The sequence below is a fragment of the Micropterus dolomieu genome, linkage group LG03 (assembly GCF_021292245.1).
Source record: "Micropterus dolomieu isolate WLL.071019.BEF.003 ecotype Adirondacks linkage group LG03, ASM2129224v1, whole genome shotgun sequence".
Lineage (NCBI taxonomy): Eukaryota > Metazoa > Chordata > Actinopteri > Centrarchiformes > Centrarchidae > Micropterus > Micropterus dolomieu.
In genome coordinates this window covers 11,937,277-12,004,317 of record NC_060152.1, presented here as the reverse complement: position 1 = coordinate 12,004,317, position 67,041 = coordinate 11,937,277, and the positions used below count along the sequence as shown (strand labels likewise).

Genomic DNA, 67,041 nt, shown 5'->3' with positions numbered 1-67,041 from the left:
CTGTCTAAAATGTGCACCTGGTGGTCCTCAAACGAGTGTCCTCTGTCCTTCAGATGTAAGTAGACTGCAGAGTCTTGACCTGAGGAGTTGGCCCTTCTGTGTTGAGCCATGCGTTTGTGTAGTGGTTGTTTAGTCTCTCCAATATACAGGTCTGTGCATTCCTCACTGCATTGGACCGCATACACTAGATTGCTTTTCTTGTGTTTGGGTGTGCGGTCTTTGGGGTGTACCAGCATCTGTCTTAGTGTGTTCTTGGGTTTAAAAAACACAGGGATGTTATGTTTGTTGAAAATCCTCCTGAGTTTCTCTGATACTCCAGACACGTATGGAATCACAATGTTGTTGCGTTTGACCTTCTTTTCCTTCTTTTCAAACGCAACAACATTGTGATTCCATACGTGTCTGGAGTATCAGAGAAACAACCACTACACAAACACATGGCTCAACACAGAAGGGCCAACTCCTCAGGTCAAGACTCTGCAGTCTACTTACATCTGAAGGACAGAGGACACTCGTTTGAGGACCACCAGGTGCACATTTTAGACAGAGAAGATGGATGGTTTGAAAGAGGTGTCAAGGAAGCCATCTACACCAGGGTGGAGAAGCCGTCATTGAACAGGGGAGGGGGTCTACGCCACCACTTATCCCCCACTTACAATTCTGTCCTTTCATCACTTCCCAGGAAACTCAACAAACGTAACCTATTGACCTCAGGTGAAGATACCAACGATGGTCGTTCAGTCTTGGCCACAGGTAGTCTTAACGACTGTCGTCACAGCAACAAGGAACACTAACGAACCAGCGGTATCGATGACCTGGGATAAGGACCCCACGGAGGTTAAATAGTTGAGTTTCCCTGCCAGTCAGTCAGAACTGAAGAAGTCCTTTGGATGAGGGACGAAACATCTTCCAGTATCTTCAACCAAGTCCAGTTGCCCTTGATTTTAACCTTCGTTGGATAACTATGACCTGGATAACTGAGAATCTTCATAGACATACTTGTGACTTCAATGTCAAATAAATGTCCTGTAAATGATTAGTAGGCTATATGGTATATGGGGTAGTAAAAGTGTGGCCTTAATTCACATAGCTATAGCATCATTGTAACACTGTTTCCCCCTCTCTGCCAGGTGTGCACACGGGTTCAGACGTGCACCACGCTACAGTGAGATCTGTTCAGAATACTTTCTGTTACAACCTCCAGCTCCACTAGAAGGCAGTGTTGTATAAACCCTGATCAGTTTTGCTGCCTGTCCAAACGGAAAAGGAGGCACAGAAGTTGTTTCTCGTTGTGATCGTACATGTTGTGTTGTTCAGTAGCTCCTTAATAAGCCTGTCGCCGATACTATTTCTTCATTTTTGAGAACCTATAAGCATTGACATTATCACGCAGCCAAGTGAGTGCGCATTTTTCCTGTGTGTATCCATCAGTTTGGGGGTTTGTCAATAACGAAAGTAAACTGAAGAGGGCCCGTGAAGCCATGGCTGACAGTATGGATGAAGACATGTCGGAAGAGCCTGTACCTCTCCAGCAGGACCTGACCTGTCCCGTTTGTCAGGGCATCTACCGGGACCCCGTGCTGCTGCCTTGTAGCCACAGCTTCTGTCGGGAGTGTCTGCAGAGAAGTCTTCAGTTCAACAAGAAGTGTCCCTTGTGCAGGGAGAAGTTTGAGGAAGGGCAGGACGTCTCCAACCGTGCGCTCAGCAACGCCTGTGAGACTTTCCTCAAACAGACCAACTGGCGGCCGAATCAGAAACCTGTCAGTGAGGACGCCTGTAACCTGCACCTGAAGCCCCTGGAGCTCTACTGTGAGAAGGATGAGGAGCCTGTGTGTGTGGACTGTGTCTCTCTACACAACACACACAGGCTGTGGCCGTTGAAAGAGGGAGCGCCAATATGCAAGGTAAACTGCTCTGATCAGTTATCAACAGGGCGTGGCGCCAGATATTTCCTTCCTGAAGAAAACACATTTTCCTCGATGGCACAGTTTTTCTGCAGGAAATAAAAGATCAACTTGACTCCACCTTTTGTTGACTGAAATACTCAACAGTGAGGCTAGAAACGTACTTACTGTAATGTTAAGTCCACGTTTTCCCCATAAAGTTATACTGAAACTGAATGTACATTCATGTTTAAATACAACGATTACTATTCACATGTTTGGCACATTCCAAGCTGTGGTACATCAACATTCAGTGCTTAAAGCCAGATTTGAATTACAAGATATCCAAAAATCCCTACCACCTCTCCACTTGCCTATCATAAAACCTCTACTTAACTCTCCAAAATTCACAAAATGACACTCCTTACTATTCTAATACTGCCATTCAAAGCTGCCAAAAACCTTGTCCTGCACAGTGTATTCTGCTTTTTCATCCTGCAGAGGGAGCTGGGGTTCAAAGTCCAGATTTTTGAAAAGAAAGTGGAGTCCCACAAGAAAATGACTCATAAACTCAACAACGCGGTGCAATACATCAAGGTAAAGTTACTGTCACATCTGACCGTATTCAGTGAGCAACAGGACCTTCCATACAGTATAAAAAGACAGTACAGGACATCCAACACACTATAGACTTCACCAATTTTATTTTGTCCATATGTAACCTATATGTAAACTCTCATCTCATGTTTAACGCAGTTTCAAGCTGGGCAGGCGGAGAATCAGATCAAGCTGGAGTTTGAGAGGCTCCGCAAGGCGCTTGTTACAGAAGAAGCTCTGCGTCTAAGAGCCCTGGCTGCTGAGGAGGAGGAGAAGATTGCTGCCATACAGGAGCTAATTACCAACACAAACAAGGACATCACTGATCTAAAGGAGCTCATTGATTCTCTGAAGAAAGAGATGGGCAATGAGGATCTACCCCTCCTGCGGGTAAGAGAAGGCAGCTCCTCCCCACAGTTATAAGACTGACTTATCAGATTATCATGTTTTTTCTCAGATGTTTAAGTGTTTTCAAGACTTTAAAAAAATTGCATTAAACTAATCTCAAGTAATCTGTTTTATGTTTTAGAATTTCCAGAATTTAAAAAGGAAGTAAGTAACTGCAGAATTGTTGCAAAAACACATATTTTGTGCTGCCTAATCTCTAATTGTGAAAGTGTAAATAAACAATGCAAAGTAGACTGGGAAGTACATTTCACCACATATTTCCCATTATATTTGCTTGATTGTTGGATATTTCAAATACATTTTTTGCACGGTTGAATAGTTACACATTTTCTTCTCCATTCCACTCTGCAGAAGATCTGCTTTATCAAGGTTTCTGCTGTATTTTGACAATTTACAAATGTTTCTTGTTAACTTCACATATTGCTGTCTTTGCTCAAGAGCCCAGTGGACTCGTGAAGACCCTTGCCTAACTGATGAGTCTCTTTTGAATATGGGCAAGCATGTTGGTGCTTTGAGCTTCAACGTCTGGAAGAACATGCAGGCCCATGTTAAATATAGTGAGTAAATTCCTCTGTAGGATTTGGGAATGGCCTGTGACGTTAAGGACTAGGAGCGTATACTGTACCTGTGTTGGACCAATTATTGTGTGTTTGTTAAATTTTTTAAACAGCGACTGGACACAGTATTTCTGATGACCTCAGTGGTGTCTTAAAATTCATTAAAAATGTATTTGTGTACTTGAAACATTGGTCTGGGGCAACACTGACTTGTATATTGACACAAAATACCTGCATTCTTCAGTCTATTAACATTGTATGTGACTTGAAATTCGTTGTCAGTATATTCAACGAATGTTAGCAATATAACATAGTTGTGTCTTGTCTCTTCGTGTATGCAGCTTCTGTGGTGTTAAACCCGAACACAGCATCTCCATGGTTGTCCTTGAGCCCTGACCTAACCAGTGTGAAGGAAAGCTCAGAGCGGCTGACCACCCCTGACAACCCGGAGCGCTTTGATCCTTGTGTGTTTGTCCTGGGTGCTGAAGGTTACACCTCTGGGAAACACAGATGGGATGTCATTGTTGGTGACAATCCCAAGTGGATTGTGGGAGTGTGCAAAGAGTCAGTAGCCCGTAAAAAGAAGTTCACTGTCTCTACGAGTCGTGGTGTGTGGTCCATTGGACTGAGCAAAGGGGTGTACACCGCCTTAACACCTGAGCGTACAGAGCTGCAGGTGCAGCAGCGTCCCGAAAAGATCCGCATCAAGCTGAATATGGATAAAGGAGAAGTATCATTTTGGGATGGGGGGACAGCAAAGCACCTTGTCACTTTAACACACAATTTTGATGAGAAGATGTTTCCTATTTTTGGCCCTGGGCTCCATAGTTCGCCAATGAATCTGGCTCCAGGAAAAATTGCTATACACACCTCATGATGGGCCAGTATACAGCAGAGGGATGGCTGTTGACTTAAGAGCTGAAAATAATTAATGTTTTCAAATAAAAAAAATGTTTTCAAAGCAAGATAAATCGAACAACACTTTAACAGTCAGACAAAAGTCAAACTAAAAAATTTTAATCTGCCAATGAGTAGAGTTTAAACATAATAAAAATGGGGCAGACAATCAAGAGGATAGAAAAAAGTTATGTGGTATGGGATGTTAAATGAGATATATATATATATATATATATATATACATACACACACACACTAAATGGGATTTCTAAAATATAAAAGCTTCACAAAAATATTTTTTAAGAAAACATTTAAATGATGAGGCCGACTTTAAGATTTGGTATAAGGGATTAATGTCAGAAATGAACGTCATAACAGAATGTCATAAGTATAACTGGGTAATGCTTAAAACCAACTTTTTAACATGCAGGCTGCCAGTGAACAAATACTAGATTAAGCGTTTTGTGGTCTTTGCATTTATTGAAAGCCTTGCAGCTGCATGATGCACAAGTTAGAGCTGAGAAATGGCTTTTCTGAATACTGATAGCTTAATAGAAATTGCAAGAACTAAAATGTGATAAAAGCATGACTGGCTTTCTCAGAGTCAGCAGAGGATGTTGAGGACCTTTTTTTTTTTTTTAAAGATGTGCCTTAGCTGGAGGAAACAGGATTGACCAGTTTTTTGACACTTTACTACAGAGTGACAGTCCAGAATAAAAAATGACACCAAAATAACTGGCAGCATGGCTAACGCTGGTGACCAATATTGATGAAGTTGGAGAGGTGAATTAATTAAACAGTCGCTCTTGATTTATCATTGCACTGGAGGAAACTCTTGCATTCAGCTCTTAAAACCAGAGGTCAATAAAGACCAAAAAGTCCAGAGTGAACATAATAATTGAAGTTTCTTGCTTCACTAGATTTTGGGGCTATTATGGAAGCAATGTGAAATCTTTGGATACTTTAGGGAGTCATTTTATCAAGAATCAAAAGAATGGACTACATTTATGCTTTGGGGAAATGTGCTTTTTTTTTTTTTAAATCACGTAATTACTACTTTAATATGATTTTGTTGATTCTGCTCAAATATTGTTGTATGGGATAACTGTATTAGGTTGCTGTTCATCACTCACTACACAGAGTGTGGCCAGGAATTAGTCAAGCTCAGCAGGACACAACTTCGGCAAATCTTTGAAGTAGGATATGCTACTATTACTGCTGTGAGTCGGTATGCAGAAATCTGAGTATGCTGTCTCCATATTAACACTTGCTCAATAAAATGTTAAAATAGGATTTGTTTTGTTTCATTAATTAGAACCACATAAAACAATAAGTAATTACAAGTCAAGGAAAGTCTGAACTTGTGGCACATATGTGAATAAAGACTACATGGTAATCATAATTAATTGGGAGGAATATGCCTTGACAGATGATTAGATTGCATGTAGTTAATTGTTGTAACAAAAGATTTAAAAGTTACTAAAAGTATTTTGAGTGAATCATACTTTGATATATGTTGACCATCTATTCAAATTGCAATTCTAAGAATGAGCTAAATTGGCCAAGCATCTGTCCACATACAGGGAATTTGACTCTGGTTCTTGGATGCTCTAAATGTACACACAGTTTCAGAAACAATTTACAGGACAACAAAACTAAAGATATGTAAACACAAACAGAACTATTATGCTCAAACAATAGCCAACAACATGTTTACAACATTTCTGTATACAGATAGTGTTTCTGTAAATTGTAAATATTATAAATAGTGCTGAGAAATAAGCATTGAATGGAAATACATGAAGTGGTGTTTATGTATATGATATAGTATATGGACATACTTTACTTTTCATTTTATAATGGAAAGAGTATTGCCCTGTAAATTGGATATTTGCATAGATAGAATTGCAGGAAATTCAGAGGATAGTTGTACAGTGCATAACGAAGGTATAAAAACGGCCTTTTGCAATATATTATTGTCTCTGAGTGGTTTAACACAAAGTTCCTTATAGGCTATATAAAACGTCTCTGTTTAACATCATCTCCAGATGTTTGACCGTTTTTTTCCCATCTCCACTGGATGGCAGTGGTGGGACATGCTATTTGCAGCGCTGTCTTTTGTGTTGGCAACCATCGGTCGCTGCTAGCCAGCCAGGAACACCAAAACAACGGGCATCAGTCTCACCATGGACTGCAGGGATCGGGTCGATGCGGACAAAATGTTTCGTTGTTAGCGGGCAGCATTTCTTACTAGTGTAATGGCCCGGTTTTAGATACATATATCTCACAGTGATGAATTATTCCCAAGAATGACTTATCCTGGTAGATTTTTCATCCAATGACGATTGCGCATCTGGATTTGGCTTAACGTTAGCCGTAGCTAACAAGCTAGCAGACCACTGTCTTGTAGACCCAGTCAGTTGTCCTCTGCGGTGGTTCAGAAGCTACAAGCTAATTTAGCTGTCAGTTTTGTGCACTCACAAACGACAAGTTAGCTGATGTGGTAGCTAGCGTTAAAGGGTCACCGAAAATGTGAATTACCATGGGACCAAAGAGACGGGAACTGGTGAGTACCATTATGCAAATATACAAACCAACGTTAGCCAGCTAACGGCCCATGGCTGTAAACGTTATTCGGCTAGGTAGCTTAGCAAGCTTTTCCGTTAGCTTTGTTGTGATAGTCTGTTGAGAGCACCTTGTTGCTGATACTACTTACTTTATCCTTTTAGCTAGTTGGATGTGAGAATGATGTAAGCAATTAATAAACGCTATGTTGGTGTAAAGTATAGCAGTGTTTGCATATAACACTACATGTGTAAAAGACCGTAGTGTGACGTTAACGTTACTGTTATGTTTGTGAGATTGGTGCTCTGTGAACGTTAGTGAGCTAACGTTACTGTAACGTTAATTTACATACGGCTAACAGATGTTAGCTCAGTAATCAGTATTTTTCCAGAGGTGTCCTCTGAGAAGTGAATTTTGTAATTTAGCCACTTTTATGTGAGTTTGCTTCTGCAGTGTGAATGACATTGCACTTTGCAGAAGGTTTATCCATACTTAAATTAAAATCTTGCCCTGAGATCAGTCTGAAAGAGAATTATGTAAACAGGCAGGGGACTGCTAAGGCCACACGAAATAGTGTTAGTAGACTCTGGATTTACATAGAAATAATCCTCTATATCCTGCTGACATAGTTTATTTTTGTTGTGTGGTAGATTAAGTGCTTGACCCAACTGAAATTTAGGATGTTGGTCCGCATTTGCTGCATGATGCTGCTGCATATTTGTGGTGGTAAAGTGTTGTATTAGGACCAACACCAAATTATTCTCTTTAACCTTTTTTCTTCCCATCATTCAGGTGGTGCCAGTGATGGCCTCCCCCCTCCCTGTCTCCTTCATCCTGGTGGTTCTGCTGTTGGCTGAGTTGCCTGTGTGCCAGGCAGGGGACTGCAAGGGCCACAGGCACGTGTTGAGGGGACCACCAGGCTATGTCACAGATGGTCCAGGAAACTATTCTGTCAATGGGAACTGCGAGTGGCTTATCAAAGGTATAATGTGCTAAGATCTTGTGTACAGGAAATTGGAGATGAAACAAGTAATTTGCAGACTGTCAGTTACTCTCACTGATATTTCCCACCTTTTGTACATCTTCCAGCTCCCAACAGCAGTCACCGCATTGTCTTAAATTTCACCTTTATGGACACTGAGTGTACATATGACTACCTGTTTGTCTATGATGGAGACTCCTACCAGAGCCCTCTCCTAGCCAGTCTGAGTGGCAACACACTGCCTCAACCTATTGAAGCCAAGTCTGGCAAGGTAACCAATTCACACCTAAAAAAAGAAATCCTAAAGCATTCTATGGCAACGTTAACGTTAACTTTGTGTCTGTTATTTAATTTCCTTGCTCCAGATGCTGCTTCATCTCTTCAGTGATGCTAATTACAACCTCCTTGGCTTCAATGCAACCTACACCTTCTCTTTGTGCCCTGGAGCCTGTGGCGGTCACGGACGCTGTGATTCCTCTACATTGAAGTGCCACTGCCATCAGGGTTGGGGAGGAGCAGCTTGTACGACCCCTCTGTGCTCCCAGGCGTGTTCTGTGAATGGCCAGTGTGACAAGGTAAGAGTAGGAAATACAAACACACGCACACACACACACACACAGATTCCTGCCTTTAACAGAGAAATTCTCCATGTTTTGTCTCAGAAAGGAGAGCGCTGTGTGTGTAACCCAGGCTTCCTGGGTCACAGCTGCCAGCTTGGTTTCCATAACGACAGTGGTGCAGGGCAGTGGTGGCGTGTGAGTGAGGAAAACCCCTACACGCCTCCCAGGACGGGTTCTGCTGGCGTGTACCTGTCCTCCACTGGAGCCTTGTACTTGTTTGGCGGTGAGAGTGACACTTAATTTCCACAGATGTTGTTTTAAGATTTGTGAACACCCCCTCTCAACACATTTGCAGCAACTTAATGGTCCTTCATTCTCCAGCAGATTTGTTAAACTCTAACTTGTACTTGCACACTATTTAGAACTACAAAGAACTTATATTTTAAGGGTTCGATTTGAAACAACTACAATATTAATTATACATTTTTTTTACTTTTACTCTACTATATCTGATAGTGTTTTTGATGATTAATGACATCAGTGGGTTTGATGTCACCAAAATCGATCGGACACCCCTCACCAAGACACCATTCTTCCATTTAGGGGGTCAGATTAGGGGTGTGAGGAAACACTGAGACATTGCACAAGATTGGTGGCCATGACTATATGACAAGAATATTGTTTAATATGGCTACTATTTAGAAAAAATTTTTGTTGATGAAATATTTGATTGGGGGGTCTGGGTGTCCTCCCCCAGAAGATTTTGAGCATTAAACACTTAATTTCCTGCATTCTGGAGACATTTTCTGCTCCAATTTATGGTGGTCTTTATTAAGGGAAGCACAAAATTGGCAGGTGACAATTCACAATATAAAAATATAATAGAATGCAGTAATCAGTAGCTTATTATTTTTTAGCTTAAGTTACTTTTTTTGGATAACGCAGAGTTTTCTTCTATATTTACATTGCATTGCAGGCTTATTGTGCAAATAAACCTTTTTCATAGCATTTTTATTTGTTTTTTTCAGAACATTTTTAACAAATGCTTTCAAAAAGTGGTGGCTACATGTCCCCAGTGTCCCCAGTGTAAATGACCCTCCCTCCCTGCTCCCTCACTACAGGTTGAGCTACTCCATGCTTTCCTCTCCACCTCCACTCTCTTCCTGCTCTCTCGCATTTAGCCCTGTCACTTTGTCACTCTGCTCTGCTAACACAGCCTCCTTCTCTGCCTGGCATTGGCCATGGCTCGCCTTTACTCCTTCAAGTATTTGGCTGCAGACGTCTGAAGAATGTTTTTTTTTTTTTTTTTTTTTTGGCCCGCAATGCAAAAAACAAAGGGCAGATGGTGGGGGGCCAGTAAGAGATGTGATTGGGCCAGCCCAATGTCTGTATAGAAAATTACCCAATGGGCCGCTGTCCATGCTTTATGGGCCAATCGTTGTCCCATTTTTTAAAAACAGTTAGGCCTATATAAATAAATAATTTATGTTCCATCAGCCCCAAAGGTGCGTCAGCCCACCGGGCATTTGCCCGGTATGCCAGATTACCACTCCAGCCCTGGTTGATGTGATTTTTACTTCCTTTCCCCTAGGGTTTGACCTGAACAGAGCTCTTGGTGACTTGATCAAATATAACTTCTCATCTAACCAATGGGAAAGCAGGTCTTATGGTCACTCTCCTGTAAGTGGTTTGTGGATGTACACACACACACACACACACACACACACACACACACAGTTTTTGCTTCTTCCTGGTCTTGCATCTCATATACTGTGTCTTTTGTCTCTGTTTATGTACGCAAGTTGGTCAATATCAGCCTTGTGCTGTAACCTGATTCTTCAAATGCCATGTAAACAAGTAATTAGGTTATTGCTGTTGATAGAAATATATGTTCTGTTAAAACTTGATTTCCCCCAAACCTGTTTTTTGTGTACATGTTGCTCACATTTATTAATTTACCTTTCATTTTCATTCACTTCTTTTCTGCACTGGTTGGCTCTTATGTTGTCAGGTGGCTCGTCATTCCCACACAGCAGTAGAATGGATGGGTAATATGGTTATCTTTGGAGGAGAACTAGCCAGTGGCTCCCTGGCCAGTGATGTCTGGATGTATCGGCCACTCCACGATGACTGGCAACAGCTTGGCTTTTCAAATTCACAAAGTGCTCCTAAATTGGCCAATCACGCTGCAGCTGTAGTAGACAATTATCTCTATGTATTTGGAGGTGGGTTTCACATTATACTGTCACCTTCCACTCTGTGTTTGGATTGTACGTTATCCATTGAGAAATATCATACTTAATCAGCATCTTTCCTTTTTCTCTCTGTTTATTTCCCAGGTCGCACTGAGGAGGATATGTTTTCATCTTCTCTGTATCGGTTTGGCCTGCATGGCTCTGGACGATGGGAGGCTGTTCAGCCTACCGGTGGGAAGCCCCCGGCCACCGCGGGCCACTCCATGGTGTTCCACAGCCCATCCAGGACACTGCTGGTCTACGGAGGCCACAGGCCTACCACTGCCAGGTACACACCCTCTCATGCATGAGCATAGTGGATACAGTAATACACACATAGCCAGTAGGCAAAACCAAGGGAAAATATGGACCTGGCATTCGTGTGTCAATGTTTTGTACACAACTCTCACTTGTCACGATAACTACTTTTGTTGGATGATATATTGTCCCAGAAATAATTGCGATAAACAGTATTATTGTAATTTTAAACCCTTTTGCCACTTATTTAACAATAATACAATAGTATAATGCAAGTACACCCTTTAAGAGAGCTACAGTATTTTATTTTTTAAATTTCACATTGAAAGTGTCCAAAAAATTTTTTTAAATATCCTAAATAAATAAAACATAAATAAAATAAAACCACACCACACAACCAAAACAACCTGCACATCTGTGCAGCTTTAAATCCCTCTGGAAGCATTTCAGAAGTAGAGAGTTTTGCCTGTCCCGTGTTGTTGACTTGTTAATTTGTCCTTTTTGAGCCTCCACTACCAGGCAAATCTCTCTGCGTCCTCTGCACGGCATACCCAACAGGGAGCATTTTAGAAGCCGAGCACTTTGCCTGCCTGATTTTGCTGACTTGTTGAGATCCTGCAGCCGTGCTCTTTGTCGACTTTCTGGCTGGATAGTTATAGAGTCAGTTTTGGAGTGTATCTCTATTTGTGTGTATCTCTATTTGTTTGGGGACTGCAGGTATGATATTTCAGATTCTTTACACAGTGAATTCTAAACTATTTGCCCCATTAGATTAGATAAAATGGGATTGCTGTAGGAAAACTTGTACTCCAGTAAAAGATAAAGATAATAAAAGCAGATGTAGAAATTATTTAAAATAATAAAACAAGTGGTTACCCAAATAACATTTTGAGAATAATTCCAACAAGTAAATAAAGTATACAGCATCTTCTATAGCAGAGGTCACTAATAGGCGGACCGCGGTCCGGATCCGGACCCAGACGCTGTCCTCTCCGGACCGCTGACCTACAGAATCTATTATTGAGACTTACTACCTTGTGACGGAGCATTTCTATTTTCTATTTCCCACGGGCAGAACCAGAATATCTCATATATCTCCAATCCTAGCTGGCAGGACAAGTTAGATCTCCCGTTTCTCACTGATTCTCATTCAAGAGAAAGTAGGAAAGTGGTAGCTCTGTAAGAGGGAATGAAAGAGAAGAGGAGGCATTACAGCTGCTCATTTGCTAAGATGTGTGAAGTGTTTATTATAAAATTGGTTAAGACTACACTTTATCACTTCAAGCTACACTTTTTATTTAATTTTTTCTAAAAATTACACACTTTATTTTAGTTTACTTAAATTTAGAATTTATTATTAGAGTAGTTATTATTTATTATCCCTCCAGTTTGATGTGAAAACTTAATATTGTTGAAATTTTGTCAGTTGTTGACTAAAAACTAATATGTTTATACAACTGTACTTTCTGGCCCTGAATGAAAACGCAGGTTAGTCGTTTGCTTTGGGAAATTTTCTCTAACTGGACCTCTTTGAATTCTAATTGAATACCCCTGTTCTATAGATATGTCAACTGCACTTGCTGTATATTTTCACAAGGTTCAGTGTGAGGGTGAACAGCACCGACGTATTCCACGTGGACAGGCGGTTTTGGACATCGTTCCGTTCCCGTTTCCCAGCAACAGGCCCCAGAGAGAGAGCTTTCCACTCAGCCACTGTCATTGGAAACTACATGGTGGTCTACGGTGAGCATCCAGAAAATTAGCAGACGTAATCTATTTTAATCGGTTCTGTCCGGCATGTATTTATCTATTTTCTTCCTGCCTTTCCCTCCCAGGGGGGAACGTCCATATTCACTACCAGGAGGAGAAGTGCTATGACGAGGAGATCTTCTTTTACCATCTGGGCTGTCACCAATGGGTGTCTGCGGGAGAGAGATGGTCACTCAGTGAGTTCCTTTATACTGTGTCGTCTGTCACACACTCTTGATTGTTCTGCACATTCAGTGCCTACAAAAGTTTCATCTTTATCATAGATGGGGATGCTGTGAGGGGGCGATACTCACATGTTGCTGCTGTGATGGAGGGACGAGTGCTGCTGGTTGCCGGGGGTTACAGCGGTGTTGCCCGTGGAGACCTGGTGGCTTACAAAGTTCCACTGTTCGTCAGTAGTGATGAAGGTGACAGGGTGAGTGTCAGAAGACAAGGGAACAGAAAGTCATGTCTCTTTGGGAAGACTGTAAAAAGACTGATGGGAGAAAGGATGAGAAAGTTATGTTGAACAAGACTAATTATGGATAACTAAATTGTTAAAACCAGTGTGTTTGTGTGTGTGCATTGCTTTACCAGGACGCTGTTTGTGCTGAGGCGCTAGATGAAAGTATGTGCCTTAAGAACCCGGAGTGCAGCTGGTGTGAAGGCCGCTGTCGAGAGTACCAGCCCACTAATCCGGTAACACTTCCCCCTGCACAGCCTTGTGGTTGTTATATCCATTTCCACGTTGGGAGACACCCAAAATATTTGTTTCCCTTTGATGTGCCTGTATGTATATATATCTGTCAGGATTAACGTTGCAGTTTATAGTCCCTGTTTTGTGTTCACAGTGTGGCAGTACTGGTTGCCTGGGCCTGGCTCGCTTCCTGTCTGATTGCCAATCCTGTCTGGTGTTCAGTGGCACTCCAGCTTCTCTGGCCCGTGCCCCTGGGGAATTTGGCTGGTGTGTTCAGAATGAGTCCTGCCTACCAGTGTCAGGTGAGACCCAGGGAGGGAGGAAGGAGGGCAGAAGAGAAGGGCTAAGCCTCAGACTGGGGAAAAAAAAAAAAATAGATGTTGGGAGTTGACATGGGAGGGACTAGACTCATGTTGGGCGTGTTTCAGAGTTAGAGCACAGTGACTTGACTACACCCAGTTGAGAATGGACAGGCTACTCAGACCATGATTTGACTTGTCTGTCCAATCGCATACTTCCTTTGGTGCAGTGAGGTCATGTCATTTTTTCTCTTTTTTTGAACACACGTCACACAAAAGTCACAGAACAGACTTGTTTCAGTACAGTAGTACACTTTAGGAAACTGCTGTATTATGAGATATTAAGAGGTCAGATGTGTTCTTTGTGTGCTGACCTCTCCCTCTCGGTCTCACAGAGCGAAGTGCGTGCCGTGTGGACCAGATCTCAGGGGCGTACGGCTGGTGGGGGGAGCGTACCCTTTTCCTAACCTCCCTCCACTCCTGTCGCACCGAGAACTATGTCCCGGGACTGCACCTGCTCACCTTCCAGCACCCCCGCAACGACTCCCAGCCTGACAAGGTACGGAGTCCAAATCTCAAGTGCTAACTGTGCTAGTTGTGGTTGTAACTACTTCCCTCTCTGCTTATACTTATCCCTCCTTCCTGCCTCGAACATTACTTTGACGCTTTGACTCCACTGCAGTTCTCCAACTTTATGATTGTTTCTCTTTTTGTTCACTTCTACCTTGTTTTCTTGGCTTTTTAACCTCTTGACTCCGAAGCTCACTTCTCTCTTTTGATCTTTTTTGCTGTCTGTCTTGCATTTCGCTCATAGAGAAGATTCCTTTTTTCAAGTAGTTTGTCAAGCTTGTGGAGCAGTTTGTAGAGAATAGTGCTTCTGTTGATGTGTTTCCACTTCCACATCCATCCTCCACTACCCTCCATCCTCCTCACCCCTTCGCCAGGTTTCCATCCTCCGCAGCACCACCATCATCCTTAGCCCCACCACAGAAATGGACGTAGCCCTGCAGTTCAGGGGCTTCATCCACCCGTTGTGGGGGGGGCCTCCGCCTGCGCCCGCTCCCACTGAGACCGTCTCCATGTGGGCTCGCATCCAGAGGCTCCACTTTGAGGCTCGAATGGCATCAGGGCCCAACTCCAGCCAACTGGTGAGGGAACGTGCATGTCAACACAAGCTGATGATTTTTAAATAAATTGCACATTTGAAATTGAAAAGTTTCCACAGATTCATTTATTTTTTTATTTTTTTATTTTTTATTTTTTTGTAATTTCCACTGGACATATTTTAGTTTGATTTTATTACCACTGGAATAACATTGTCACAATTGGAACGCAGTTATCCACAATCAGCACAGGACAAATACCTCCCTGTATATCTGCTGTAGTATGGATTGGATCTACCTTAATTGACAGCCAGACTGTATGTCTCTTGACAGTTTCGATGCTTAAGTGTTCCCCAAAAATTAAACACGCACAATAGTGAATTGAAATGTGGAGAAATAGTGTAATAGATTGTACATTTATTTTAATTCAAATTTTAATTCACAGCCTTGTAATAAATATTACATTATTCTTATTAATAGAATTTCCAATAATATAATTTCTTTTCCTGTAATTCTCTATGCATCGAGCAGGAGGTGGTGGGTCGCTGGGCAGCCCAGCAGGAGAAGGAGTTGAAGCTGCTGGCTCGCACAGATGGGAGTAAACTGTTCTCCAACCTGACCAGGGGCAACCATTACCTTGTTCAGGCTGAGGGCTACCTTAACAACTCAGGCTCAGGACAGACCAGTGAGATGGCCCTGATATGGAACAGAACATTGCCTGGAGGAAGTGTGAGTACTGACACCTGTTCTACCTGTGCTTATCCACTAAAGCAAAGAGCTTTAACCTGCATTAAAAAAAATGTAAATTGTACATTTACATAAATGTACATTTCTGCTCAATGAGATTCCTTCTCTAGAAACAAACTCATATCCTACCTCATATCCACATAATTTGCTCTCCTTCTAGGAGATCTCCTTCCTGTTCTTGGAGCCTTACCGCTCAGGTTTCTGCTCAGGGTACATGTCCTGTCTGGCCTGTCTGTCCGATCAGTCTTGTGGCTGGTGCCCGTCTTTGTCCCGCTGCCTGCTGCGTGATAGTCCAGATCTCGAGCCCTGCCCTGAGGGAGAGAAGGAGGAAGGCAAGATAGAAGGTCAGCGCCATCTGCTGTTGGCACCCCAGCACTGTACCCTGTGTGAGGAGTACAGAGACTGCTCCGCTTGTACTCAGGTAAATCACGGATAACACTTAAAAAAGTTTTAACATAGAATGTCACTTTGCTAAATAACTTAAGTTGCAGCAGTTGTATTTCTGAGCCATACTAACTTTGGCCTGCAGGACCCTTATTGCGAATGGCAGATAAACTCCAGCAAGAAAGGCGACTACCAGTGCAGTCGACGGGGAAGACTAGATGGCTCCATACGTGACCCAAGAGGGTGTCCTAAAGTCTGCAACCAGTGAGTTGAAAAGCTATATTTTTAACACAGGTAATTACAAGTAAGAACCTACAGCTCAACCTTTTTGTCCTACCCTCTCTGGTCATCTTTTTGTCTTGCAAAGGAGAAAGACGTGTGGTGAGTGCCTCTCTAACTCCAGCCAGTGTGCATGGTGTGAGTCAGCCCAGGCCTGCTTCTATTTTGCCGCCTACCTCACAAAGTACCCCTATGGAGAGTGCAGGGACTGGTACGACAGGTAAAATGAGGCTTTTTTGTGTTTTATTTTTAGTTGATACACATAATACACAGAATAAGTATTTGCACATACAAGTTACCTGCTTTCCTGTTAGTTTTGATGATTCAAACTTGAACACATAAACTCACATTACTTGAACAGAAAGAAGATAAAGAATGTAAAAATAAATAAAGTTTTGTGTGTGCATTTATGAATTTTTTTTTGTTAGTCAGTAAGTTGAAATGAACCTTATATCAATAATCTAATATTCCTTATTCTCATTCTCCTCAGTGTTCATTCGGTTCCACAGTGTAAGCAGTGTTCAGCTTTGAATGTGTGCACAGATTGTCTGCGGACATTCCAGTGTGGCTGGTGTGGTGACTACAACAATCCCACAATTGGAAAGTAAGTATGGCAAACACTTAACAACGCTGTGATAAGCACACTGTACAGAGAAAAAAACATATAGAGCCAACACTCCTGATTTGAATGACTAATTTATAAATCCCTTTTTATTATCAAGTTGCTGATATGTTAATAGTCATTGTTTTTATTGTGATTTTCTTGTATTTATTTCATGTTTTCCACCTTTTCAGATGTTTGAGGGGAGACTGGGCAGGAATAGATGACCCTTCGGTGTATAACTGCAGTGTGGCTGTGGCTGAAGCACGGGCTGCAAAGTAAGATATCTCTTATTACATTTTTATGACCTGATGCAGTAAGCCGTCTTTAAGCATATGGCTTTTATTATAGGGGTATGTTTATAATTTAAATATTGTGGGAGGATGGTGGTCCAGTCTTTGGAAGGGGAAGGGGTCCATAACTTGTTTGTTACTAATCAATTACTCCAAGTTAAATATGAAAAAATGCAATAAGTATTTAGTTTAAAGATAAGATAATTCTTTATTAATCCCACAGTGGGGATATTTGCAGTGTTACAGCAGCAAGAGGAATAGTGAAATAACAAGAAGCATCAATAATAAATCATAAGCAGTTAATTTTCCTGATTATTTTGATAAACATTTGCAAGATTCTTCAATACATAAAATCCACTGGTCACAGTCTATATTGAGAGACAATATAAAAATGTTATTAATTATATTAATTTGAAAAATAAATAATTCATGTGTATTAAAAACAGTGGGATTTTACTTTCTGCAACCTTCACATACCTTAGAATGCACTCCAGCTTTATGTTGCAAACCATAACAAAAGAGATGGATAGATAAATGGATAATAGTATACCTGTTCATCTTCACGTCTCCTTGCCCTGCTTTTCCAGCCCTGAGCCCCAGACCTCAGCCCCACCTCGACCCCTGGAAATGGAGATGGAGCTGGAGCACTTGGATGACGAAGAGCAAGATGCGATCTGGTCGTACCCCACCTGCCCTGATGTAGAGGAATGCAGGCTGGGTCTCCACAACTGTCACCCCTTCGCCACCTGCATCAACACTCCCACCTCCTATGAGTGCCACTGTGAGAGGGGATACACAGGGGATGGCACACTGCACTGCAACCAGACGTAAGAGTCTTCACCTACAAATGTGTTCCTCTGTAGATTCATCCATCACTCTCTTAACCTAAAAATATTTTTCTCCTTTCCCATATAACCATCAGAATTGCTTTTGACCCCCACTTTTTCCCCCCCTCCCACAGTTGCTACAATGAGTGTCGTGAGGGCCAGTGTAGTGGCAGCCCCCGCTTTGAGTGTGAATGTTCCCTTGGTTGGACGTCCGACCCTGCCACTCTGGTTCTCAGTGGCGTTGAATGTGATGTGGACTGTGGCTGCAACTTCCATTCCACCTGTATTACTGCACCAGGAATATGTGACGAATGCCAAGGTGAGACCTTAATAGATGGCTCATTTCAATAGCGTATTCTCAGTCATGTTTTGTATTTAACTCCTATTAAACCAGGCAAATTTATCATACTCAAAATTCATAAAACTAAACTCAAATCTACTCTGCTGACATTCTTGTCCTTGTCTTTCAGATTGGACCACAGGGCCCCACTGTGAGCACTGCCGTCCAGGTAGCTTTGGTTCAGCCCTGGCTGGTGGTGGCGGCTGCGTGCCATGTGAGTGTAACGGCCATGGCGACCCTCTGCAAGGATACTGTCACAACCAGACAGGCCGGTGCTACTGCACCCACAACACTCAGGGACCACATTGTGAGTCCTGCCTGCCTGGTTACTATGGAGACCCCAGGTAAGGAGAGCTTCACCTTGAGTGCAATGCACAATTTTATTTATTCTGTGTCTGAATCAAAGAATGAGGATTATAATAAGATATGGATAAAGACGGAAAATATTTTGGGTGATTTTTATGTTTTCAGATCCTTTCATCGCAACTTGTTTATCCTGACAACTTTCTCTTTCCAATAGGAACAATGGCACATGCTACCGCCAATGCCAGGGCCGTTCTGTGCTGCTCTCCTCCACCTCCTCCTCTGCCATGCCCCTCTCCTCTTCTCTGGGATGGCGAAGTGGCACAGAGGGGAAAGGAGGACTTTCTCATTGCTTGTGGGTCCTGTCTGTGACTGAGAACCTGGCACCTTGTCTGCCCAGACAGCTGTGTCCCCCTGTAGCCCTCACTCTAAACCCAGACTCCCATACACATTGTAAAGTGAGTACAAATCTGACCTCACTATACACACGAGCAAATGAACATGTTACTTGTGCTGTAGCATCATATTTCTCTGTGCATAACTGCTTCCGTGCATTCCCTATGTTTTGTTTTGCAGAGCTCTTTTGTCTACGTGTTTGATGGCCTTCCTCGTTTCCTGGGCAATGGAGTTGTACATTCAGATCACAACCTGATTGGAGCATTTTGTGGCACCACAAGGACTCAGCCCATCACTGTGGAGGCCACCTCAGGTTTCCACCAACTATTCATTCAGATATAAACATTTTGCCTCCATTACAGGCGCACTGCAAAAGTTTAAATTATACTTGAGAGCTACCACACATCCCTCTAAACAGTACAAGTACCCAACAGATTATTTAACCTCAGGGAATTTGGGGACTTAATAGTGGGCATTTAAAGACAGAGTCAAAAGTCACAAGGTCACTTTCAATGTATTGTATTTTCTCTTTTACCACCAGGAGTGATCTCTGTCTACTTTGAGGCCAACGTCTCCTCAAACAAACCTCAAGGCTTCAACGCATCTTTCTGGGTGCGGCAGTGTCACCAGAGCTCTGATGAGGGTGAAGAGGGGTCACCCGTGTGTCCAGGCGGAGCACAGTGCCAAGGGGGACTCTGTCAGTGCCCTGAGGGATATGGTGGACCCCACTGCGACCGGCCCATGTGCCCTCAGGATTGTGGAATCGCTGAAGGAAGAGGAGCTTGTAATATAGTATGAGTTGTGACAATTTATATTAAGTTTACATTTGGTTTTATTTTCCAAGTTACCTTTGGGCACATGGAACACATGAATCGATGTTATGTCAAAAATCTACTTTTTAGTATTAGGGTACCATAGCACAACAGATTTTATTCTTATTTACTCTCTGTTAGTTGTGATGTGTTCATAAAAAGAGGAGAGAACAAATCCTAGATTTCTAACCAACATATCCTGTTCGTCTCAGACTCTGGGAGTGTGTGTGTGCTCAGACAGCTGGGCAGGCTCAGACTGCTCTGTTCCTCGGGACTCCAACAGCCTGGTCTGGGAAACACTGCTGGACACACAACTGACATTGGTAGGGGCAATAACATAATATAATATTTCAATATGCAGAATTCATGAATTCAACACCGCACAAGCACACATTCATATTCACTGTTGTTCTATAGAACCAGGCCCACAGGTTCCTCCACAGGATGGGCCACACTCTGGTGTCTGGACCACAGGGCAACCTCTGGATGTATGGAGGGCTCTCTCTGTCAGAGGGTATTCTGGGAAATGTCTACAGGTAGGGGCAACTTGAGACTTTTCAGAGTAGTATTAATGTCCACTTTTTGAGGCGTATGTTAATAGCCCATGTATTGTCTATATGTGCATAATAACATATTTTGGCACTGTTCCGTTTAGATATTCTGTGTCAGAGCGCCGTTGGACCCAAATGTTGACCAGCTCTGTGGAAGAAGGCTCGACTCCTAGCCCTCGTTATCACCACGCCTCTGCACTGCTGACCAGTTATGATTCTGGCTTTGGAGGCCATGGAGCCAGTCACAGCTTCATGTTGGTGGTGGGCGGTGTCACTCAAAACGGTGTTGCCATGGATACCTGGAGTCTCAATCTCAGCAGTTTAGTCTGGAGGGAACACAAGGTTAGGATTAGATTTATCATTGAAATACAAAATATCTGGATATATAATATCTATCTAAAGTTTATTTACAACAAATTAAAATTTCTTCCTCCTCTGACAGAACCCAGTGCTTCCCCCAGTGGCAGGCCACACTATAACAGCACGCCGAGATTCCTCTGTGCTGTTGATTGGAGGTTACTCTTCCGAGAACGGCTTCAACCACCATCTGCTGGAGTTCAGCCCTCATTCTGGAAATTGGACCATTGCCCCTCACACTGGCACACCACCTACAGGTTTCTGAGGCCTTTTGTATTTTAACTGTGGTAACATTTCCTTGGTTAATAAACTATTGGCTTATGCACCACTTCAACAAGCACAATTAATTTATTTGCCATACCACACATTTAGAAAGTGTGTTTAAAAAAATAGACAACACAAAGGCTGATGCAGCAAACATTTTTTCCTCTTCTGTTCTGCCTGTTCTTCAATCAGGTTTATATGGCCACTCAGCAGTCTACCATGAGCAGACTGATGCCATCTATGTCTTTGGAGGCTACCGCTTCCATGTAGAGACTGTGGAGCCCTCAGGCGAGCTCTACAGTCTGTACTACCCCAACCTCACCTGGTCTCTGCTGGTCCCCTCACAGGGTAATAAGGTAAGAGGCCGAACTCATCTAGTCTCTATCCCCATCTTACAGGCCAGTACATTAGACAAGCCATGCATTTCTCCTATCCTATTATCCTATCAGTCCATTACATTCAGATAACATCTATTCTTGCTGTATCATCTCTTTGCTACGCAGCCCCTGTCCCGTTTCTTCCACGCTGCAGCCTTGATCAAAGACACCATGGTCATTGTCGGGGGAAGGACGGAAGTAGAAGACTACAGTAACTCAGTGTCTCTGTACCAAGTCAACTGTAACACCTGGATACAACCAGGTGACTGTCTTAATGTCTTTCTGCTGATTTAGTTGTGTTCGAATCATAACTTACCAAACCATAACCTAACCGCTTTCCATTTCTTTCCTTCAGTCTCGGCTGTAGGAGATCCAGTAAATTGTTCAGTGTCTCTTGCCATGACAAGCTGGGCTGGCCGTGTCTTCCTGTCAGGAGGCTTCAATGGTGTCACGCTGGGCAGACTGCTAACCCTTTCTTTGCCCTCTGACCCCTGTGCCCTGCTGCCTACACCAGAGGCCTGCAACACCACTACAGGCAGCTGCGTCTGGTGTAGGGGAATCTGTGCTTCTTCTGATACTGCTGAGAGGTAACAATCGTCTGAAGGTAACTCTAAATAAATGAGCTCAAAGTTACGTGCATCTACTAAATAAAATGCATCCCTCCCTCTCCATCAGAATGGGCTGCTTCACTGGCCAGTCTCCTTGTTCACCAACCCCTCGCCAGCCAGACCAATGCCGTAGATTGAAGACCTGCAGTGAATGCCTCGCACGACACCCTAAAACATTCTCCAGTCCATCACAGGTAACATACGACCCCCCTAGTGTAAGTCACTTGCTCAAAGAGAGAATGCTCCTGTCTGTCAACTAAAATCTGTTCTTTACTTAATTTCCCAGCCTGCTCTACAGTGTAAGTGGTGCACAAACTGTCCAGAGGGCGCGTGTATCAGCAGCTCTGTTAGCTGTACATCTGAACATGACTGTCGGATCAACCAGAGAGAAATCTTCCTGTCCAGCAACTGCACTGAGACCAGCTGTGAGGCATCCGACTGCCCCAAGTGTACTGCTTCTGGAAAATGCATGTGGACTCGCCAATTCAAACGCACAGGTCCGGGCAATAGTGTTGAAGAGCTGATGATCTCTTGAGCTCTTTTTATTAATAACTGAAAATAGATAAGATGTCCACGTACAAACTTTAATTCAATGATGACAATAACCACACCTTGTACATAAGGAATGTATAGAACTACATATGTATGGGTTGTTATTTTGGAGATTGTTGTGCAGCTCAAATGAAACAGCCCTTTAGATTTCCCCTGAGTTACCATTATCTAGATTTAGGCCATTTTTGTTCCACTAAATGTTTTCCACTTAATAAAAAAAGGTTGACTGAGTTGTGATTTCTGCAGGAGAGACGAGGCGCATCCTGAGTGTGAACCCTACCTATGACTGGACGTGTTTCAGCTACGCCCTGCTCAACGTCTCGCCCATGCAGGTGGAGTCTTCTCCCCCTCTGCCGTGCCCTCCGCCCTGCCACAGTCTCCATAACTGCAGCCTCTGTCTGGGCTCCAGAGGCTCTGATGGGGGCTGGCAGCACTGTGTGTGGAGCATGGCTCTGCAGCAGGTAAGATGACCCTGAATTTACAGATTTTAAGTATTTTGTGTCAATTATTTATGAAAAGCATGTCCAGATATAGTTAACCTCTCTCCCTTCCTCCTAGTGCATGAGCCCGTCTTTTGTGCCCCTGCGATGTGAGGCGGGTCAGTGTGGTCGCCTGCTCTCTGGTGGAGACTCTTGCTCTCCACAGTGCTCCCAGCTCACCCAGTGCTCCCAGTGCATTGCCAGGCCTCAGTGTGGTTGGTGTTCTACTCGGGGAGGCAATGGGGCTGGACGCTGCCTGCAAGGAGGACTTGATGGTGAGAAACATATTCAGTTGATGCACTCAATAAATTGAGCATTGGTGGGTGGAACATTTTTCACTTGAACATTTTAGGTGAATCTAAATGTATGCTTTCTCATCCCTGATTCACTCACCTTCCTCCATTCCTGTCTCACTAGGTGTTAGTGAGGGCGTTTGCCCCCTGAGAAACAGCAGCTGGTCCTTCCTCCACTGTCCAGAGGAGGATGAGTGTGCTAACGGTCATCACCACTGCAACAGCACCCAGGACTGCCACGACCTTACCCAGGGATACCACTGTACCTGCAAACACGGTTACATACTCAGCAGGTAAGATTTGAAGTCTACCTTTATGCCTCAGGGACTGAATACAAAAGGATAGTATTGCTTTTCATAGTAACTGGACAGCTTTACCCAAATCTCCTGTTCTTGTTTTTCACCTTTTATAGTGTTTCTGGTCAGTGTGAACCAGTGTGTGCACAAGGCTGTCTGAACGGCACCTGCATGTCCCCAGGGGTTTGCCAGTGTCACTTTGGATTTGTGGGGGATAATTGTTCCTCTCAGTGCAGCTGCAACAAACACAGCAACTGTGCTGGTGTTACCAAGCCAGATGTTTGTCTTGAGTGCCACAATAACACTATAGTAAGTGCTTGTAGTAAACCACATGCAAATACTGTAAACAAAGTTTTTTTTTTCCCCCATGCAAACTAGTCACGATTTCTACTTCCCCCATGTCCAGGGTAAGCACTGTGAGAAGTGTAAGCCTCTGTTTGTGGGCTCTGCCAAGGGGGGTGGCACTTGTCGTCCATGTCGGGAGTTCTGCAGGGGAAACAGTGCTGTGTGTTTATCCCGAGATGAACATAAGAAAGCCCTTGAAAACCCACACCTCTTCCCTCTGGACCTCAACAGCGTAAGTGTCTGCCGTCTTTGTGGCCTTTTCCTGATTACATGTAAAAACAAACACACTAGTAATGTGCTTTATCTTGAACACCATCTTTGTTTTTGCTCTCTACTCATCTGTCTTTGTCCCTTTATCAGATTCAGAACTGGGTGTCTGAGGGTCCCACGGAAGAGAATGCTGTGTGTGTGAATTGCCAGAACAACAGCAAGGGGGACAAGTGCGAGAGCTGCCTCAATGGCTACTTCCTGCTGCATGGGAAGTGTGACAAGTGAGTCAATGTTTGCTGTTTAGCAGTCAATTGACTCCTCTAAGCTGTGACCAACATTACAAAGCCTTTATATGTTGCATATAACAACATAAGGCTTTTAAATGTTTTAAAAAGGCTGATTATACTGGATGTTTTACCACAGCCACCATTATTGCTACACACAATGATGATTCTTCTTTTACCTTACCATGTCTAATTTAATGTTTTGATCAGTAAAAATACTTATTGAATCTCTATAATTAGTAAAACTCCGACTGAAAGTGTTTGGATTTTCTCCTTTATAGTCTTCTGATTTTCTTCTCTTTTAGTGTTTAGAATTTCTCATCTTTATTGTTTGGATTTCCTCCTCTTCATTGCAGGTGTCAGTGTAATGGCCATGCAGACACGTGTGAAGCCGATGGCACAGGTTGCCCCTGCCAAAACAACACAGAGACCTCCTCCTGTCTCACCAGCCCTCAGAAAGACTGCTATACGCAACAGGTATGCTCATGCTAGAGATGATTTCAAATATGTAAAAAGGGTTTCACTTTGTAAAATGTTACCATCATATCTTTCTACACTTGGCCTGTGTCACAATACATCCTTGGATTTTCATTTTCTACATTGATGAAAGCATTTTTTTGGGATTAAGAAAAAAGTTTGACTATGCTCTGTTCCTTTTTGCTCAAATTGTTTTTGTTTTGTACCTGTATTTAGTGTGCCAAGTGCAAAGACTCCTTCAATGGCACGCCGGTGAATGGGCGTCAGTGCTACCGTCAGTTCAACGTGGACGCAGAATGCTGCTTTGACCCCACGTCCCAGACCAACTGCTTCCATGATCCCGCCATTCGCAACCTGCCCAAGGGGCGCACTGTGTTTTTCGCTGCACAGCCAAAGTTCACCAATGTTGACATCCGGGTCACCATTGATGTTACGTTTGGTGAGGTGGAGGTGTATGTGTCGAACTCTCATGACACCTTCATTGTGGATGTGGACCAGTACACAGGGATTCACACCATCAAGATTGAGGAGGAATCGGTGACTCGTGGGACAACGACTGGTGTTGATAAGGATTCACCTCCGTCCCCTATAAAGGTGTTTGCCAACTCCTCGTCCAGTCTTGGGAGTTCCATGCACTCCAGTAACCCAATGCAGCTTCAAGCAAAACCCCCAGTGGCAGAGAGAGAAATCAGGGAGGAGCGGGCTGAAGGACTCATCAGCTACATCACTGTGTGGAAACCACAGACGGTGCTGATTGTCCGTGGTGTTCGAGATCGTGTAGTCATCACTTTCCCCCATGAGGTGCACTCCCTGAAATCCAGTCGCTTCTACATCGCTCTGAGAGGTGTGGGAACTGAAAGGAGACATGGAGAGTCCCAGGGCCTGCTGTTTCTGCGACAGGACCAAGCCCACATCGATCTTTTTGTCTTCTTCTCTGTTTTCTTCTCCTGCTTTTTCCTCTTCCTGTCTGTTTGCGTCCTCCTGTGGAAGGTGAAGCAGTTTCTGGACTTCCGTCGGGAGCAGCGTCGTCACATCCAGGAGATGACCAAGATGGCGTCGAGGCCCTTTGCTAAACTCACCATATACCTTGAGCCGGAGGAGCCTCAGCTCATCTACCTGCCTTCAGCTGGTGGAGGGGTGGGGGGCAGCACTGTATCGCTTGCTCATGCGCGCACAAGCAAGTTAGGTGGAGTGGTGGTGGGCCAGAGGGGCAGGGCAGGAGCTGTCTCCTACAAACATGACCCGGGCTCCGGACCCACAGCTCACCACCACCATCACATCACCCTGGGTGGAGGGGGCAACGGCGGCCAGCACCTGCCGCTGCACTACTTGAACACCCATCACTATGCCAGCACCACAGCTGGCACCCCGGCCTCACACCATCACCACCCATCCACGTACAGCGGCTACCAGCACTTTTGCCGCTCTGACCCCTTCCTCTCTCAGCTCATGGGCTTCTCCTATTCCACCTTTAAGGTGGGGCCCATCACCCTAGAGCCTACAGATGACGGCATGGCTGGGGTGGCAACTGTCCTCTTCCAGCTGCCTGGGGGCGTCTTGGCTCAAAATCGTGCATGCCTGGGCTCTGCTTTGGTTACGTTGCGTCAGAACCTACAAGAATACTGTGGCCATGGCAGCGGAGGGGGACACCCGGGGGCAGGAGCAGGGCGCAAGGGGCTTCTAGGGCATCAGCACCTGACCACTATGGCTATGTAGGAAAGCAAAGATATAAATTAAATAGTACAGGGATAAAAGAGCAGTGTTTGATATATAATAAATAAATTTTTGAAAGAAGCAGCCGCAAGACAAAGTCCAAAAGACAGAATTATGACAGTCCGTTAACTTGAGCATTTTGAACAGAATTGTATATACACTGTATAATGAATTATTAAGTGTCTTTTATTGTGTTATGTATGGCTATACTGTATTTCAGTGTTTCAGATGACCAAGCCAGCTGTCCCTAGAATGCACCAAAACTGCTATACGTATCAACAAAACAATGTTGCATCTTGTCTGTGATCACTAAAGAGGTATTAGTACATACAATAGTCAGTCCTGTACAACGACTGAAGCTGGACTGTAAAATCCTTCTGATTGACCAACAGAGGTGTTAAAAAATAAATCCACTCTCTTTGCAACCAACATGTGCTTTACACCCCAAAAAGTGACAATCAAAATTGCAATTAAGAACAAAAGACTTTTAAACTGGTTCAGCATAATGTGCAAGATTTTGATTGTCAGCTCAGCACAGGAAAAAAATAAAGTCAAAGTTGCTTGTTAGATGGTTTTTATATCATAGTCAATATGCGTGATATGTAATTGTAACTCAATATATGGCAGGCTTCTAAGCTATATATTTATGTTAAACAGACTCCTGAGTATGGTTTTACTCTGTTACATTGCTATTTGTTTTTCTGCTCATCTGCCTTCACTTCTTGCCTTGTCTGTGAGTCAGCTGGCTTACACTTAATAATTGTGTTGATGGAAATGTGTGGTGCAGGTCCTGGAGAACATAACAATAACATATTCAAAAAATTTTTTTGTAATAAATAGAAAAAGGATGAAGTTTTCCATATTAGTTCCTGACACTAAGATGATGTAAAACACATCAGAAATTGTCCGTAGAAATGAAGAAATCTTGTGTCCTTTTGAAAAATGTCATTACATTTTGTTGACATGAAATGTATGTTGGTGTTTGGCTAGTTTTGCTGGACTGTTTTTTGTCAGGCATCTTGCCTGCTAAGATGATTGTTTTAGCCAATCATAGCTGCAATTTGATAAAAAAAAAAAATTTGGATGTGGAAGAAAATGTTACTCGGTTGAAAATCCAATGATAATGGAAAGAGTTGCATTTGATTGTTCTCCTGGTGAGAGATTTTGAGAAGAGTGTACAGGATTTTTATTTTCAATGAGACTGAGTTACGTGTTCACTGGTTGGTGTTGATGTTGGTATATTTTGTTTTCTCTTTGTTTTCCTTTTTGCACTGCATGGAGGCAATGAGCCCCATTATTCATGTGAAACACTAAGACGGGATGTCCAGCCACAGAATGGTGCTACTGGCCTCTTATTAAATGATCAAATTCATGAGCGGTTTTGTCAAACTCACAGCATAGTTAAGCAAACTAAAACTCAAACGAATACTGTCACTGTTTATAGCAGCCCTCCACAAATAAGCATTATTAACAGGTTTTTTGTTATTGTATCATTGTGTGTGTTTTTTTTTTTAACATACTTTATTTTTGTACATAACTTTTGTTGTTTGTTTTTTTGTTTTCAAAGAAGGGAATAGTGTTGTACAAAGATTGCGTCAAGATTCTCTGTCCTGAGTCGGCTGAAATAAAGTCTGTGGAACATGATTGTGAGTGTCTGTGAAGATTCTCAGTCATCCAGGTCATAGTTGATACCACTGGTTCGTTAGTGCTCCTGGCTCCTGGTTAGTCCTCGTTACAACAGCCAGGAGCACTAACGAACCAGCGGTATCGATGATCTTGGCAAACGACCCCACAGAAGTTAAATTGCTGAGTTTCCCTACTAGTCAGTCAGAACTGAAGAAGTCTCTTGGCTGAGGGACGAAACGTTTTATAGTATCTTCAACCGAGACCAGTTGCCCTTGATTTTTAACCTTTGGATGATTATGAGTGTGTTTTGTACAGAAGAGAAATCCATGCACTTAGTACTGTTTATATAACTAGTTGAGTAAAAAGGATATGAGGACATGAGACCTACAAAATTCAGTACTGGGATGTAAATACAAATGGTGCTTGTGACATAAAAATAATAATTTAAAGTTAGATAATTAGGTCAGAAATGTGAATTTTAGTTTTATTGAGACGTACCCAGATCTGCTGTAGGTTACTCAGAAAAAACCTAGAACTTAATTTCTCAACACGTGGCGCGGACAAAAGAACTACAACACTGTAGGCCTGTCATACAGTCGATGCTGCACCTCTCTAATTTAACACTAATAAAGAGTCTCAGTTTGCATCAGTTACTGTCACTTGCTACTCAATAGATCCTAAAATAAAAGATGTATGTCTTTGAAGATCAGTTTTAAAGAGAGGAAAAGTTAACTTAACTTTAAATTAACTTAACCAGCATAAATCAGTATCAGACATCACAGCTTGTACAGAGGTTAGGGGAATTACCTATTTGAATGATTTTCAAAATAGTTGAACATGACAAAAATAATTAAAATGAAATAAGATATATATAAATAACCGATACATAAGTAAAAACTGATTTGATTGCTTGGATGTGTGATTTCCATGTGCTTCAGACACACTTGACCTATTTCAAACTGACTGTGTGTTGAGGAATTTGCCTTACATTTAAAATAAATTATGTTTTGTGGAAAGATCTCAGCCACTTCCAAATGATTTCCAGTCAAATAGAAAAATAAATATTGTTTTCAATTCAGCCAAAAACCTTTAACTATGTAAAACACACAGTCACTTAGTAATAGACCTTGTAGTGCAATATTTCCAAAATCTAATGTGCAATATTCTCTAATCTCGGTCCAGTACTGCAGTTTTTAAGGATTTTTAATACATTCCAGTGCCACAGTATTGGTACTTATTATTATTATTATTAGTAGTAGTAGTACTATTTCATCACTACCAGTTCATTAACACAATTTATCATCACTCTTCTGTCATATAGTGTAAAAGAATACATTTTGCACACTGTGATTTATATTTTTAAATGTAAAAGATACTGTGTGCTTCCTTATATTCTATTTACCAACTTTCTATTAGTTTTTCTATTTCTTTATACTTTGATGTGCAATGTGAGCGACTGTGACACAAGAATTTCCCCCAATAAAGTATTTCTGATTCTGAAAATAAAAGTAAATTATTAGTACAGTGATTCTCTTTGGTGGCTCAGATAAAACTATACATATGACATCTGCAAGGGCTCCAAGAAATTGTGATGGGTATAAAATGATAGAGGCCTAATGAGTTAAAATTTGGTGAACGATTGATTTACAGTGGCAGTCTTGAGGTACCTGCTTTGTGCTGCTGTCTCTTTAATTGGATTGTAGGCTGTAACCTAACCATCACTGAGCTGAGCTGAGCTGATTGGTCAGAACTAAAGGAAGTGAGGTGCTCTTCCTGTGTTATTATCTCTATACACTAATCTTCTAATATAGCCAGTTAGTAAACGTCAACTTAAATGTTTAAAGGCTTTGCCTGAATCGAGTAATATACAACGGTACGACTTTTCTTTAGAGCAGAGCAAAGCTGAATGACACTGACAGCTGCGTAGCTACAAGAAAACTGCAGGAACCTTATGCATGAGCCACAGTGCTAGCACCGCTGCTAGGCTAATGCTGCCGTAGGTGTAGCTAAGCTATGATGCTATTAACGTTAGATGATAGATTGATGAGCATAATGGAGAAGATGGCCTGTTGTTGTTGTTGTTGTTGTTGTTGTTGTTTTTATATTGCTTACATTGCCTTGTGTGTAGCTATCTTTGCCTTCCAATGTATTCACCTTAATAACGTGTTCCTCTGCTCCACAGCACACTGAAGAGAAGAGCTCCTAATGGTGACTAACGTTGCATGAAGATGAAATCTGCCAAGAAGAAGTCTTTGCGAAACAAAGCAAAGAGAGGAGAGAAACAACACGATGTGGTCGTAGTTAAAACTGAATCTGAGTTAGAGGAAGACTCTCGGGACGTGTATACTAATGGAGATGGTCTCGTAGTTAAAACTGAATCTGGGTTAGAGGAAGACACTCTGGAGGTTTACACTAATGGAGATGGTTTAATAATTAAAACTGAATCTGAGTTAGAGGAAGATTCTCAGGAAGTTAACGCCAGTGGAGATGGCCTTAACATACAAATCAAGGAGGAACCACATTCACAGGAGATCGGTGAGGAGCAGCAGCACAATGGAGACTCATCAAGCTGCTCAGACACTAAGCCAGACACTGTAGCATCCTGGTCAGGTGTTCACCACCATCAGGCACTCGTAAAGGACGAGTGTGACTCTGACCATCAGCCACACAATGAATTCACTGAAACTGCTGTGAAGGAGGAGTCAGAGTCGTGGATTAAAGAGGAGAGAGATGGCGAAGAGGAGGCAGAGGAGGGAGAGGGAATCTGCACAGGTAGTAGCCAGTAGTTTATGAAAAACACGTAATCCCTGGGTATTAAATAGCAAGAGCTGCTTGCACTAATACATTCGCATAGCATATTGTTTAGACATTTTGGGATTGAACTGCAATGTCAGTGTTTGAAACACATTTGCTTTTTCGAGCAGCATTTGTATTTACCTTCTTACATAAATGCATGTGAGTGTCAGACGATTGGGTGGGAATAATTTGTCTATCATAGCCTTAAAAAAGTGCATTTCTAATATCTACAAAAGCATTTCCTTTGTTTCTCGTAACTTTAAATAATTAAACAAGTATATGTTTGACTGTCTGTATTATAGGGAAGTGGAAATCATACATTATTACTTTGTTAATGCGTTGCTTTCTGTGTGTGTCTTCCTCTCCTACTTAGAGTCACCGTCTGAATTTTTTCCATGTCCTCACTGCAATGTGTCCTTTACTGACTTGGAGTTCTTGGAGAAGCATGTCAAGTGGGTGCATCAGAAACAGTATCTTGCAAATCTAAAAAAGTGCCTCTCAGGCCACACACTAAACCTCATCCCCAAACACACATGCACTGTCTGCAACACTACTTTTAACTCTAAAGTACACCTTAGGGTCCATGTACGTGAAGCCCACCCTTCTGCCCCTCCCCGCCGTCTCCACCCCTGTCCAACCTGTGCACGCAGCTTCCAGTACCTGAAGAATCTGAAGAATCACTGTCAGCGGTGGCACAACATGTCTGTGGTTACCAGAGGAGGGCATCTCAGCTGCGCTCTGTGTGGTAAGAGTTTCAAAGCTACCTGGGGTCAAGGGCCGCATTTATGTCATGAACCAGATAACACAGAACCTGAGGATAAGCCAATCTGTCTGGACACTGGCGTGCAGTGCCCAGAATGTGGCAAGAAGCTATGCACGCCTCAAAGCCTGGAGGATCACATGCGCACCCACACAGGTGACCGGCCGTTTGTCTGCAAGGATTGTGGCAGGAGGTTCGTGGAGCGCAGCGGTTGGCGGCAACACATGAAAATACATACCGGCGAGAAGCCGCACAAATGTCAGGTGTGTGGGAAGGCCTTTTTAAGATCACACCACCTGAAGTACCATTTAACCACACACTCCAGCAAGAAGGAATATTCTTGCCCTGAATGTGGAAAGGAGTTTGGATTCAAGTCAAGTCTGGATCTCCATCTGAGGACACATTCCAGTGACAAACCCTTCCACTGCAATGTGTGCGGGAAGAACTTTAACACTCGGAGAAACCTGAGGGTTCACTCCAAACTGCACACCAATGAGAAAGCTCACCAGTGCGGAGACTGTGGGCTGAAGATCGGAGATCTCGGGGCTTTGAAAATTCACCTGCGGACACACACCGGAGAAAGGCCTTACCACTGCACAGTCTGTGGCAACAGGTTCATACGCCTTGCACATCTGCGAAACCACCAACGCACCCACACTGGTGAGAGACCCTACAAATGCACTGAATGTGAGAAGAGTTTCACTCAGTCTGGCGACCTGGTGAAGCATAAGAGGATACACTCAGGGGAAAAGCCCTTTGAATGCCCAGACTGCCACCGCCGTTACACCTCCTCTGGTGATCTGGGCAAGCACAGGAGGAGTCACACTAACCTGCGTCCCTACACATGTCAAGAATGTGGAAAAAGCTTTCGCTTGTCAGGCCATTTGAAAACTCACATGTTAACTCACACAGGGGAGAAGCCATATTCCTGCCCCAACTGTCTCCGCAGGTTTGCTCGCTCTCACCATCTTTCTGGGCACGTGGCTAAATGTCGCTGAGTGTTCTTGAGGACTGTAAATAAGTTATGCTGATTTAATGTAGTAACTTTCTAGCTGAATACGGTCTACTGCTAGATTTTTTTTAATGAATGTGTTAGTCAAGTCAAAACTAGTAACTATATAATTATTTATATTAACTTTCTGTAACCCTTTTGACTCAGATGACTGTTTTAATTTATTATGAAATGTGAATTGAACACATGAATCATATTTGTTATTGCATGGAAATTTTTACAGTACTGTCCCAGGCCCTGTTCTGAATTTTCCAGGGTAGGTCTAAAGTGGTTTCACAAGACACTATTACAGTGGAGGCTTGAGGACATGATATGAGGCAGTTTTGTGGGATATGCAGGTTATGGATTGCTTTTATTTGCTCCAAAGATCATGTATTATTTGTAAAAAAAAAAAAAATAATAAATTATTTGTTGAATGCATGAACACTGTGTGTGATGCTACTGTGTAACAAAGTCACTTGGAGAGGCCACATTATTTGAAACATTTGTGCAAAGATGTTGCATGCCTCACAATAAGGATGGTTGTAGTTCACCAGAAAGTAAAAGCTGGAGAATTGTCTTGTATAGAAATCCTAAGAATAACAGGTTCAACAAGATTACTGAGACTTTAATAGGTGTTTTGCACTTTATAATAACTACACACTATAAAGCATTAGTTAAGAATTAGTAAATAAGGAATTCATTTATAAAGCATTGTTCATACATTAATACACAGTTATAAATGTTTTATTCTTTATTATCTACACACTATAAAGCAGTTAAGTATTAGTCCATTTTTAATTCATCATTTATAAACCATTGTTCTTACGTTAATACATATTAGTAAGTCATTTATAAACAGTTATACATGTATTCTTTATTAATAAGCTCATCTATAATGTGTCTAATAATTATATTTTCATACTTTATACATGATCGGTTCACTATTTATATATGAAGTATCATTTTAATGACAAACCATTTATATATGAGTTGTTAATGGTTCATAAGATCATTTGGAAAGTTTCAAAAAAATTATGACGTAGGTAAACTGCCTGTTTTTTGATACTTTCCCGAGAAAGAATATAAACAATCTCAGCATAACTCCTAAATCTACCAGTGGCAAAGCCCAAAGGATTCTACTGAGACTACCCGAAAGATACCCCAGCTAACTTTACTGGGTATAAGCCTCACCGTTACAGGCCTGATACCATTTCTCTGAGACAGATCATCTATCACTACCAGCTCATCAATGATGTGCTTAATGATTGTATTTGATAAAAAAGTGTTATTCCCATGAAAAACCATATATACCGGTATGCGCCTATGGTTCATACGATCATGTAGAACATTTAAGGAAATTATTTAATAAGTATGGTCTCTCTAATGTAAGGACTATTTAGGCCATACAAAACATTACAAATGAGATTGAAGAAAGTCTCAGTTAGGCTTCTTCAGTCTCAGCTTTATTACGGCCTGGGTTAACACCTCAACACCCTCTTAGAGCCGTTTTTGGACGTCTTGGCGGTCAAGTTAGCAACAATAAATACGCAACGTCCGGCTACGCCTTCAAAATAAAACTATTGAATAACGTTTTGAAACAGAACATTAGTTGCGTTCCATACGAAAAAAACTCAATATTGACTTTGTGTTTAACACAGGAAAACAATGAAAGGATGGTTTCTGGTCAAGCCGCCCTTCTCAACCATGTCTCCTCCTTACCATAGACTGTAGCCCACTTACAAAATATGGGCCTTATAGCAGCGCTATTTTGACCCTTGACGCATCCAGTAGTCTCTGCCGTGTGCGCTCATTTTAGCGCCAGACAGAGGAAGAACAGAGAGAAGCGTGAAAAACGAGATCACGCGGCAGCGCCATCTAGTGGAGTGGTGGTGGTAATACACAGCGACACAAAGGAGGTTAACCCTGTCTGCTAGCTGTAGGGTGACATGCATATAATCAATAACTTAGGTTTAGGCACACACTCGGTGGTGGTTGTGGTAAGGATAATTGGTTTCGGGGGGCTGTAAAGAGTAACATAGCTAGCTAGCCAGTCAGCTAGCTGGCAGTATCAAAGTAAACAAGGGTCCTGGAATTGCCTTTCCGGTCCTAGGATTGCGGTCCTGAAACTAAAGCCTCCGGTACTGCATCTACATGCTACTCGATCACACGGGCCCAGAAACGGGTCTTCAGTGTAAAGACACCATCACTCCGGATTTTTGAATGCCGTCATTTACCGAAGGACTTTTTTCCCCCTGGAAACTCCGGTGAGTAAAGTTTGTAACCTTTAGGAGAGAGCCAAAAGTGCAGCATCATGGCTGGGTTAAAACCATAGACTGGTTAAAACCATATTACTGTAAATTAAAGCAGTCGGAGGCTGTTGTGAACAAGATGTCGTGAACTGTTCAACAGTATTTTGTTGTGTTGTGGTTTCAAACTAATCTCTGGAGGTACTTTTGAATATGTAAACACATGTAGAACCTTCAGAGGTATTTTTATTTACAGTATTTATGATAATAATGTTACATGTTAAAGATAATTTCCTTGACTAAAATGGGTAAACTCTGTTCAGTATTTTTTGGATGTAATTTAATATAATGTAATGATAAGAAATTTAATTAATTCATAGTAGTGATGTCTTGCTTAAATGCTACCTGGTGAAGTTATCAATCTTAACGTTATAACAATGTAAAACTTAAGAAGAGTCCCTAGACAACAGGGTGATGATTTTGAGTTTTGACAAACGGGATGAGATCTTATTTGAAGAACACTGACTGTGACGATATATCTGATTTATTCTGCACTACACGTGCGTTTTTGAGACCCTGGATTGTAGCTTAGAGGTGAACTCTTCGCTGGATGCAGTGAGTCCCAGAGACGATGCACCCTGTATAATGAGATCGGACCGCGGTGTGGCCAGCTGCTTCGGATCCCATTCAACAGGACTGACACATCAGATTACAGGACAGTGGCAGATAAGAAAGATCCACCAGTTCATTATCCTGCCCAGGTAGAGTTACAAATAACTGAAAGACACTGGACACTTTTTAAAATTGTATTTTTTATGAAAGCGCTCTTCTTATTCTGGGGATTGTTTCAAACATGGTTGGTGCACTATGAGAGTGTTAAAGTCTCTGTAATAAACCTGCCCACTGTTCTTTAATCACACACAGTCTATTTCTTTCCCCAACACTACTCCTCTGAACCTAGGTTGGTAAGTTAGCTAAAGTGCTACACTAGTGTTAAATATTCTACACCTGTCTTTAGCATTCAAAAACAATGCCACAGGGCTTTCCCCAGTACGCTGAACTATGATGCTAAGGGGCTCCCAAGTGTGTTATAGAGTGACAACAAGGGGTCTTGACCATTTGTCCATATGTGACGACTTGGGAGTGAGAACGGTTTGGGTTGTAGATGGTTCATTTTATATCAACAGTTGTACAGTTTATGCAGCAATAGTCTCTCGTGTTGTTGTGTTTTTTTTTGAATGAATGGGTGAAAGGCATTATGTAATAAATAATATGTTCTGGATCCCTTTGTGTTGTGTCAGTTTCCTTTTTCTGTTCAGAAGAAAACTGATTCTTGAGTGTTACAATATCATTTGTAAATGCTTTGTAAGGTATAGATAGTCCTCACTTTAGATGAGCTCACACAAAGTACGTATTAACAACTAGTAAATGCTTTGTAAATACCTAATTAATCATGAAATACTTTATTAACAAATGTTTAGAGAATATCTATTGCCTTTAAATTTCATTTGTGAATGCTTAATGAGGCATAGATAGTCCTCACTTTAGATGAGCTCACGCAAAATACTTTACCAGCCATTAGTAACTACCAGAATTAATCATGAATTGCAGTATTATTAAGTGTCATAAAACATCTATGAACACGCACTATTAGACCATTTCTAAATAACTACATGTCATGTCAAGTTAGCGGTTGATCAAACCACTGAAGGGGGGAAAACCCTTTGCTAGTTCCATCACAGCAGATCTCCAGAAGTGCAGATCTTGGAGTTTTGATAGGAGTTCAGAGAAACGGTACCAGGCCTGTAACGGTGAGGCTTTTACCCTGTAAAGTTAGCTGGGGTATCTTTCGGGTAGTCTTAGTAGCATCCTTTGGGCTTTGCCACTGGTAGATTTACGAGTTATGCTGAGATTGTTTATATTCTTTGTGGGAAAGTATCAAAAAACAGGCAGTCATGTAATAACTTTCTTAAACTTTCCTTATCTTATGAACCATTAACAACTCATACATAAATGGTTTGTCATTAAAATAATACTTCATTTATAAATAGTGAACCGATCATATCTGAAGTAAGAAAATACAATTATTAAGCATATTATAGATGAGCTTATTAATAAAGAATACAACATGTATAACTATGTTTATAAATGACTTACTAATGTGTATTAACGTAAGAACAATGGTTTATAAATGATGAATTAAAAATAAACTAATACTTAACAACTGCTTCATAGTGTGTAGATAATAAAGGATAAAACATTTATAACTGTGTTTATGAATGACTTACTAATGTGTATTAATGTATGAATAATGCTTTATAAATGATGAATTCCTTATTTACTAATTCTTAACTAATGCTTTATAGTGTGTAGTTATTATAAAGTGCTACCGGTGTGTTTGTTTCAAAGACAAACCTAGGGAAGGAGCAGGATTAATACATTTAGCTGTGTAACACTATAGAATCAAATTTAGAAATGGCTTGGTTAAAAGATTTGGAGATTTATTTAGTCAATGACTGCTTCATGAAACAATCGCCACAAGATTGATTATGATTTTCCCCCCTTTTACAGCTAAACTGGAAAATAAGTGGACTTGGACTTAGGGATTTGAATTCAACTTAGAAGTACTTATTCTGTGTTCAATTGGTTCACTATCTTGCCTTTAATGAGCAGGGTAGCAACTGTTATTGTACAGTAACTTTAAACGACAAAATTTCTCAACTTTGGGGTAGGGAGTTGATTGTATGTTTAAAACCTTCTAATTGCTCCCGCAATGTTATTAAAAAACGGACTACACTTGTATGACATATGCCAAAAAATCACAACTGTGTTATTGCTGGTATCATGAAAACTGCGGGACCTAAAGATAAAGCTTATGAAAGTTTGCATGCTGTTTCGTTTGTTACACTGCAGTTAATAGAGCATTGATCTGTGGAACAGCGTATCCCGACATGCCGGATCACCCTTTCGTTAACCTTGTGTTCAATGTAGGAGCTCCGCCCGCAAGGGGCAAGCGGATGTACAAAACAGGCTTATCCTTATTTTTTTTTAGCAGAGCAGAGCGCGCACGTGAAAGTTGCCTAAAACTTATTTTGTGGTTTGTCTGTGTCGCCCCATAGTGAGGGTAAAAAGTCACCATTCGTGTGAGTTTTATCTTAAAACGAATGAGTTTTGGGTTGGGTGACATTTAAAAATGTATAAACTGGCAGACACAAACAGGCTGAACCATACAAACTGTTGGTTAGTAGCTTAATGAAATGATACATACAGGCTCATAAAGGGGCTTAGGCGGTGCAAGTTAGCGCTAACATAGCAAACAACAAACCTAAGCGGTGTTGCTGCGTCAGTTAGCAGCTAGTTTGTTAACAAGCTTATCTAGCGTTTAGAACCAAGTTTTAAGTTAAATCTAAAAGTGTAACTGGTGGTGATGGTTCAGTCCCCCACTGTGACCATCCACCATTGTGTCCCTGAGCAAGACACTTAACCCCTCGTTGCTCCAGAAGCGTGACATTTATAGGAATTGTAAGTAGCTTTGGATAAAAGCGTCAGCTAAATGAATAAATGTAAATGTATGCCAATAGGACTGCCTGAAATCAGCTGTCCAACTGTTGGGATTGCAGGAACGCCAAATGTATGACTCTTAAGTAAGTTCCGTTTTATCCTATCCTTTGCAAATGTTGCAGAAAATAAGTGGTTTCAGTTGTGTTATTCTATAGACTTTAGCATGTCATACTAAGACTATTCACGTGACTGAATGAAAACAGCCATCTAATTTCAAATAGCCTCATTTATAAGTCAGTCTTCTCAGTCAGCCCATGTGAAATTGCTATTACAAATTAACAGGAAAAAATATCTATGCTTATATATAATTCACATGCTTTATTGACAAAAAAGTCTAGGGTTCTCTTTGTATGTTGTGGTATGTCATTTTGCATCCCATGTTCACAGTGAATTGGCCTCGTAAGTTTGTCACATAATCAATAACCTTCGATCCATGTTTTAAAATGATTTGAGGGGATGTGACACATTTAAATTACATAGTAATACATTTAATTGACACTTTTGTCAGAGTGGCCTTCCTAAATGCATGCATGATGTCACATGCTATCTTGTAGAAAAATTAAAATGATCTCAACAATTTCTACCAGACATATAAAGGAGGAAATGGGCATTAAGGCTTTCAATGACACAACAGTCAAGTTGTTTGTTTTTATCCCCAACTAACACTTGGCATAAATTTCCACTGCTGAAAACTGTACTCAGAAGTTGTTTGTTATGTAAATATAATTTGTAGTCAAACTCATTTCTAAAGTGATGTTCTAAATGTTGTATAATATAGGGTAGATTTAACTACAAAATTGGTGAAGTGAAGAATCATATATTGCCTTCTTTTCCTCTTTGCATAGTAGCACAGGTTTTGGCAAACTTGCATTAGCTTCTGCTTTCCCTATCTATAGATAATTTTGTTTAAACTGAAGAGGAAGCAGCATGGAAGATGACGCAGTCTGCCAAGACGGGATTTCAGCATCCTCAAAGTGTGGATTGTGCACACCAAGAAGAAAACTGCTGTGGTAGTAAGATGAAGATCCACTCATTCAAAAGGGGGCCAGGTCGGCCTTAAGACGGAAACCATAAAACAGGTTGAGGAACAACTTTCTTTGGCCAGCAGAATAATCTGTTCTCCCAAGTAATCTTGTCAGCTCACAAACTAAAATGTACAAAATGACCAATGAAAAATGAACAGGAGAGCATGAGCTGGACTGATAACTGTAAACAAGTCAAAAAGGAGCCAGCCAACCCAGAGACACATGAAATCTGCCATGTAACAAAGTTTGGGAATTGGGAATTTGAGGGCCTGGAGGCACTTGTTAAGGGAGAGACTGAGCCATGCTTAACTGGCACCATGAGGATACACAACAAGCTGAGGCAGTGGAAAGCAGTAAGTCACCTCACATATAATCTTTTACTAATCCTCCTCAATGCAACTAGCTACTTAAATGAAAAGTTTTTTTAAGGTTACCTTTTACTTTATTAGAATATGAATTACAGATTTGTTTTGAGGATGCAATTGTTGTTAACAATTTTCATTGATTATGAACCTTAGATGTCATTTTGTTTAAAATATTCTCTGTCATTGAATACTGATTACTGCATTTGAAATAACATGTTATTATAATAACTTCACTGTCTCTTTTGTATTTACCAAATCAGATCTACAGTAAGTTAATAAAAGACCAAACTGTAAATTTACATTTATTCATTTAGCTGATGCTTTTATCCAAAGCGACTTACAATTGCTATACATGTCAGAGGTCGCATTCCTCTGGAGCAACTGGGGGTTAAGTGTCTTGCTCAGGGACACATTGGTGGGTGTATCAAAGTGGGGAGTTGAACCCGGGTCTCTTCTGTAAATAGCGTAAATAAGTAAATTTCTGCTTCTTCTTCATTTATTCTGTATATATATCTCTGCATAAAACTATAAATGTTCAGATATATATCCTCTGTCATGGCTACAAGGCACACAGCATACTTCTGCTGACCTTAAATGAAACCAGAGAGAATTCGTGCAAACTATGGGTTACCATCGATGCTTAGTTGATACCTTTCACAAAGTCCCTTGTCTACAACTCTCCCAACAAGACAGAGATGTTGGGTTGTCTATAAAATCTGTCAGTGCAAAGTTTATACAGTAGAGATTCAACATGGACTATGTGGACAGTTATGTGAGTTGATTTATTTTCTTGTGATGATGTGGCTAAGAAAACTTTTAGGTTTGCAATCGATAGAAGTCGCAGCAGGGTCATGTACCCAGGTCGATGCACTATTATTGATGCAGAAAAATAGAAATCCTCCCGGGCTATCGTTGCAGTGTGTAAAACAACCCAAAAACTGTATGCATTGAGGAAAAGACTCCTGCTGCTCCCATTATTGCACCACATTAAAAATCGGTAGTGAGTAAATGAAGAATTCTTAAGGGTTTAATGCCTCATCGTGATCATTTCAAGGTTTCCCTTCATCTGAATAAAAAACAACAGCTTGAATTGAAAATGTACATGGGTTTATTTTGTAAATACAGTAGCTAAGTACACTGAGCCAGAACTGATATTTAATTGAAGTTTTGCTATTTATTTTGTAGGTGACACACCAACATGCAACTCTTTCATGCATGGGGTCCACATTTGTGGACAGTTATTTTAACTCCATTTTCGGTTACTATATCATGGTTATGTTCTCCAAGTCATTTGAGGACAGTGTCAGTTGATTGATAGCAACATTTTAACAGTGGTTACTCTCTTGTTTTCCAAATATTTATTGCTTGAGTAAAATGTAGTTTTTATACACCAAAAACCAGCTATCCGTGCATGTGGATGTCATGCAACAGTGGAGTCAGATTGCATTAAGTTTGATTTCTGTAACCAGCTAGTTTATCTATTCTAATTTTTCAAAGATGTCATAATGTTTATTATATTATAATAAAACAGACATTTAATAAATATATGTACATTAATAACACTGCAAATGTGTATATTACAGCAATAAATTGCAATTTTTGACTGCTTTGCAGCATTTACCTGAAATAAGTATCGTCATCTTTGGTGATTTTGGGTTCATCAAAACTGTGAAACGTCTGCCCAAATAGCTCTCCAACAGATCCCAAAACTGGGAGAAACGTATGCTTTGACACGGAGCTACTGAAGGTAACTGCCATGGAAACCGACATATGTTAAATATTAAACTAACTTGAACCCAGTTTCCATACATGACGATGGAGCTGTTGCAGCAGCTGCATGTCGCCATCTTCCATGTGTTGGATCCCTGGTCTCTACTATAGTGCAGAAAAACAAGCACCGTCATGTTTTCGTAATATTGGCATCAACTTGGTACAGAAGGATATCTTCTCGTGACATCCCCAATACATAATATGAAATAGTAAGAATGTGCAGTATGCCATATTTGTCTAAATAAAATTTTACTTTTCCAGTGCAGTCAGATAAGTCTACTTGGCAAAGAAATATAATGAAACTCTACCATATATTCATTCATTATTACCTGCAATTTAAATTCTGTCAAGTTTACTAAATACCAAGTTATTCATTGATGTGCTTTTTTTTCTCTATAGCTTTGTCTTAGCAGGAGACTCCTAAAATTCAAGAGTCTGGCTTCCTGCAGCAGCATGTCAAGTATGATCACCGGGATTAGCACTGTGGTATAGTTGGACGAGTGTCCTCTAGATATCAGTCCCCATCAAAATACTCTCTAATACTGTCCTCAGTGCAGCGCTACTTTCCAGGCTTTGATGCCCCTCACAGTTCATAAGAACACATGTGCCCAGTCTGTGCTTGGATTACCTGAAGAACCTGAGGAATCCAACTCTGACATCTTCAAGGGACACCTCCGATAATCTGACTGTAGAAGGACTTTCCTGAAGTCGTGTCGGGCTGTATTGGTAAGAAAACCAAAATCAAATTTGCTCATACTGAAAATACAACACCCAAATCCCTTGTAGTTGGTGTACATTGTCAGGAGTGGGGCAAGATATATGTAAACTTTACAAGCTAAGCTAATTCCATCTTCATGACAACTCACCCATTTAAATTATATTTAGGTTAAAGTTATGCATAATTAAGGGCATTGCTGCTTTGAGTGACAGGTGGGTGACACCACAGGTGGCTAGCTGCTAGCTGTCTGCTAGCTCCACCCATGCCCTACCTCTTTGCCCATTTTTAGATTAGCCAGGAGTTAGGCGGAGTCAGGCACTGCCAAGATTGTGTCAGCCAGAGCCACCACATTGAGCTTCACGCTCTTCACCTATGAGTGATGTCACAGAGACTGCTTCCATGTTTTATACAGTCTATTCTTAGTCTTTGGAAGCAAATGCTTCTACATACTGAAAATCCTCATGCCTGTAAAGAGTGTGGAAAGGCCTTTGCAGACAGAAGTACACTCTGGAAACATAGGAATGCATGCTCAGCCAAGGTTCCAGCCATGAGTGTGAGGTGTGCAAGGAAAGAAAAAGTATTTTGCATAAACGCATTCATGCACAGGTTGAAACCTTACACCTCCTCCAAATGTGGACAGGGCCTTTGCAAGCAGGAGAGCTTTAAGCAAATACAAACAGACCCATTTGCAATGTGGGGATGCTTTTAGTTGGACAGAATGTGGTAAGCTCTTCATCAATATGGTGAAGGGTGGCCAACTTGCAGGCACAACGATGTACTGGAGAAAGATCTCATCACTGCAAGGTGTGCAACGAGATTCAAACACAGGAAGTGAACCCACACTGATGAGAGGCTTCACAAATGTGACCAATGTGAGGTGAGTTTCATACAATCTAGACCCCCTCAAACATTGAAGTGAGAAAATGTCATTGATGGTTCTGCAGGTCTTTGTTTCTTTGTTTTTTCTCTTATTTACTGGTGGTTACAGTACAGGATAATGCACTGCAAATACTAAGAATAATGTTTTGATCGTATACAGAAAATATAAAAAGCAAGACTGTTCGATTTTTTGGAAAAGGTTTTATACACTGACAGGTACTTACCCCTGTCACATATAGAGATAAAGCAAGTTTTTGTTGCAGCATACTTAACCACTTTTTAGCATTGGAAAATTGTATTCTGAAAATTACCAATAAATTAAGCTTTATGTACTAACATAATATAATTATAGTCTGAGTGTATCTGCAAAAAGATGAACAAGCATAAGAAACTCAAAACCCTGTTTTGCCAGCAATAATTTTGGCATGGTTAAATGTCACTCAAAATAATGTATTACTAAAAAAGCAAAAGAAACAACAACTTGGATTTCCCCAAGAAACCCCCATGTTTCCCCCAGGAAATATCTGAAAATGAACTTCTTCATAAAAAAAAATCTAAATGCATTGGACTGTAAAAATAAAATTCATGAAAAACAATCATGGAAAGAAGATGAATAGCCCTTTTAGTGTTTCAGATTACATTTGAAATGCATTGTAGTTTTGTTCTTTAGCTCACAGTGCCTCTTACATTTTATTTCCTGTTTGGACCGCAATATATCTGCCTGTAGTAGGACAGTCATCAGAGGAAAACCTTGCTCACACATTCATTTACACCCAGGATATGCATCACTAGGACAAGGGCCACAACCAAACCTGTCTTGGTCAATTCAGTGGGAATTGGTCTATTATTTTTATGTCCGCAATTACGAGGACAGAGCAGTAACTACAACTCCAGCACAGATAACAAAGATATATTTAGTAGTAAATAATATTGACTGTACCTTTGTTTAAAGCTGGAATCAATACTTCTTAAAGCGTGTCCATTTTTCATTTAGCCGCGTCATGTCTGTGCGGAGGAGGGGCAGAGAGATGAATGGGTGGATTCTCTAATTCCCCCTGTTGCAGTTATCATAATTGTTGAACAACCGAGGTTTTTAAAGATCGGGCTCGAGGAGAGGCAGGCCACACAAAGAAAGTTAATAGATTTGGAAAATTGAGATAGATTGCACAGCAGCCGTTTTTGGAATGTTCCATCGGCGTGGCAGGCAGATGGACAAATATGATCTGGGGATGAGAAGGTGGTGGGGGTGTGGGGGACTCTGCAGCACACAAACACAAGGCGGCAGAGAATGCATCCTGACGAATAAAGGTCTTACTGTTCACCCTTTCCGTGCAGTGTGTTTGTATCTCATCGTCTGGCAGGTGATAGCCGGATACATCACAGTTTGAGGCCTACATCAGCTTTAGAGCAGATGAGTCGGCCGATGCATTGTCCCCGAAAGGCTGCAGTGAAACAGCAGTAGTTCCTCTCTTGAGGCACCAGGGGGAAATGGATAGCTGTGGAAAGGATGCTTAAGGGAATAGGCGAGCTCAGGAAATGTCTCGTTCAGAAGTTCGGGCAGTTTGTTAGAACTATGATATGGAGTAAGTCTGTGGTCAGCATTGCATATAGAAAAATATTTTTTATGTCCCATTGTAAAATAACGTCATACCACCTCCTCCATCATAAACAGTGTTGTTCCAGCTGAAAGTGCTCCCTTTGAAAGACCCCTGACCCTGTCATTTGTCTGCTGACGATGGCTTTTAGAACCTCCTAAAGGATATTTTACAGCAGTGATTTATCCAGAGGGGGCCTACATTTGTTTCATCCGTTTTGATACTGGCCATTGTTTTCACATTTGATGCATTTGGGCTTTTCTATGCTCCTCAAAAATCTTTCCTATATCCAATTTTCGCCTTTCCCATGTCCAATTTTCCCTAATATTCAGATGATTATGGCATGATGCTTTCCTTTCCTCCTTTCAGCATTCCGCTCTTTTCCTCTCCTGCTCTTATTTTCCCCTGTTTCTCTTTCATTGTCCTCCGTTGATTCTGACATATGGCTACATGATATTATCTGCAATCAGCGTAGACCGATACACTACGGAGGCTGAGAGTCTGCTGCAAATCACAAACCACAAATCCAAACACAAAACCTTACATTTATTTAGACGTCCCTGTCCCAAAACCAAATGGCGTTTTCAATCTGCTCCCTTTGACAGACAGTTGGTAGTGTTTTAGGTTGCAGTCTAAGAATTAAATTACACCGTATTGAATCTTATAAAAGTGCAGTTAAGGGGATTTTCTTTTTGTGATGTAATTTGAGCTATCCAATTTTCCTTGTATTTACTGTCTATATTTTTGTCAATTTGGCAGAGGAACACATTGTGTGCGTCAGCGCTGGGTGTCACTGGTGTCGTCACGCTATGGTGGTTTTGGTGTTGGCTGGCCTCGGAGGTCAGTGTGTGGGAAGAGATGGTGGCTCTGCAGGGCTTTGCAGCGGCTCTTGGCCTGTCCCTTTGGGCTCCGGCAGGCCCACATCCACTCCTCTTATTCATGAAGGGGTCAACACATGGGTCAAAACACACCGTTTGACTCCCCGCAACACACTGGTGTGTGTGGGCGTAGATGAAACTGGGTATTTTGTGGGCCTTTGGTAAGCTGCAGCTGGTAGCGGCTCTTACTCCTCTCCCTCTCAATTCCAAATGTGCCTAAAAGCATGGCTCACACAAAGGAAGGAGAGAGAAGACGCCATTAAATTGTGTTGCATTGAGTGCTGAGAGTGGGCTGCCGAGTTACACATAAAGGGATGGAAAGACGCTGTTTATTCCCTATTAGTATCACCACATTGACAGGTTGGTCAAGGGGTAAGGAAGATTTCTTTCTCCCTCAACTACCTCAAATGCTAGCAACTGAGAAACTATGCTGGACAAGACTAATGTGTTCCCCACCAAGCCAGCTGCTATCTTGGTGACTCCTCGAGTAGATCTCTTGACCACGGCCTCCCTCCTCCTCTCATTCCACTGTAACCTCTTGCTCCCTCTGTCTCTTTAGAGGAGGGATAGAGATGTGGAGGGCGAGAGACACTGACAGTGTGCGCTCCCCTGCTCAGTAAATATGAACTGCACCCAGCAGACAGACTCATTCATCACAGGGGAAAGAGGAGGGGAAAGGGGGGTGGAGGGATATAGAAAAGGACTAAGAGAAATGTCCAAAAGACAGAGAGAGGGAGGGAGGAAGAGGAGGAAGAAGAGAGGTGGGAGGAATAGGAAGCAGATGGAAAGAGGATGAAAGAAAGGAAAGTGTTCTGGGTGAAACGAGTGGGTGAAAAAGATAACAGGTTGAAAAGGGGGAGAGTCCTGGATGATTGAAGGATAGATAAAGGACAGTGGATGTGCATGGGAGAAGAAACCTCAAGCATGGGAAAACTGATGAAATATCAGAGGACATTTTATCTTATCACCAAGAGATCTAATGTTGTCATCGATGCCTTTAAGCATCTTGTTATGAGAGCAACATTAGTTTTTCTGTCCTGCAGTTAGGAAGCTCATATCTCACTCGAACTTGTTGCTTTTCGCATTGTGACCTTGAATATGCACGCTAGGATACTGTAGGTGCTTGGATAAAGAAGTCATTATTTTTCCCCATGCAGTTAGTGGTTTAAGTGCCAGTTAGGCATGAGGTGAAAAAATGTAATAGGCTATGTAATAGCCAGGCTTATGACTACATAGGTAATAATTGTTAGTAGGAAAATTTCATTGTTAATTTAGTTTTTTTCAGGGATTTTTTAATAATAAAATATCACTAGGCATGCCCTTTTTATTATGTGCATTAAAAAATTTCTATACAAAGATAAGTATAAAGTATATACAAAACATTGAACCGTTTCTTGTAACTACTAATTTCAGCCAAATGCACCACTTTTCCTCACAATAAAGAAAAAGACACGCCTATCTTTTGCAATAAAATATACCAATAATGTTTATAATCTGCTGTTTGAACACTATTGTTTTCTCATTTTATAGATTTCCCCCCAAAAATATTATTATTTTTTAAGGAACAGGTCAGTTTGAAGCCCGTATTTGTAGGGTTTGTACATTTCTGACCACTCCCAGTGGTAGCATCAAAACTGAAAATACAGCCGACAGCAATGCAGAAAATGTATTTGATTATACGTATAGTAGTTACTGTGCATCGATTATTGGCTAACACCCAGTGGCAAGCAAATCAATTTATCTTTTTTGAGTCTTATTCGAAGGAATCGGTCACAAAGATTGACATTAAAACTGCAACTTATATTCTTTGAGCTATTGCTCAAACACTTAGGGAAATTATCTCTCCTTGTGTTCAGAACCACTTTGTCAAGTGCTTTGTAACGAATGTGTTCTGTTAAAAGTGCCCTTGACATTCCGTCACTTCAGATGTGCTTTTATTTTACTAAAGGTTTGAATGTTCCAATTGCATGCCAAAGGCAAGGAGACGAAAACAACCAAATATTTCTCGAAAATCCCAGACTTCTTTGCCCTTTCCGGTCCATGTCCTCAATTTCCAACAACTTCCCCCTCTTCACTCCCACCAAAACCACCTCCTCTCCATCTTTTTCCCCTCCGCAGAAAGACAGGAGAGAGGGAAGATGATGTGTGACAGATGCCATATTTCGACTTTCTGTCAGGGAGATTAATATTGACACAGTGTGTTTCTTACCAGGGGCTTCTTGACTGTGTGTGTTGGGTTTTGATTTCATTATACTCTGTTCAGCCACTTTTTTCTTAAGAATCAGACAATAACAGATGTGGCGACTGAAATAGAGACACTCATATTGGAGGGGCTGAGTGAACAAGTCATATTGCCGGGTGGGTCGGCCATCAGTCCTCTTTGCTGTGGAAGTGTAAACCCCCCAAGGATACCCAGAGCACACAGAGACCCTTCAATTTTCAACCCCTTCAACTCGACAGCAGCATGGCTCGTAAGCTGCTGTAAATACTGTTGTAGCTGTTGACTCATATATCTGTTTGGAAATGTGTTTTAGTTTGAGTTTAGCAGCACATTATTATTATAATGTAGAAGTACTCAAACATGTACTTTCATTTCCTTTTTTTGCCACTCTAGTCTTACTTTAGTAGATTTCTGAGTCAAGAATTGTACTTTTAACTCCAGTATCTTTATTTGAGAGATATAGTTACTAGTGCATAGTGTATTAAGATTTTAAGAACCTATTTGAGAGAAGCTGTCATTCATTGTTACAGAATAAATAAATCGCCCAACTGATACAGGAGTTTTGAGGTTAATATTGATATTTAAGAGTTTTTAAAAATCTGATGACAATAGTATCGTATATATAGTATAATATCTGTCTTTTTTAAACGGAAACAGGCATTTCTGATGTGGATCCCTTAAACGAGTTTTATTTAAGCTTTTAACCAAGATATGTACTAAGCGGGACTTTTTATAGTTAGTTTATACCGTTGTAAATAACGTTGTCACTGCTCTCTGACAGACATACTATGTAATAGCATCACTGTTCATAAATTTCTTCAAACATATGTTTATCAAATCTGTGCTGCTTTGTTGGTCGACAAATATGCTGATACAGATTTACAAGAAGCTAATATCAGCTGATGTATTGGTCTACTATGATATGACAACTGAAATTGACTCCACCAGGTACAACATTTAAAGCTGCTTATATCATTCATACATTAGTGTTTAAGGATGCATTATATCTCAGTGGCCAATATATTATCGGCTAATAAATGAGACACTGTTGTTCTTGTTCCGATAATGGAATTTCAGCTGATAATTATGATGTGGAGGCTTTTCACAATAGTTGTGGACTAGAGACGTCACCTGCAATGCGGTTCTGAAAGGGGATCAGTTCTTTAAAAAAAGTAAAAGGAGTATTATCAAGAAAGTTCTCCCAAAGTAAATCTAATGTTTTTTGTAGCTTATACATGCTTGTGAAGGTGAGAAGGAGAGGTGTGATATTAACTACAGTTATCAGTATTGCTTGGCTGTGTTTTGTTACTTTGTGTTGCTTGCATGACTACATGTACCAAATCTTCGGTATTGTTGCTGTATGATTGTATGTTTTGCAATTTCCTGTTGCTCTGCATGGCTTGTGCCCTGTCTTGAGAATGCTTATGTTGTTGCTGTTGCTGTCTTTATAGCATCTTGTTGTCTTCAATCTGTAAATTTAATTATTATTAATTTATTAATTTACTTTAAACTTCTTGGCCTTTCACCAAAGGACATTTAAAAATTAGCCAGCTAACACTGGCACCTTTATGGCATTTTGTCATTGTAATATTGCGATATACTGTAGACTAACTGTTGGCTTTTTGTGGCCTTAAGGGGTTGCATTAGAGTAGGATACAATTTTGTCAATTTCCAGACTAGCTGAACAAGAATAATGTCAAATATCAAAATATCACCATGTTTTATATATATATATCTAGTTCAATGTCTGCCCAGCCCTAGTTTGTAAAAGATATGTTGTGTGTGTCGTTTTGAATTGGAGAGGAAACTGGTTGTGCTAAGTGTGGAGCTTAGGTTTCAGGATTTATTCCTCACACAGGTCTTCCGGAGTGCTCATATGGTGTATGAACCTTCATTATTTTCTTCCTTTCTTCATTGTCTTTACATGCCTGTTAGGGCTGTAGACGGACTCATAGATTTGGCTGAGATAAAATCAAATTGATTCAAATTTAATACCTTTTGTTGATTAAAGCAATCTACAAGTGGCTTCATGTCTGCAGGCCAAAGCTCACTGGCCTTCAGCTCCAACTTGTAAGCCTCTGAGAACTTTCTGAAGCTTATCGAAACATTTCTGAGGTAGATACAAGAGATGGATCCTACAGCTTCCTGATTTTGTAATTTCTAAGCGTGGGCCTTGCTGTTAGTGGAAGAATAAAATCAATTGGTCTCTCTGGAGAGGAGTAGGTATAGCTTGTAGTCCTATGATATGAGAGAAGACCCGAAACAGGAAACACAGCCGATTGAGGATGAAACAGGGAGGAGCAAAGCAGCTTCGGCGCATAAACAAATAGAACGCAAAGCAGGAGAGATAATGCAAGAAGGAGACAAGAGACCGATGGGGGAAACAGTTGTTGCCAGAGACTTTTATTGCCCCCCCCCCCCCCCCCCCCCACCCCACCACCAGATAAATTCACACACAGAGAGAGAAGGGTAGTGAGGGGAGAGAGAGAGAAATGAGAAAATAAATTACTCTGGAAAGATATGACGATAGGCTACACGCAGCTTTAAATCTAAAAGGGAATTCGAGACACACTCGACCAATTTGTCACTGTGCTTTTTGCCTCTTTTCATTTCTTTTTTGGTGCTTTCCCCCCTATTATTTTTCACCCCCTCTGTACCCCGATGCCCCTAATTTACCCCACTTTCCCCGTGTAGGCCTGTCCAATTCTTCTCCACTTCATGTTTTCCAAATGTATTCTTCAGGACCTACACATTGTGGAGCTGTCACATGAGGCTATAGGATCTCTTTCTTTTTGTCTTCTTTCTAACCTACCTGCCATAAAAGGTGTTTCCCCCATGTCCAAGTCTTTATGTGTCTGTTTGTAATTTATTACAAATCCATAAATCCATCCACCCAAGCTCCTCTTTCAGTAGGTTTCCCTTCATCTGTAACTACAATCAGATTTGTGTCTCCCCCTCCTCTTCCTCCTTCTCTGCAAACATGGGTCTATCAAAATCTGAGAGAAAGGAGGAAATGAGATGCATCGCAAAATAAGAATGTGCTGGCCCCACGGTAAAGGATGTCTGGAAAAGAGGTGGAAGAATGGAATGGAAAGGAGAAAAGAAAGAAAACGCAGACTTAAAGTATACCCCCCTCTCTTTTATTTAATTTAGACGCCAGGCGAAAATCGATCCTGCCATTCGATACGCAATCCGAATCAAGGCGAATTAAGCGGGCGGAAATTAACTCTGAAAATATTTTTGATGGAGTGGCTTGTAGTCTCTCGGCCAAATGGACTGCAAAGTGGAACAAATGACAGGGGCCTAGTGGTGGAGACAGCGCCGCTCCATCTTCCATTAGGCCGTAATGGGATAGGTCCAGCCCCCTAGCTCGACTCGGCTGCATTAATCAAAACAGCCGCTATATGAAGATTTATGGTTCTCCACTCCAGCGAAGCCGGAGCCGGAGCCAGTTCTCGGTGTGTATGTTTGAAGGAGGGGGTCGGGACTCTCCCCTTTTCCCCCCTCCACCTCCCTGTCCCTTTCTCTCTCTCTCTCTCGCTCTCTCTCTCCATCCATCCTATAGACTTTGCCCCTACCTGTGGGCCTATACACAACATGCACGTCGCGCCTTTACACACACACCTTTAATCCAGAAACTGTGTAATCGCATTTTATCATTTTTTTGTCAACAGGCTTGTCAAGCCCTGATTCCTTTGTTAGCATGGTAAAGATACCTGTAATAGCCAGTCTATATACACATGAGCATGGTACTTAATCAGACTTTTTGTTAAGTGTGGTGGTGGGAAAAATAAAAAAGACTCTAGATGACCTTCATGCAACATAAGACAAACCATAAACAAAAAGTCAGAAATGTATAAACGCATAATCTTTCTACCTTAAAAGATCCCATGTTGTATATAACTATACTTGTTCATTGGTTAGATTTTTCACAGATTTAAGATGTCTGTAAACTCATATCCAGAGAATGATGTGCCAACTCTGTGAGTTTGCCCACCACACAACCCTGATTATGTGTTTTGATTTGTTGTGTTGTAGTTTTTCAGCGTTTTGGGGCCCGACCTGAGCAACTTCTCCTCTACGAATCCCAGAGCTGTATGGGTTGCCAGTTGTCACCTCTTACCCATCCAGCATAACAACCAGCAGACAAACAAAATAGGCATCCTCCGGCGTTCAGTAGTGAGACTTTAGATTACAGCTTGTATTGCTGCAGCTCCTCTCTCCATGGCAGCCTATTAGGAGTGTATAGCCCGGTGAGCAGGCCACTGCTGTGACGAGCCAAAGGGACAGACAGGGGGAGACAGTGTGACGGAGAAGAGTGTGGCAGCTCAAGTAGATTGGAGCTGGGATCATTCCAAAAAACTTCAGCCAAGTTTTGATGAGATGAGAGTGATCGGACCCACTGCTGAGAGACCCTGTTTTACTTTTTCTCTCTCTCTCTTTGTGTGTGTGTGTTTCTTACACAGGAGGAGGATGGATGAACTCTTCCCAATAGATAGATCACACCTCTATCTATTCACACACACATTTATCTATTACCTAACTTTCACAGCTCTTTCCGACTCTCCCCTCCCTTAACCCCTGTATCTTGTCAGTGTTTTCCCCCATTATTTGTGTCCCCTCTCTTTCTCCTCCATCTAGCTCCCCATCTTATTCCACTTCACTCTCTATATTCTCTCATTCCCCATCCTCTGGCCTTTAACTCTCCCATGCGGATAAGCAAACCAGCATGGAGACATCTCTATATCCATCTATCTATCTCTCCTTTCCTTTTGCCCTCCCTCTGTTCCCCTTTTTCCATTCTTCTCCCTCTTTTTCCTTGCGCGCAAAGGGGAAGCTCGCTGCCAGTTTCAGTCTGCCAAAGGGTTTATTTAAATTAGAAACGCTTCAATCTCCTCACTCCCCCTCTCTCTTTCCTTTCTCCCTCTCTCCCCCTCATTCGCTTTCCTACCTCTTTCTCTTGGCTGAGGGTGACTCCCACCTTTCCTCACTGACACCCTCTAGGGTCCCGTCAATGCCAGACAACTTTGTTTTGTAGATGGAAGTGGTGAAAAGCGGGGTTGGAAGGAGAGAGGAAACGAGGGAGACGAAAAGTAGAGGTGGGAGAGTGGGAGTTGGAGAGGGGTCAAGGGAGACCTGTTAGTCAGTGTACTTTAGTTCCTTCTTCCTCTCACGGCTCATTCCACCCAGATTAGGACCTGTAAATGGCTTAAGGCTACCTCACCTGGCTTTGGATCTCCCCATCTCACAGGAATACAGGCAAACTATTACCTTTTACTCTCTCATTATCACACACTCAGATCTATCTTGTCCTAAAAGGTCTCTCGTCTCCCGCTTTTGTTTACTTTGAATAATTTCTTTCTTTCCCATTCCTGCACAGTGTTTGTCTCCTAATTTTTGCCACATATCTACTCCACTGTCTCAGTGACCAGAATAGGTCTGATATCACACCTAATCATCTCCTCTGTTAACAGTGACCCATCTCCCCGATAATCCTTCCATCCTCCCACCATCTAATCCCATCATACCCACCCCTCTTACCCCTCCTCCTCACCCATTAACACACAATTATTTTGGGGTGGGGCGACACAGGCGAGGGGGAGGAAACGAGGTGTGGAGAACACAGAGAGACGGTCTCTCACCAGACGAGCTCATAGATCATGGAGATTATTAATACTACTGTTAAACACCCCATTCAAGGGCCGCCATCATCCACACATGCAGACACTCGCAACCAAAATGTGCACACATACACACACACACCCCCATCATATCTCATTCCCAGCACACATCTTCATATGAGCTGTCATTCATGCTTGGTGAATCGGCATCAATTTCATTTGAGTCATTTAAACAATGCTGGGTGCTCATTACAGCATGAGGTTCAGGGGTAGAATCAGATTTACAATCACAACTCTCATTGGCAGCGTCAGCTATTATTCACGAGGTCGTTTCCTTATGATTCGCCTCCTGCAATATTTCTAATGACGGTAATTTCAGGTTTGATCTGATTATCGTGTACACAGTGAGGTGAGAGATTCTCTGTGACTTGCCGGTAATGACCAGGGAAATGTGGCCTTTATTTGGCAGTGGGGGCCCATCTAGGGAGAGGAGACTGAAAGGCAAGCAGGGAGGGTGTTTGTTTGTGTGTGTGTGTGTGTACATCAGTGACCTGTCCATTTAACCATTGGGGTTCTGGGGAGATGGCAGGGGGAGCCAGGCGTCCCCGGAGAGCAGGGTCTGGGGAAATCACACTCTCACTTTCGCCAAACAACCTGGAGGCTGCATGGCAGCTGGCAGCAGCCAATACACACACTCCCACTCCCCATATCCTAGTTTATATGCAAAGAGACTCCTCAACACACCGGATCTGTGATGTATGCTCTGCATAAAAATTCTGAATTCAGTGAGAATCCTATAGTGAAAACAGCTGCATGATCTGTTAGTCCAATAGAGAAAGGATACTAAAAAGAATGCAGGATTTTGTGGAGCACTTGAGTGACTTTTTACAACATCCCTAACTTCCTGAATTTAAAGGTTGCACTTGCAGAAACCAGCCAATAACAACAGGAGTTTCTAGTCAAAGCAGGGGTGTAAAAGCTTACTTTGGTGTCCTACTGCTCCATTAGCTGATCTCAGGTCTCCCTGTGAGCTCTGCTAGTGCCAGCTCATTGATTCCTTAACTAATCACTCTAATCAAAATGCCTTTTATTCATTCAGCAGCCTACTTCTTGCATTTAAGGATCAATTGCCACACAAATATACAGAATTATTCTGTCAACAATTTCAGTGGATTGCCTGCTGTTTTTTGGAAAAGATCTATTTTTGTGCAAATGTACCTTTTTTTTCTTCAAAAAGTTACAACTCCTCACACTTTAATGAAGCAAGATGATACCGGTTTGAGCAAGTTCAAGACCTCCAATACATGCAGTATATGTAGGCTGACTGCTCCTTAAAATACTTTGTCACCTGAGGAAATTGGTTTCCTGTTTATGCTGCATGCTATAAATCGGTCTCTTTGTCTATGAATGATTCAGGCAGAAAGAATTTACACCCTCATTATTTGGAGAAATTAGAATAGTGCAGTCATTAAATAATTAAACAATACTGCCAAAGAATTATACATTGTCTCAAGCTGTCTTATTTTGATGGATGTCTGTTTATGACTCGTTCCGCCGAGAAATTACTACAACATTTCTTTCCTGATAATATATCAATTTATCAGCAGAGATTTTTATGTTAATTCCCCTCCCCCTCCCTCTAAAATAAAGTATCTCACTCCCAAACGATCTCGAACTAATTAAGCAAGCGTTAATTAAAAATTCGAGACAGGATAAACGTGGTAGAATTGGTATGGAAACGTTAAAGTTAATCAAGCTTTCAAATTATTGATAACATCCTTAGAACAGTGATCGATCGGGAAGACATTAAGTGGCAAAATAAAGCAGCCGCATTCAAATTTGATGGGTGCCCTTGTGTGTGTGTGTGTATGTGTGAGTGTGTGTGTTTGTGCGCGCGCGCCCGCGCGTGCGTAAAGCAATGTGCAAAAACAATTAGGTCCATAATACATAATATTAGTCCACATGACAAATAGGATATCTTTTGTGTCATTCCAAACTTGCTTGTGTGCACATGTGCGAGTCCGTGACTCGTGCGTGCGCTTGTGTGAGTAAGTATGAGAGTGGGAGTGGGGCTCTGGGTGTGTGTATGTGTGTGTGCGTGTGTGTGTGTGTGTGTGTGTGGGGGGGGGGGGGGGGTGTCTTTATCACGCACATGCCATTAATCAAATGTGTGCGTTCAAATTGCATTGTGAACTCCTAGAGACCGAGATATTGACTTCTATTGATATGAATATTTCCCTTCTTTTCAGTGCTTTGCGCCTATTTTATAAGCAGCGTGCTTCCCCGTGTGTTTACATGTTTCTCCCCTGCCTGCACGTCTGTTTACGCCGGTGTCAGAGCCTGTGTGGCATGTACTTACAAGGCGCTTCATCATCCCACCAGCGATAGGAGCAATTCACCCATAAAGTGGGTCTTTCGCCCATAAATAATATTCAAGTCGCTCTATTGTTAAGTGAAAAGTTGACTGGTGTTTGATTTTTTTTTTCTTTTTTTCCCCTTCTTCTTCTTCTTTTCCGCGGCGACCTCGGGTTAGGACTCATACATCACGGGATGACAGCTATAGAAAGGCCCTAAATTAGCAACTAAATCGAATATTGATCAGCTATGTGCGGCCCTGCGAGTCGCGCCTCCTTGCCGTTTTTTCCAGAGAGAGAAGGGGGGTTGGGGGAGTGGAGGGGTGAAAACGAGAGATAGAGGGGGTGGGGGCGGTGAAAGGTGCCTCTCTCTCTCTCTCTCTCTCACACACACACTCTTTCTATCTCTCTGTGTTCGTGTATTTTATTGTCCATTGCTTTGGACTCAGAGTAAAAGCATCTTCCTTGAAATTGGATGTTTATTTTCATATATGCAGTTTTTGCATTCATAAGAAAATGAAGCAATAACATAATACTAATCTCTGTATCTCTCATGGAGTAACAAGACTTCAGATCCGTTCATTTCATGCTTTAGCTGTCCATCCATGTAGTAACAACCGTCATGTCTGCTCCGTTCAAGAATTGCTCCTTACTGTTTACATAAAGTTCAAATGAAGACCCTCATTACCCACTCGCATATTGGCTCCTGTTTATGGATCATTGACGGCGTTGGCGCTGTTGCATCGACTTCCCCGCTTATCCCCGATGCTGGCACGAGTGGGAGGTCGGCGGCGTGCACATGCTCTCGCAGCGGGGACGCGTTTGATGAAACGATCAAGAGGGCTCTCTCTCTCCCGGGAAGTGTTGTGTGTCCGGGGCGGCGATGAACCAAGCCCAAGGCCGGAGGAGTGGGTGGTCAAGGTTGCGCCGGGTCAGTGAGATTAGCCACGGCGTGCTCTGTAACAAAGGGCCGGATCGTCAGGTGCCGCCAAGTCTGGATCAAAGTATCAGGTGTAGGACAAGTGGGGCGTAAGACAGGGATGAGCTGCGGATTACAGCGGGCTAATCGGAAAGGATGCTTTCAGTCCATTAACGGATGCTCAAAAATAGGCCGGAGTGGTGGTGTCGTTTTTGACCGGGATTGTGAATTGAATCGTAGGCAACTTTTAGGGCATTTGTAAACAGTGGTGGAAGAATTACTGAGACACATTATTAACTTAAGCTGTGAAAATAGTCCTGTATGCAGTTTTTTACTTACAAGTAAAAGTACAAAAGTATTATCATGAAAATGTAGCCTACTTGAAGTACTAAAAATAAAAGTTCTCATCATGTAGAATGGCCCCTTTCATAGTGTTATTTTATACTACATTCGTGGATTTCAGTGATCCATTAATATGTAAGCAAAATTTGAATGTTTTAGTTGGTCGTGGTGGATCTAATTTGAACTACTTTATATAGTTGGATTCATCTGTAACACTATATTTGGAGTTAAAGTTTTGTTAAAAAAAATCCTAAACCTCTTTCCCATGTCTGTGAAAGTATAAAGTATCATAAAATTAAAATACTCAAGTAAAATACAGGTGTTCTTAAGTAGAGTACTTGAGAAAATGCACCAAGTGACATATTAACTGTTTGTAGGCCTAGATAAAAAGACTGGTGGGTCTAGGTGTGTATAGGTCAAAACATTTCTTACACAGTCCCAACGAAAGGTAAACGCCAATAGTTTGACAAATTAACTATTCAATGATATTATACTGTTTTTTTTTGTTCCTCTCCCTTCATCTGACGTTTTAACCATATAAATGTTTTGGATATAGGGCCTACACAAAATCATCCCAAGCTTGGACGTGGCCTGCAGTTTGAATGTCCCATGGCGTTTTCGCTTCACTGTCCATGGTGCTGAATTAACTGGGCCCACAGCACCCAGGCCAATGTAGACACGTGTTCGCTGTCCGAGGTGCTGAAACCACCCCGATCGCCACTTTATGTTTTCAGTCAATGAAACGCCTCCCGAACTCCTTTCTTTGTGAGCCTCTTCAAGCCCAGTTTACTTTAGTTTACTTTGGGTCATCTCAACAGGTTTAGATAACACCTATCTGTAACCGAACCAACGGAAAACCTCGATGCATCCTGTGGTCACCAGCAACCATGTCCTTTAGTTCGGGGCATCCCAAGCTTTGTGAAATACCGCCCTCCCCCCCCCTCAAATAAGCAGACATGCTCAAGTTTGTCAGCCACCCTCAGAGGATTTAGTGACAAGACTTGCTGCATATTATATAATTTTATATGTATAGTCAAGAAAGCAAAACCTAAGTATAAGTATAGGCTTTGCAAGTGTACTTTTTAAGCCTCTTTAACTGCGGCTGATGTGCTCTACTGTCCAACAGTAAATTTATATTTAACTATTATTAAGTATCCTAATCGAACAGGAAGACAGAGAGCTACAGAGAGAGGCATATGAAGTTAAGTTTGTCGGAGAGACAGCACGCGCCCCTCCCTCCTTCACGTGCCTCTCGGGCTACTAGCAGCTCTTCAGAACTCTGCTCGAGGACATTCCGGGAACCATCTGTTTCCGGCAGAGCGCCGTTCGCGGGGCATGCAGGAAACGAGGCTCACAAATTTGCGCGGAAAGGTGGTTGTCTGCCAATGCGCTTGTTGTGAAATATCGCCCCCCTCCCCTCCACCCTGCTTGAATTCCTATCGTCTGTCGCGTGGTACACCTAACGGGATAGATTAAGTGTTGCAGAACAGAACGGAACACCAGCTGAAAAGCTCTCTGCGAGGAGAAAGTGTCAGATTAGGTACTTTGGAAAGATAGGCTATATCACTGATGAAGAGGCTGGGAAACTGGTTGTGTTGCAGTTCACTACAGGGTTACCAGTTCACACTACCACAATCCACTTTTAATTGCAGGTTATGGCTGGTCCACGCAAACACGGTACAGCTGTTAGGTAAAGAGAGAGAGAGAGAGAGGGGGGGGGGGAGGGGCGAGAGAGGAGAGAGGGGTTAGTGTCAAGGTAAACTGGCAAAGAGACAAACCAATCCCCACCTCTTTGATGAGAAGTGCCCAGGGCATTTGCAGCAGAGACTGTAATACTGTACTGTGGAGGGGAAATGATCTTTCCATCTTTCATCATCAGTTCTAGTTGTAATCTGATTTAGATCCGATACATTCTGCCTAGTGCCCTGTTCCTCATTTGATTTTAAACAAATTAATTTCAGAATCAGCTTTATTGGCCAAGTATGTGCACCCATACAGACAACAAAGCTGAGCAAAGATAGGTAAACATAGAACAATTTTAATATGTACAAATAGGTGAAATATTCAAGGTCAAAGTTGTTTTGTTGTCTCCTGTAAGAGAAAGTTGTCTTAGAGTTAGACAACCGTGGCATCAGACTGACATACAATAAAAACACATTGAATAGGCTCACATAGCAATAAATGATCCAAGGTACAATGAAAACAATCAATTAAATTACACAAAAAACATAAAAATAATCATAAAAAGTCCTGAAATAAAACCCACACAATTATTTTTCACCAATTCCTAGGTGGTTATCTTGATACCTCCTCTTGCTATTCTGACTGTCCTGCAGGAGCTGCCCATCAATACGTTTAACTGACATAGGAATAAACACAACTGCTATAAACACTCTTTAATAATAGTAAGTTAATAGTAACAGAAAGTTAATATATTTTATATATATAAAGCAACAATAACCAACAATATGGACTGTCTATTTACAAGTCAGATTTTTCCATAAAATGTAAACAATACAAATAGTGCCAAAAAAATAAAAATTGAGCACTGTGGATTAAAGAATATTGTCATTAGCAGAGTGACCTATTCTGAGTTTTCCACATGCTCCCATTTTAGGAGGTGTGCTTTCTCCTATACCCCTGCAAAGGTGAGATGATGGGGCCTGCAGATGCATCACCTGAGACCAAAGGAACCTGCCAACACTTCACACTGAGTGGGAAGTGTTAACAGGATCATAGCCTGAGGCAGAAGAAAGAGGTCTGTATTCATGTGTGAACAGGACATCCATTGTAGATATGGAATTCCCATTTTGTATTTACTGCTTTAATATTATGTTAATATCCATGCGTAACAGATAGCTGTGGAAACAAGTCTTGAAAAATGTAGTAGTAAAATGCATGCAGACTTTTTAAAAATAAATTGTAGATCCACAAATGAAACTAGCTGCAGTTTAGGTATAAAGGACACTTTTTACAGTTTCTCATTTCCAGCATGTTTGCCTTTTTTCTCTGAGTTTATAAACTACAGTGTTTACACAAAACAGTGTAAACTATTTATGGTAAAGGGCTTAACTTTAAAATAACTTAATCACAATCACAAACACTGCTGTGTATCATGTTAGGCACAATGCCAATTAGCAGCAATCTTCAGCTATAAAACAGGTCTGGCAATTAGCGCTTTGATCTGTGAGTTTATAAAGTAACACGGGGCAACTAACAGAGCTCAAATGAAGGCAACTTATTTGTGAAAACATTGCAAGTGTGTCAGTGAACAAAACTGCAGTTATTTCAGAGGAAAAGCCTTCAAACTCTGTGCAAAATATATCAAACACAAACTTAATAAACAAATAGGAATGGTAGCCACAAGGTAACATGATATAACATGGATATGATAGACGTCTAAAATTGATAGATGTCTAAAGTTTCTACAGTTTTGATGAATGCTGCAAATGGCCAGGGAACCTAATATAACCTGCCTTTTTACTGCAGTGTCTTTGATGATGAAGTGGTGGTTATTTTATCTAACCCCTGTATTTGTTTTCAAGTATCATGTACGTTTCTCTTTCCCATATTGCAGATTCCCGGAGAAGAATGTTATCGCGTTTGGAGAGTGATATTGATTAATGAGAACCTTTTTGTCACACGCCGAGGCTACGGGAGACTGATCACCAAAGATCAAAACAAAGGAGAGAGCCAGGTAAGAGCAAACACGGAGGAACAATAAGTACAACTGACAATGATAGAGACAGTGTTGTTAGCCAGAACATGACTGGCGAGATAAGAACAAAAGAAAGGAAAAGAAACAAAAAATATTACAAAGTTGAACAGAGAAGTACCAACGGGAAGAGAAGGATGAAAGCAGTAGAAACAGAGCTGTAGAGAGGGAAAGAGGAAGGAAAGAAGGACTGAGGGATAATTACATTAGAAAGAAGAGAGAGCCAAAAGGAAGGAAATGATTAGAGGAGAAGGGACTGATATCCGATAGAGAGAAGTAGAGATGGAGGAGGGGATGGGCGAGAGAGGGGGGCTCACTTACCTCCCGCTGTTCAATACGTACAGACACTCTCTCTCTCTATGTGTCAATACACAAACGCGCTGTGCGTGTGTGCTGGTCTGTTAATCCCAGTCTAGCATCCTATCTCACTTGTCCCATTCGTTGTCTCACTCATTCCCTGCGTCGCAGTTCATCTTGAACTTCCCTGTTGCCTTTTCTAGTTTCCAGCCGCACTTCTTAGAATTGAACTGATTATCTACAATCACAATAAAATATTTTCATCATTTATTCTCCCTTGTTCATATCTCTTTGTTCCTCTCTCTGGCATATCCGTCTGTGCTTCTTTTTCTTTCACCTTGTATTTATCTTGCCTCAAAGTTATACTATCTCGGCGCATATCTCTTTTGCCTCGCCATCTATCAACTGCCTTTGCCTTCTCTTTCTTCTTCTCTCTCCCTCCCTCCCGAGGTCCCTCTTTCCAGGAGGCCTACCTTTTGTCATTGACCCCTGCCCTGGGTGTCTGGGCATTGACTGGCTCTCTCCGTGTCACTGGAGCTCCCTGTCAATACTTACCAGGTTTGGCCACCCTCTGTGCTGTGGTCAGAGAGTGGGAGATACACGAGATGCTCCACGGCACCGGGAGATAAAATAAAAATGAATAAGAGGGGGAGTAAAACAAAGAGGGATGGAGAAGAAAATGATGGAGGGAGGCAGTGTGTGAGGCAGCTGGTCAGCAACCCTGCATGGTTGTTACACTTTAGTAGAGCCTTCTTGTTTTTTGGCTTGTCAAGTTTTACAGTGAATGAGCTCATGAACAGTATAGGACCTCCATCAGCTGCCCCAGATATCTGCAGCCATCACATACAATTATTTATTTTGGCAATCTATATGTCTACCTCTTCTTTTATTTGAATTAACTTTGATAAAAGAGGCCAAGAATTAGATATTAGCACAAAAGCTAATGGTAATAAGTTAACAACTTGTCACCCTAAGTGCAGGAAATTTCTACAAGGTTAGGTCTACAATGTTACCTCATCTTTATTACAAGCTGAGACAAAAAGTTTTAAATTACATTACATTATTCAAGGATAGAGCTGGTGAGAGTATAAAGGGGAAATCGCAGGGGCTGTATAAATTTAAGAAAATAAACTTTACCATGAGAGCTTGCTATTTCACTTAACTCTCAGCTTACATCATTGGTGCATGTGAAGCGTCAACTTGGTGGATCGTCATGTTTGTCTTTATGCAGTACATATGTCCTTTTCATTGCATTTAATTTGTTTATTTACATGGAAAATGCACATGAATTAGCATTTCTATATATGCCAGTGTTAGCCAGCCAGCTACATTTCAACTGCAGTCTTTTGGCAAGATGTTCTTAGCCAATAAGATGACAAGTTAAAATCAATACAGTTACAAATATAACATCATAGTGCAGTAAGACGTCCCAGTGACAGCAATAAGAATTGTTTGGCACGTGTCTGTTATAATCTACAAATCAAAAGTTAATAGCAGCTTTTGTAGACAAGGTGAGTATAAAGATATTCAAGTGAGACAAACAAATATGACATAAAACAGGTGAAATAAATAAAAATGCAATTAATAATATATGTATTCTATGTTTTAAGTCATTGTTACTCATCAAATCATGATAATTATAACCTTATTGTATCCATTTATTAACGGAATTATCTTTTACTGATCTTTAAATTGACTAATTTACTTAAAATCTCTTGTATTTCTAAGGTTTACATTTAATTCAATTCATTTCAATACAATTTTATTTATATAGCGCCAAATCACAACAACAGTTATCTCACAGCGCTTTTCATAAAAGAGCAGGTTTAGACCGTACTCAATGATGCTATTTACAGAAGCCCAACAGTTCCCTATTTAGGTTGCTTTCAGTCTCTAAACTATTATATAAAGTGAAATTCACTGACTGAATGAATAAAAATGACTAAAAGTATTTTGGGGGGTTTTCAAAGCCCTCGATTGGCTTTATTTATACACCTGCAAGCTCATGTACTGGCAGGACAAGTTTTGTGGGGAATTAGGGATTTGTGGTTGAATATTTTCAATGTGCGCAAAGTACAAGCTAAAGGCTTTCTAATGTTCTGTCAGAAAGAAAAGTAAGTTTTAAGAAACCATTACTGAGAATAAGAGGAACCAAAGAGCATGATGACTGATTTGGCATAGCTGTGCCAATAGCTTCATACATGTTGTTAATATGTATTGACAAAGATAAATTTATTTAACATTCATAGTGTGCACTCAGTTAAACAATAATAAGTAGATGTGACAGCACCAATCATGTTTCAGGCTGTCGTTATGAATGTCATTTTGTACATCCTCATCCAGAATTCCTACAGTATCATTTATAAACGCAGTGTGAGCGTCAACCTCTATTTTACAGTCTACTCCATCTGCAGCATGCTCGGCCTCCCATTCCCTCTTTCCCTCTTTACTCTTTTCATTTCCTCTAATCTCTCACTCCCCCTTGCTCTACCTCTGTGTCACTTTGATTTCCCTATGCACTGGCCTGTGGGATGTGTGTGTGTGTGTGTGTGTGTGTGAGTGAGAGAGAGAGAGAGAGAGAGAGAGAGAGAGAGAGAGAGCATGACTTAATTGTGTAAAGCAGTTCCACAATTGTAAGTGAATCAGTGGATGTGTCCTTTAGCACACCAGTATATGTGGAATTGGAATTACTTGGAATGTCTCATGTAATCCACGTACCTTTGAAACACACACATGCACATTTTCTATTTTGGTTGCTGGTGTCCCTTTGCATTCCCTGCTTTTATAAAACTATATTTATATGGATATCAGCATGAGGTTTTTCATGCATACATTGTCTAAGTATATGATCATACATATGACTGTTTGTCCATGCATGGATGTGTGCATGGCAGTGCACATTGCATGTACATATCTGTGTTTGTGGACATGAACGTGTGTGCATGTGTAAATATATGTGTTTTTGTAGTTGTGTGCTTTTGTATGTGTGTGTGTGCACGGACGCCTCCGAGTCTAGGCTCAAGCCTGGATGGGCCTGTCTATATGAGAGTAGACAGTGTGCGCGTGGAGAGCAGGGGAGTGAGAAGGACGCAGCGGCAGTTGGGGGGGGGGGGAGGCAGCACCAGGCCGAGGGGCCCCCTCTCGTAGACAGTTTGACTGATGACATGCATTAAACAGTTAATCTGTCTGATTGAATGTTTGCTTCCTCCAAATTGAAACATTAAACAACAAGGCGAGAGAGAGAGGGAGGGGAGAGCCCGAAGAGGAGAGAGGGATATGGCTTCATCTATTGCCCAAATCATGCAAAGCATGAGACTGGAATATATAATACTGTCCTGTGAGCTAGAGAGAGGGGAGGCGAGAGTAGGAGAGAGATTGGAAGGGACAGAGAGAGGAGTGTGAATGAGGGAAAAAGAGAAAACGAGTGAGGGAGAGAGATGAGAATGGAAAGGCTCTGGGTAGGTGGGGACGAGAGGCATAAAGGGTTAGCGGGGGAAGAGAGGAAACGAGAGAAAGGGATTCAGTGAGATGTAGAGGATACAGGAGAATAGGCCCATTGAGAGAAGCTCTGCAGAGCCAAAGTTCTCTTTAGCTGACAGTCCAACAGAGACAAAAAGCAAAGATTAAACAGCAACAGTTTAAAAGGATTATGTCGGTGTTATAAAGAGAGGAACACTTTAACGATTATCGCGATTTTGTCTCTTTTGAACCTCACACAGATTCAGCCTAAAACAAATTTCTTTTATGCAGGTCTAAATCATTTATCTGTCCAAAAAGCCTTGCTGTCTGGCTTTGTGTTGTGGACAAGAAGAGTGGAGGTAGTTGTCCCTATTTCCTAACCTGGTTTTACTTCCCGGGGTCATGAACCCTCTCACGGAGCCTGGAACCTCCTTCTCTTGTCAGCTCTCTCCCAGTGGGACTGACACAGAAAGCAAGACGACATCATTATGTTCTCACAGATGATGTGTATCTACTCATAAATTCATCATTTCCTCAGCCAGAGAAAACAAATGTATACATTTCTAAAATTGTCACAAGATAACACCCATAACAAGTGTTCTTTATTTTAATGTTCTCCAAACCTAATCTTTTTTTGTTCATGCACTTTCCTGAATCATAGACCTTGGTCTTTGGATTATATTGTTGAATTGAAAGTTTGTTTCTTATCTTCTCCACCTTTTTACCTAGAAAGCAAGAAAATGTAAATTATAATGAGACTGCAGTTATTGTGCATATTTTGCAAAAGAGGAAAAAGTGTTTTTTGGACTTATTTGCAGTGTCAGCTTCTAAGCTTCAAGCCTCTAGGTGGGCATTTCCCCTGGCAGTGTCTGACTGACATCTAAGAGCCGGTGTTGCCAGAAGATACATTCCATGCTGCACTATTGACTGGAAAATGTCATACTTGAATATAAACGTTGAAAGCTGATGCTTTTTTCCTGTTTTTCAACATGCCTGAATAATGTAGGCTTTCAATAATGAGTTATTTTAGCTCTCTGTTCCTTTATAACACAACATTTGTTAGGACCCATCGTGCTGTTTGTATACCTCTCAGAAAGTAATTAGCCCAGCTTGCTAATCTTAACATTGATTCCCACTAGACATTACTTATCTTTCAAGGGGCGTGTTTATATATAGCATTAACGGCCTCTCTTCCAATAGTCAAGTTGTGGAGATGGAAAATGACTAACCTGTCGCGATTCACAGCAAGTAGTCCTGTGACCTCAGCACTCTGTATGTTACCCCATGATATGAATTACAGCATGTTGGCCCACCAGCTGGTTCACTGCCTGTGTGTTTCTAAGTGAAATGATATAACCAAATGCTTTAAGTGCCCATCCACACAAATATTTAACTAATCAAATTACCAGTTCTGACATGTTCAGTCGCTATCAAAAATTCTCGTCCCCTGGAGAACACAAATATAGGTAGTGTTATCAGTTCAGGAAAATACATTTAGTTTAGTCTTTTTGGAAATTATGATTTTGACCAACTAAGTCAAAACAAATACCAAGGAAATATTTGTATATACCGTAAAACTTTGATTAATAGCCCAGGCTTTTATTTGCTAAAATCACTCATTTGACCCTGCCTATATTTGGGACAAGCGTCCATATGGGACAGGCCTTTAATTCCTCTTGCACAAAACTTAAATAGGCTACTATGAAACAGTTTATTTATTTCAAACAGAATATTACTTGTATAAAAATTATCCAGTAATATCAAATACATGTCATTCATTTGATCTAGCTCCAACAGACGCCTTATACGCTTTTATGTTGAAGGTAGCAATGTAAGGAAAACAGCAACAGGGTGCAGGATGAGAGAACTGTGGCAGAAGTTAACAGACAGAGAGCGATGGACTTCACATGACAGTATTCACAACTTGGATTAATTTATATGAAAAGCTGTTTTAACTCTATTGATTGGTGGACCCTTACAGACTAAAGGAATGGACACATTCGGACTTAACGAGTGCTTCATAGGTAACGGGAGTCGGTACTTTTCTTTTCATGTTTTGTACCATGCCAGTTACACTGGTAAATCTATAAGAATTAGACTTTGGGACTTGTTGTTTCTGTTAAATGAACTGAACAATTCAATTGTGGAGAATCTAACCGATGTAAGGATGTGTAGCATGTCCATACTGACATATTGATCATACGTTTAAACATTAATATTTGTATTAAAGATCTAAGCAGCTTAGAAGCAACTAAAGCGGGCGACCCAGAGGGGTTTAACAGGTTTTATGCATCCAAAGAACATCTATAAAAACGAGGCTGGC

General features: G+C 41.4%; 3 protein-coding genes across 4 annotated transcripts; all 3 read left to right on the top strand.

Annotated features, from left to right (window-relative positions):
- The first annotated feature begins 1,260 nt into the window (after positions 1-1,260).
- Positions 1,261-5,633, top strand: trim35-28 (tripartite motif containing 35-28). Its single transcript, XM_046044244.1, has 6 exons — positions 1,261-1,904; positions 2,385-2,480; positions 2,640-2,870; positions 3,010-3,032; positions 3,327-3,445; positions 3,787-5,633. Exons 1-6 carry the CDS (start codon positions 1,482-1,484, stop codon positions 4,320-4,322), a joined length of 1,428 nt encoding a protein of 475 aa, XP_045900200.1. The 5' UTR covers positions 1,261-1,481; the 3' UTR covers positions 4,323-5,633.
- An 863-nt stretch (positions 5,634-6,496) lies between these two features.
- megf8 (multiple EGF-like-domains 8) lies at positions 6,497-28,221 on the top strand. The gene is made up of 44 exons (XM_046044243.1): positions 6,497-6,908; positions 7,700-7,889; positions 7,997-8,160; positions 8,255-8,464; positions 8,552-8,732; positions 10,041-10,129; positions 10,461-10,674; positions 10,789-10,972; positions 12,539-12,684; positions 12,777-12,887; positions 12,975-13,126; positions 13,288-13,389; positions 13,542-13,689; positions 14,082-14,245; positions 14,631-14,834; positions 15,321-15,518; positions 15,697-15,957; positions 16,066-16,184; positions 16,288-16,419; positions 16,690-16,803; positions 16,995-17,078; positions 17,681-17,920; positions 18,055-18,239; positions 18,391-18,604; positions 18,781-19,021; positions 19,140-19,272; positions 19,501-19,751; positions 19,984-20,094; positions 20,189-20,307; positions 20,427-20,664; positions 20,765-20,936; positions 21,136-21,299; positions 21,447-21,582; positions 21,676-21,907; positions 21,996-22,122; positions 22,215-22,425; positions 22,727-22,941; positions 23,039-23,234; positions 23,377-23,545; positions 23,665-23,857; positions 23,955-24,125; positions 24,254-24,384; positions 24,744-24,864; positions 25,081-28,221. The coding sequence occupies exons 1-44, from the start codon at positions 6,885-6,887 to the stop codon at positions 26,578-26,580; spliced, it is 8,661 nt and encodes a 2,886-aa protein (XP_045900199.1). The 5' UTR covers positions 6,497-6,884; the 3' UTR covers positions 26,581-28,221.
- A 1,747-nt stretch (positions 28,222-29,968) lies between these two features.
- Positions 29,969-33,191, top strand: LOC123969039 (oocyte zinc finger protein XlCOF6). 2 transcript variants are annotated; one of them, XM_046046140.1, is made up of 3 exons: positions 29,969-30,076; positions 30,386-30,975; positions 31,373-33,191. In XM_046046140.1, exons 2-3 carry the CDS (start codon positions 30,426-30,428, stop codon positions 32,755-32,757), a joined length of 1,935 nt encoding a protein of 644 aa, XP_045902096.1. In that variant the 5' UTR covers positions 29,969-30,076; positions 30,386-30,425; the 3' UTR covers positions 32,758-33,191. The 2 variants fall into 2 exon arrangements, with proteins under 2 accessions (XP_045902096.1, XP_045902097.1); XM_046046141.1 differs by having other exon boundaries at positions 30,059-30,199.
- The last annotated feature ends 33,850 nt before the right edge of the window (positions 33,192-67,041 follow it).

Excerpts from the sequence above, each read along its gene's own strand:
- trim35-28 (XM_046044244.1), top strand. The coding sequence starts at position 1,482 with ATGGCTGACAGTATGGATGAAGACATGTCGGAAGAGCCTGTACCTCTC. Across the intron at positions 1,905-2,384 it reads AGGGAGCGCCAATATGCAAG|AGGGAGCTGGGGTTCAAAGT; the intron begins GTAAACTGCTCT and ends TTCATCCTGCAG. Across the intron at positions 2,871-3,009 it reads AGGATCTACCCCTCCTGCGG|AATTTCCAGAATTTAAAAAG; the intron begins GTAAGAGAAGGC and ends TTTATGTTTTAG.
- megf8 (XM_046044243.1), top strand. The coding sequence starts at position 6,885 with ATGGGACCAAAGAGACGGGAACTG. Across the intron at positions 15,958-16,065 it reads ACTGCTCCGCTTGTACTCAG|GACCCTTATTGCGAATGGCA; the intron begins GTAAATCACGGA and ends TTTGGCCTGCAG. Across the intron at positions 23,858-23,954 it reads AGTGCCACAATAACACTATA|GGTAAGCACTGTGAGAAGTG; the intron begins GTAAGTGCTTGT and ends CCCCATGTCCAG.
- LOC123969039 (XM_046046140.1), top strand. The coding sequence starts at position 30,426 with ATGAAGATGAAATCTGCCAAGAAGAAGTCTTTGCGAAACAAAGCAAAG. Across the intron at positions 30,976-31,372 it reads GGGAGAGGGAATCTGCACAG|AGTCACCGTCTGAATTTTTT; the intron begins GTAGTAGCCAGT and ends TCTCCTACTTAG.